This window comes from Pistacia vera, unplaced genomic scaffold (genome assembly GCF_008641045.1).
Source record: "Pistacia vera cultivar Batoury unplaced genomic scaffold, PisVer_v2 Contig77, whole genome shotgun sequence".
NCBI lineage: Eukaryota > Viridiplantae > Streptophyta > Magnoliopsida > Sapindales > Anacardiaceae > Pistacia > Pistacia vera.
Genome location: NW_022196634.1, coordinates 478,433 through 550,521, shown reverse-complemented (window position 1 = coordinate 550,521; position 72,089 = coordinate 478,433). Strand labels below are relative to the sequence as shown.

General features: G+C 36.4%; 1 protein-coding gene across 1 annotated transcript; it reads right to left on the bottom strand.

The window, feature by feature from the left end:
* Positions 1-23,995: 23,995 nt before the first annotated feature.
* Positions 23,996-41,996, bottom strand: LOC116116302 (fanconi-associated nuclease 1 homolog). The gene is made up of 15 exons (XM_031402398.1): positions 41,736-41,996; positions 41,500-41,641; positions 40,274-40,767; positions 40,081-40,185; positions 38,693-38,954; positions 38,540-38,602; positions 37,509-37,583; positions 37,309-37,424; positions 36,392-36,462; positions 36,045-36,132; positions 35,800-35,940; positions 35,488-35,714; positions 25,907-26,180; positions 25,519-25,752; positions 23,996-24,810 (listed from the first exon to the last, which is right to left on the bottom strand). The coding sequence occupies exons 1-15, from the start codon at positions 41,826-41,828 to the stop codon at positions 24,364-24,366; spliced, it is 2,832 nt and encodes a 943-aa protein (XP_031258258.1). The 5' UTR covers positions 41,829-41,996; the 3' UTR covers positions 23,996-24,363.
* Between the last annotated feature and the right edge of the window lie 30,093 nt (positions 41,997-72,089).

The following is a 72,089-nucleotide window of genomic DNA, read 5'->3' as shown; positions in this document are numbered from 1 at the left end:
ACCAATCGGTGTACAAGGCGCTCCAATGATCTCAAGTCTAAGGATCACATGCACCACCATTCGTTAGAGGATTTGTTCCATAGACACTGGGGTTACCATCCATATGGAATCCTCTAGTGGGTTAGTCCAGTGAACTTGCCTATAACAAGCACCCATGTGTTGCACCAGGTTGTCACCAAACAACTTTGACAAGTGAGATCAGTCACTGCGTTTCGACAGGGTCGTTCAACACTATGATAGCCTTACCATATTATCTATGCCCTTACTTCATAATAATACCAGGGCTACGGACGTTTCTAGAATGCCACCTTATGTGTTCATAGGTTTCTCACTATCAAGATTTGAAACACTTGATACCCTCGACACGGTTCTACCATTCTAAGGACATATATCAATACATACAATGATGATTTACGCAATATAGTATAAAACGCCTTTTATTGATCAAATAACATTATTACAAAGAGTCAATTCTACAATAATTGATTGGCTCTAGGGCATTTACTCTAACAATCTCCCACTTGCACTATAGCCAATCATTCATGTATTTAATACCAAATGATCTCAAGTGCCTTTCATGCTTCTGCTGCGACAGAGGCATTGTCAGTGGATCTGCGAGATTGTCGTCAGTATGCACTTTACTGATCTTCACATCTTTCCTCTCAACTATTTCTCTGATGAGATGGAATCGTCTGAGTATGTTTCTAGACTTCTGATGAGACCGTGGTTCCCTGGCTTGAGCAATTGCTCCATTGTTGTCACCATGCCGGTACATGGCTCAACTAAAACCGATTTCCTCAAGCCTAGAGGAATCGGTAGGTCACCTAGGGGTCATGTAATGAATATCTTGAGTCTTCAGGTACGATTCCCTCTTCCTTTGTTCCGCCTCAAGTACATTACAAAAACATCATACTAAATTTACAATAAAATTAATCTTAACCTCGATTTACATTCGAGGGGAATGAGATGAGAAAAGAATGTACATCAAGAAGGGGAAGGAAGGCAGGACATGCAGGCCCTATTTTTAAAACTTACAACCATACATACGCAAAATAATTTAAAACATTCACCATAGGTCAGAGGGCTCATGTACCGGGCACCATGCAATATACAAACAAGTACATAGCATACATTTAAAAAATAATTAATTTTTGAATTGGGTGGGTTTATTAATTAATTACCCTCTTATATGTGCATAATGATTATTGGCTTTATAGGTTATTAAAAACTGCAGTTTGGTCCCTTCGCGAAAAATACAGAATTGGGAAAGCAACTGACTTCGCCGCGGTGAATAATTCCAGTATGTACACTAGGGTTACCATCCATATGGAATCCTCTGGTGGGTCAGTCCAGTGAACTTGCCTACAGCAAGCACCTATGTGTTGCACCAGGTTGTCACCAAACAACCTTGACAAGTGAGATCAGTCATTGCCTTTCGACAGGGTCGTTCAACACTATGATAGCCTTACCGTATTATATGTGCCCTTACTTCAGAATAATATTGGGGCTACAGACTTTTCTAGAATGGCCACCATATGTGCTCATAGGGTTCTCACTATCAAGATTTGAAACACTTGATACCCTCGTCACAATTCAACCATTCTAAGGACATATATCAATACATACAGTGATGATTTACGCGATATAGAATAAAATGTTATTTATTGATCAATGAACATTATTACAAAGAGTCAATTCTACAATAATTGATTGGCTCTAGGGCATCTACTCTAACAAGGACTGCTTCAGCCACTTAGCATTACTTAATGGAAATGGGAAAGTATATCAATGAATTTCATTACAGGCCTTCCAAGAATTCAAAAGGGTTATAATGTGCTATGGGTGAGAGTAGACAGATCAACCAAATCAGCACATTTTCTTCCAGTAAAAGATAGTACCACCTCAGATCAGCTGGCCTAGATCTACGTTAGAGAGATAGTTAGATTTCAGGGGGTGCCCAAGACAATAGTATCAGATAGAGATTTCAGATTTGTTTCAACTTTCTAGACTAGTCTACAGAGAAACTTGGGTACCAGGTTAGCATTTAGTACAGGTTACCACCCACATACAGATGGCCAAACTGAGAGAACCAATTAGGTGCTGGAGGACATGTTGAGAGTGTGTTGTATGGATTATAAAATGACCTGGCATGAGATGCTACCATTCATAGAGTTTGCTTATAATACAATTAAGATGGCTCCTTATGAAGCTTTATATGGTAGACGATGTAGATCCCCACTACACTGGGATGAAGTAGGAGAGAAAGATGCTTTGAATACAGCTCTTGGACTGGAGATAACTCAGAAAATGATGGAAGACATTAAATTGATCAGGAACAGAATGAAGCAAGCTCAAGATAGACAAAAGAGCTATGGGATTTAAAGAGAAATGATGTAGAATTTGAAGTGGGTGATAAAGTGTTTACTAATATTTCCCCCCTACAAGCGGGTAATGCAGTTTGGTGGTAAAGGAAAACTTACCCCTAGATACATTGGCCCCTTTGAAGTATTGCAACGAGTAGGGAAAGTAGCATACCAGTTAGCGCTACCACCATATATGGATAGAGTGCACAATAATTTCCATGTATCAAATGCTTCGAAGGTATGTAAGCAATCCCTCACATATATTGAAAGCAGAAGAAGTGGAATTAGAAGAGAATCTTGTTTATGAGAAGCTCCCAGTTCAGATACTGGACAGAAAAGTTAAAGAGCTCTTAAATAAGAGTATTCCGTTAGTAAAAGTTCTTTGGAGGAATCATATGGTAGAAGAAGCTACATGGGAAGTAGAGCAAGATGTACGTAACCGCTATCCTAAATTGTTCAGTTGAATTTCGCAGATGAAATTCTTTTAAGGGGGGAGAATTGTAACACCCACATCAAGGTACATAATTTTATTTATGCTCTAATACCCTTAGTTGGATTTCTTTGAAGTTACCTTAGACAAATGTGAAGAAAATTCCTTAAAACTTCATTAGGGGTAAAATGGTCTTTTCACTCATAATTAGATGAAAAAGTGGGAAGTGAAAGGAAGCAAAATAATGTGAAGAAGATTATAAAAATAAGGGTATTTTGGTAATTGACTAAAGGATATAGATGGAATTTCATAAAAAGTACAAGGGCAAAATGAGAATACATGGGTATAATATTAGATATAAGGTTTCATTGAAGAAACCCTAGCCATATATGCAGCCCTTGTTCACGTCACCTTCACCCCATTTTCTCTCAATTTTCTTCACTAAATTTCAAAGGGAAATTATAGGATTTGGCTTGGATTTTCATAGATTTTCAATCCTAAAGCATCAAAATGTAAGATTCTAGCACAAGGTGTGTCACAGCCCAATCTAACCGTGGGCACGGCTGGGCTGGACTCGCCCCAAGCCCACTATCGTGAACACTTTACTCAATACTATCCCCCTCCCCCCCCCCCNTACACGGACCATTCAGCACTCAAGCACCTATTGGCAAAGCAAGAAGCGAAACCTAGGCTGATAAGATGGATCTTATTGCGACAAGAGTTTGAGTTGGAGATACGAGATAAGAAGGGGTCAGAAAATGTGGTGGCAGATCATTTATCAAGGATTGAATGACTAATTTAGGGAAATGAAGAGTAAACCCAAATCAGAGAAACTTTCCCATATGAGAAATTGATGAGAGTGGAGGAAGCACCGTGGTATGCAGATTTTACAAACTACTTGTCATCGAGAGTGCTCCCAATTGGCATGACTTTCCAACAAAAGAGGAAGTTTTTCTCATATTTGAAGTATTACTTCTGGGAAAAGCCATTTTTTTATTGACACTGTGCTAATCAGATGATACACGGACCATTCAGCACTCAAGCACCTATTGGCAAAGCAAGAAGCGAAACCTAGGCTGATAAGATGGATCTTATTGCGACAAGAGTTTGAGTTGGAGATACGAGATAAGAAGGGGTCAGAAAATGTGGTGGCAGATCATTTATCAAGGATTGAATGACTAATTTAGGGAAATGAAGAGTAAACCCAAATCAGAGAAACTTTCCCATATGAGAAATTGATGAGAGTGGAGGAAGCACCGTGGTATGCAGATTTTACAAACTACTTGTCATCGAGAGTGCTCCCAATTGGCATGACTTTCCAACAAAAGAGGAAGTTTTTCTCATATTTGAAGTATTACTTCTGGGAAAAGCCATTTTTTTATTGACACTGTGCTAATCAGATGATACACGGACCATTCAGCACTCAAGCACCTATTGGCAAAGCAAGAAGCGAAACCTAGGCTGATAAGATGGATCTTATTGCGACAAGAGTTTGAGTTGGAGATACGAGATAAGAAGGGGTCAGAAAATGTGGTGGCAGATCATTTATCAAGGATTGAATGACTAATTTAGGGAAATGAAGAGTAAACCCAAATCAGAGAAACTTTCCCATATGAGAAATTGATGAGAGTGGAGGAAGCACCGTGGTATGCAGATTTTACAAACTACTTGTCATCGAGAGTGCTCCCAATTGGCATGACTTTCCAACAAAAGAGGAAGTTTTTCTCATATTTGAAGTATTACTTCTGGGAAAAGCCATTTTTTTATTGACACTGTGCTAATCAGATGATACATAGATGTGTCCCGGAAGAGGAAATGGAGAGTATTCTACGGCATTGTCACGAGAGGGAAATGGGTGGCCATTTTGGAGGAGCTAGGATAGTAGCCAAGGTTCTTCAATCTGGGTTTTATTGGCCAACCTTTTTCAAGGATTCTTTTCGGACGGTTCAAGAATGCGACCAATGTCAACGGAGTAGAAATATATCAAAGAGAGATGAGATGCCATTGAACAATATCCTAGTAGTTGAGCTGTTTGATGTGTGGGGAATTGACTTCATGGGTCCTTTCCCAAATTCTTTTGGGAACACTTACATTTTGATAGCAGTGGATTACGTATTGAAATGGGTGGAAGCAGTCGCATTACCGTCCAATGATGCTAGGGTGGTGGTTAATTTTGTGAGAAAGAACATTTTCTCAAGATTCGAAGTACCACGGGCAATCATCAGTGATAGAGGATCTCATTTTTGCAATAGGCAATTAGATGCACTATTGGGAAAATATGGAGTGAAACATAGAGTTGTAACACCATACCATCCACAGACTAGCGAGCAAGTGGAACTGTCGTACAGAGAACTTAAGGGAATTCTAGAGAAGACAGTTAATGCATCTAGGAAGGATTGGTCATGAAAATTAGATGCATCATGGGCCTACCGCACTGCATTTAAGACTCCGATTAGTATGTCTCAATTTAGGATGGTCTGTAGGAAGGCATGTCACTTGTCAGTAGAACTCGAGCATAAGGTGATGAGAATGCAAAATGTCATATTTACCCCCCTTAATGTCTAGTCTTTTATACTTATTTGTTGCCTAAATGTACTCATTATTATTCTATTTTGATTTAGGATGCAAATGGAGGCGTTAAATGCAAAACGGAACTAATTAAGTTAATTAGAACAATTTCAACATTGTTTAGTAATCTAGGCATAACTCTCTCATCCAAGCTCCGATTGAGATGATTCAAAATTCTGTGGAACCCTAAGAAAGAGATCTAAAACTTTCATGTTTTGAGTTGGGAGAGATACTCGTTGCATCAAGGTTGTAATGGGGCTTGAAGTTAGCACACCTGCACTATTGACGTTCTGGAACATTCTACCTTGTCATGCAAGTCCAATAGGCAGTTTATTATTGGATTGAAGACATGTTGCACGCAAGTTACAGCTGGAATCACCACTTTCCTATTTTGTATTAATACTTTATTTTATTTTCAATTACTCATATTAGGATAAAGTTTATTTTGAGATTTTAGAATATTTTTAGGAGATTTAGATTTAGTAGAATAAAAAATTCGAATTGGATATTGAGAGAGGGAGATCAGATTAGAGATTTACACACGCCTCTCTTTCTCTCTTCCAAAAAAATTCATTTTCTTTTGATTTTCATGATGGCCATGAGCGGCCAATTTTCATAACTTGGTCAAAGGAAACGGAGACCTCGGAATCAATAAACTGTGAGATCAATCTGGTTTTTTTTCTTTAAGTGTTCAATTTATGTTTGAGTATTGGATGTTCTTCTATGCATATTGTCATGATTGTTGTGTTTAATTACTAGGAGGCCTACTAGTTTATTAGTTGCTGCAATCTACTGCTAAGTTATATATCAAATCCGTAATTGTTTGATTCCTCTAACTTGTGAAGCAATTAGAGTTAATAATTTGCTGCGTCAGGAATTAGTAATTCTTAAGAAGAACACTCAACTAAATTAAATGCAACCGCTTGAGTTTGTGTTGTTTAGCTTCATCGATTTCTCTAGGTCTTAAGGCTACCACTAGATTAAATCTTTAGCGCNTATTTTCATGATTGTTGCGTTTAATTACTAGGAGGCCTACTAGTTTATTAATTGTTGCAATCTACTGCTAAGTTAGATATCAAATCCGTAATTGTTTGATCCCTCTAACTTGTGAAGTAATTAGGGTTTAAGAATTTGCTGCGTCAGGAATTATTAAGTCTTAAGAAGAACATTTGACTGAATTAAATGCAACCGCTTGAGTTTGTGTTGTTTAGCTTTATCGATCTCTCTAGGTCTTAAAGCTACCACTAGATTAAATCTTTAGCGCTTGTCTAGGGTTGTTTAGTAGTAAGGTTAATTAGATCGCTTGTTTCTTAATTAATTACAACTAAGGAGAGATAGGAAAATTGTTCAACGACAAATATTCAGGGTATGAATTGATTTATTTTTGTATTGATGATTAGTTGTAAGATTCCAATGGTGGATGTTGACTTAGACCAAGTTTCGTTATTTGATTGATTTCGATAGTTTAATTTGAATTGTTTTTCCTGAAATTATTTCTGTTTTACTCAAAAAAACCCCAGCCTTGTTCACGTAACATTAAACTCGGCTAGACACTCTTCGTGGGAACGATCCCTACTCACACTACTACGTGTATTTTTTAGGGTTTTAATTCTGGGTGCCTACGATAGCACACCATAAGGCATAGCAATCAAGCAGCTCAACATGGATTTACGAGCTGTTGGGGAAGAAAGGATGCTGACTTTGAATGAACTCGATGAGTTCCGTCACGAAGCATATGAGAATGCTAGGCTTTACAAAGAAAAGACAAAAAGGTGGCATGACAAGAATATCCGGAAGAAGAACTTTGAAGTGGGTCAGAAAGTGTTGTTGTATAATTCTAGTCTTAGGCTATTTCCTAGAAAACTTAAGTCTAGATGGTCCGGACCCTTCATAGTTACAAGAGTCTACCCATTCGAAGCGGTGGAGTTGTCACATGAAGAAAAGGGCACATTTAAGGTGAATGGACAAAGGTTGAAGCCATACATTGATGGGGTGATGAGTTGCAAGTCAATTCCCATCCAACTTGACATGCCAAAATGAGGACTCGAGAAAGTCGAGCTTCCGACTATAAATGTAATATTCCACTTGAGGTACGTATTTAAGATTTGTTGTATTAGTTAAAAGTTTACTGTTTCAGTTTCAATTGAGTTTGTATGTTGAGTTGGTTGAATGGTTACCTTGAAATTGGTTGAGTTTTGGTGAAGTTTGGAAATCCAATCTTCGCCGGGGCGAAGAAGAATCTTCGCCGCGGCGAGGAGGAGCTGCACCCACAGGTAGGTTCTGCCCTGTTTCGCTGGGGCGACGCAAAGTTCTTCGCCGCGGCGACGAGCCTAAGACAAAGTTTCTTGAGTTTTCTAGAGAATTCTTCTTTTGGCGCACAATGACCATTCTACCCCTAATTAGTAGGAAAAGTGAGGAGTAAAATGTAAGAAAATTTAGTAGAGATTGTGTTTGGATGGGGGTGTATTTGAAAAGAATCAAAGGATATAGATGGAATTCTAAGGAAGGGCAAGGGCAAAATGGGAAAGGATGCTTATAATATGAGCTAAAAAGGGTTAAGTGTAGAGAAACCCTTTAGTTCATCCATCCCACCGCCTCTTCCATTTGCCTACTTTCTCTCAATTTCTCCATCCAATCTTCCAAGATTTCTAAGGGAATTAAGAGGGGTTTTGAGTAGAGATTTCATCTAAAGCATCCTAAGGTAAGGATTCATGCTTTAGATGTGAGTTTTCTTATAGTTATAGTGAAGTCTTATTTGGTTGTTATTGTTCTTGTTGTTGTTTTGAGTTGTAGAGAAGAGACAAGACAACAAAGAAAAGGAAAAGTGCTAAAGAAGTCATCTTTTCACAAGGTAAGTAAAATCCAACCAACTTGAGTTTTGAATAAGCTTTTGAGTAGAGATTGAGTAGAGATGTATGCTTGCATAAGGATGTTATGTTGTTGAGAATTGAGTTGAGATGAGTAGCTATTTTTGTGGTTGTTGGATAGACTCCATGTATGAGAAGTGTTTTTTTGATGTGTGATGAGAAATGGAATTTGAGATGAAGTTTGAGAGATGTTGTGTGACCCTATTTGGAAGTGCTTTTCTTGATAGGGATTATGAGTATTTGAGGGAGTTTTTCCCCATTTTGGATGGCTAGAGAATGAAGTATAGTAGTAATTTTAGTAGAGTGTTTATATGCACATGAGTTGTTTGATGAAATGCCTAAGTGAAATCTGCCCTGTCACTGCCGTAACTTTCTAAGTAATTTTTGGGCATCTTACGGATTGAACTGGGCTGAGACAAAAACATAGAAGTTATAGCCCTGTTTCTAAGCTTTAAAAAGAGACCAAAACCGTAGCAATCCAAGGTGTATAACGAAAGTTATGGCCTTTTTAGTGTGACTTGTGCAGAATGACTGTTTTGAGGAAATCTTGTATTTGGCATTTCATTAGTGCATTAGTGAGCATGAGCTAGTTATACACTTAAAAAGTGGCTTGAGACTTAGTAAAGAATTTGAGTATAAGCTACTTTAAGAGCTAAGAGAGAGAGAATAGAGTAGGTTGTGCGATGGGGAACCCGTGAGTAATGGGTAGAGTATTCCCGCATGTACGCCGCATTGAGAGAGCGGCATGAGTATGAGATAGAGAAGTGGTGTAGCCCGTGAGAGTGCATGCGGATGAGGGCTATACCCGAGTACCCGAGAGAGAGATTATACAATCACGTGGCCAAGGGTTCCGAATCCATGCATAACCGAGTCCGATCGGCTAAAATGAGTAAAGGTCACGTAGAGTGGGAGCGAGTCCCGGCCGTGCCCCCGGTAAGATGGGGCCGTGACTTATGAAAGAGTTATTAGAAAAGAGTTATAAGAAAGAGAGAAAGAGAAAGAGAGAGAAATACCCAAAGAGAAATTGAATGAGGAGTTGTAAGGAAAGGATTAGAGAGAGAGTTTTACGGGGAATGATGAGTAGAGGATTTACTTACTGAGCATTATTTTAGTGCTCACCCAGTTGTTTTCCTATGTTTTGCAGGATCCAGGTGAGGACACAGTCGGATGGACGTCGACACGCGAGAGGAAGCGGTTACACTGTCCACCATGTTTTAGTATCTTTTGTATACATTATAAGTTTGTGTAAAAATGTATATGTTTGTAAAGAATATATATATATATTTAATAAAAAGAAAATTTTGGGCCCAATTTCTTTATATTATTTTATATGTATTTCATTATGAGTGTTTGAGTAGTAGTGGCTATTACAATAAACAAGCGCTTCTTGGGAGGCAACCCAAGTGTTTTCAATTGTTTTTCATTTGTTTGTTGTTTGAATTTGTTTAGTTTTCTTATTATTTAGAATAAATTTGATTTTGTGTGTTTTTGGGTATTTCAGGTGAAATTTCGAACTAAGGCAGAAAAAGGGAATATTTTCGAACTATGACTTTTCTTCACCACGACAAAGCACATTTTGCAAACAACAGAAGTTGAAAAGTCCCAGACTTCGCCGCGGCAAAGTTTGTTCTTTGCCGAGGCAACATGCTCCCTAGAATTTTTCACCCCGGTTAAGAAATTTTCTTCGCCACGGCAGAAAGAGTTTTGCAAAATTTAACTAAAGGAAGTTCGCCGCGGCGTTGTATACACTGGATTTTTTCGCCAAGGCAAAAGATGTTTCTTCGCCACGGCATCGACCTGGGTGAAATTTTAAAGAATTGAAGAACTTCGCTGTGCCGAAAATTGTTCTTCACCGCGGCAAAACCTGCTTTTTATAAATAGAAACCGCGACTCTTCATTTTTCACAAAACACTTCAAACACATCCGAGAGCAAACTTTTTCCATCTTTGATCTAGAGCCTTTCCAGTGATTTCCCAACACATTACCTCACTCCTTGACCTTCCCAAACACCAATACAACTCATTTTAGCAAAGATCTCTGCAAAAAATTGAAGAAAATTGTAGGTTCAAGAATTTGGGGATTTTGCGATCTAGGCTAATTTTGGCTATATTGGTGGTGAATACTTCCTAGTTTTGGTAAGATTTCAAGTTCCCTAAGCTTTTAATTGCACAATTTTGAGTTTAGAGTTGTAGATCTGAAAATTTTGATTGTTGATTGAGTTGTGGATTTTTAGTATTATTGTGCTTTGATTTTTGTTTAAGGAAGTGTAGATTGTGAATTGTGTGGTGTTGAGGAGTTTGGGTTTGAATTTTGGGAGTGTTTTGTGAAGTTTGGAAGAATCGAAGTTTGGGGTGTAGGTGCGATTTTTGGAAGTGTTGTGTTTTTGCAGGATTAATTGTGGTTGATAGTGAGGTGCTTAGCATTGAATTATCGATTTAGATTTGTAGTTTGGGGAAAATGCCGCTCAAAGTACTGTCAAAGGGTAAAGGAAAAGGGAAAAAGGTGGACAACTGATTTGTAAATGATAAGGCCCGACAACGATATGAAGGAGCGATCAAAAGGAAGGATAAAAGGTTTATTGCCGAGCGGGGTTTGACCACTATTTATGCTGAAGAGTGGAGTGAAGGGCAAAAGTGGAATGCATTTATGAATGAACTTGAGCATGCAGATGTAGAGCCGATAGTAAGAGAGTTTTATGCCAACCTCCCTGAGTGTGATCCTGGTCATGTGTTTGTGAGGGGTACTAATGTGCCATTCAATGCAAAGGTCATCAATGATTTTTTTCACTTGCCTTCGATTGACCCTGATGAGTATCTGGAGTTTAAGAAGAAACAATTTTAGGAGGATGAGATACTTAAGGTTATAGCAAAACCAGATACCCCTTGGGAGGTTTCAAAGAAGGGAAAGAAGAGCATCAAGGGAACTAATCTGACTCCGACAGCTAGGTTGTGGTAGTATTTTGTGTGTGCGTGGATGATGCCGAAAACACATTATAGTTTAGTAACTTTTGACAAGGCATTGCTGCTTTACTCCATTGCCACCAGAAAGAAGATGGATGTGGGGAAGATTATCTTGAATAGTATACAGAATGCAGCCCAACCAAGGCGAGGGAGTTTCGCCTTCCCACATCTTATCACCGAGCTGTGCATTAAGGCAGGAGTACATAAGGAGGAGGATGAACCACTTATCCATGCTGCCCCAGTTCTCAACACATCCTACTATCGGAAGCTACTTAGGCATACTCCGAGTGAAGCACCTAGCTCTGGAACAAAAAGACAAAGAACCACAGAAGTTGCCACATCATCCAGTTCCACATCCACATTAAAGGAGATGATGCAGCAGATGTTGGGTCAGATGAAACAGATGGCGAAACATCAGGATTGGCTGGCAGAACAGACCCATATGATGTATGACATGCAGCACAGTTGCTTCACCAAGCTCAACGTTGATATTCAAGCTTCCAATGGGCAGACTGGGATTCAGAAGAATGGATAGGCTCCGACTCAGAAGAGGACGATACTGAGGGAGAGGAGGAGACCGAAGAATGAACCTGAACACCTGTTTTTGTATTTTATTTTCTTTGTTTTAGTTGTTTTTGTATTTCATTTCGAACATTGAACTAAATTGCTTTTTGTTTTGGATGGTTCAAATTTTGTTTTAATTTCCTAGTAGTTGTAAAGGCGAGATTAGGATTGTAATATTTTCATATTAGTTAGTGAACTTTTCTAACACAGTGGACACCACATTATTTCAATTGTTTTTATAGATTATGATGATGAGAAAGCCAAGGACCAGGTGTGCATGTTGTTGAACGAAACTTCAACTTCATGGATTAATCAGGGAACTATCTCGTACCTTTGTAGATTTTGTTTTTCTATTCCTAATTCGTGCATAATGTGACATTGGGGATAATGTCATCTTTAGTTTGGGGGTAGGAGAAATTTGAGAAATTTTTTATTTTTGTTTAGTTAATTTCATGTTTTGGTCTGTTTGCCAATGATGAATTTTATAAGTCTATGATGAGAATAAAATTGTTGGGATTTTATTGTTGAAAAATGTTAGGCATTGCTTCAAGTTTATGTTGGTTGACTGAATTTAGCTTAAGGTTTGCTGAGTGGTTCAGCAACCATTTTCATTATTTTGGCATGCTTAGATTCATTTTATGTGATTAGGTAAAGTCTTGATAATGCTGATGGACTCTAGAACCTAGTTGAGAAATGCTTGAGGCGAAATTTTAGGAATAGGCTTTATTAAGGAAGTGATTTAGGCAGTTTTTCAAAACGTTTGAGCCTTTCCAGCCGACCATAGATTTATCCCGAGTTACCCGTTTGAGCCTTATGAAATCATCATTGTCATTTCTTTCTTGTGCAACCAATAATGCCCAAACCTTTCACCATAAACACATCCGCAACTTTTAAGAGAACTCTAAACCTAATGCAAACACAAAGAGCTTGGAGAGTTGTGAGAATAAACTAAAAGATTAGTTTGGGGTTTGTGAGAAAGGCAAGAAGAATAAGAGGGGTAATTAACCTCAAATTGGTGATTATTGTTATTTAAAAAAAATGGGGGGGGGGAAGAAAAAAAATTTCTTTAGTTCAATTCAAAATAAAAAGTAAGAAATGCATAAGTTTGAAGGTTGTAAAATGGATGACATCTTGAGTGATGGTTGAGAAAGAAAGTGGAAGTTGATTAAGTCTTAGTGTTTGCTTTAAGGAAACCGAGTTCTCTTGTTTGTTTATCCTTTCCTTTCCTTTGAAGCCCACTAATCGAGCCTCACGTTATAAGTCTGTAAAGACCTTTTGATCTTTAGTGATGTCTAATTCTAATTAGTGGAGAGTAGTTCGATACTTAGGCTTATGGAGTCTGCTGCCATTTGATAAACTTTGCATTTCTGCATAAAATAATCTGGAAAGTCGAAATGTGGACTGAAGTGGGGATCACCTACTCGGGGAACCAATAGAGAAAGATAGTCGATGCAACTTATAACTTCTTGGAGTGTTAAACATTTTCTAGTAATAATTTTTCAACAATTATTGAGATTTGTATAAATTCTAGGCAATTATTGTGTTGTGTTTGAGTCAAATTTGTGTCTTATCATTTTCAGTTTTGTTGTTTTGTGTTTTTGGTTGTTTGATTGTTTTTCTTTCTTTGTGTTTTGTACCTGATGCTCGGGGACGAGCATGTCTTTAGTTTGGGGGTATTTGATAATCCGAGAATTATACTATTTTATCTAGGCTTTTTGGCTGGATTTTAGATACTTCTTAGTTCATTTATGCCTGAATTGCTACTTAATTCTATACATTTTGTGTTGCAGGCCAAAATGGACATTTTGAGTAAATAATGAGCGAATTGGAGTTTCTGGACCCAGAAGTAAGCGGATCTCAGAATTTAGGAGAGTTCTGAAACAGAGTGAAGCACTATGAAGCTTGTTGCCATGGGAGAGCATCGAAGATCAAAGATTCAAGCAAAGAAGCAAGCGGAGGGCAATTCTGTAAATTTAGAATTCTTCATGAAGGTTCGCCGCAGCGAAAGAAGTTAAGCACGAGAGTCCATTTTACCTCATCACCGCGGCGAAATTCTTTCTTCGCCGCGGTGAAGTCTGCGAATTTTAGTTTTCTCCAAAACGCACAGTTTTATTTTAGGAAGGTTTTAGGTCTTTTGGGCGAGCTATATAAAAAAAACCTTGCCATTTTGATGAAGGTTCGTCTAGTTTTCGTCTAGTTTTGATTGAGTTTTGAATAGATTTGCATTTTTGTTGAGAAAATGAGAAGATTTGAGATTCAACCTTGTGGATTCTTCAACTATGGGAGATTTCTTTTCTTTTCTCTTTATTTCAATATGTTGAATGCTATGTTTACTGTTTTTTTTGCTGTTTGTGTTGACTTGGTTATGAACTAACCCATTTTGGGTTAGGGTTCTGATGTAACTCGAATTTCTATGGGTTAATCAATTAATTATCGTTATTTTTATATTCTATTGCACAGATTGTGTGGTTATTCTGTTTTTATTGATTTTATTTGATGAATATGATGAGATTGAGAAATGAATCATGTTGAGCTTCTTGGGTAATCACCATTGTAGTATTGAATGCTAGAGATAGATTTAAGAATCAATGAAATCAATCTAGGATTCCATTAGCTTAATGAACTCTATTATTCTTCAAATTGTTGGGTGCGGAAGTTTAATAGGGAAAAGTAGGAATTCATAGCCTGAGAAGGTATGTGTGACAACCTAGAGAATTCAATTTACAATCCGTGCATGTGAGTGTGAAAATAGCATAATCCGTAAAATTCATCCATAGAGTCCGAATGAAGTCAAAACCCTAACCTTTTGTTAAATTGATATTACTCTTGCTTTAAATTCTTGCTCTCATTAATTAGTTTTTAATACTTAGTAAGTTTTGTTATTAGTTATTTTCTAATATCCCATTAATCCAAACAATTTTGGTTTCTTCAACTTGAAAAACACTTAGGAAAATTAGTGCTTAACAATCAATCCTCATGGAAACGATACTCACTCATCACTTTATTACTTTGTGCGACTAGTGCACTTGCTATCATTGCATGTTGTAGTTACAACACATCATGACCCACCGGAGTATTCCATACAATATGGTAATGCCAATGTCTGTGGAATATATCCTCCAACACATGGCAATGCATGTGATCCCTCGACTTGAGATCATTAGAGCGTCATGTATAATTATTGATGTAATTTGACACTAGCTTAAAGAAATCCTATCTAGGGTTATCAGTACGGTAGTTGTTGGTTACATCGAGAAGTACACTATGACTATAGTGGATCAACAAAGGATTCATCACTCTTGGTCATAGGAGAAATTATCTCGCTGAGATATTCAGTTAGAAACCATGACCAAAAAAGCTATGGCAACAATGGAATCGAGTCGGTACTCGAATCCAATTTATATGGTCGTTGATTCGACAACTGAATATAAACATATCAAGGTACATTCATTGAAGTTGACACTACTTCTGTACTTCAAACCTTGATGAGATAAATGATGATAAAATGATTTAAATTGCATGGTAACTATATTGTTGAAATGTAGCTATTTCGTTGAATCTTTATTTGTTGGGTAATCATGATGTCTTGCTAAATGCTAATCTTGATTGGTGTACAAAACACTAATTAGTTGATGCTTAATTATAAATCCGGTCACTGCCAACATAATAAAGAGTCTACATATCACACATTAAAGACAGTTTTATTGAGAATAAAAATGAAGGATAATTTCGTCTTTTAGACAAAAAGGGTATTTTGGTAATTTTTTTGTATGATTAAATTCGATGAAGGTCGTTGCCAACATTCAATATTTATATTGAAGTTAATTTAGCAAAGTTGTAATTATATTAATATTAATATAAAACATTCATATTAATATGAATTAAATATATGGAATAAATATATCTAATATAATTAAATATCCCATTATTAAATATATGAATAAAAAAATATTCATATTTATTTGTTAGGAATATATATTTAATTGGGAAATATCCTATTGCAAAATAAGAAGGTATATTTAACTGAAAAATATCTTATTGCAAAATAGGAAGATATATTTAACTGAGAAATATCCTATCACAAAGTAGGAAGGTATATTTAATTGAAAATATCTCATTTCAAAACAAGGAATAGAAATATTCCTATTCTTAATGGGAAATATTTTATTCCCCACTATGTAAGAAAATGAATGGGAGAATTAAATGATAATAAGTTCATTATTTTCTCCCAAGCAAAAACCCCAGCCGCCTATTAGCTTTTGAGAGAGAATTTCTTTCTCTCAATTGCGTGTTCTCTCTTCTTGCACCCAAGGATTCTAGCAAACTTCCTTGCGTGTGGATTAGCCTCCCTGCCTTAGTGTGGACTTCTCAGGAGTGATTCCATGTTGAACTGACTGGCGAAAAGTAAATCAAATAAACCTGAAAGAGCCTCCAAGCGCAGGTAATAACAACAAACCTTGTATGGGTTGTTTTATTTTATAAACAGATTGCATATATCAATCTTGATCGTGGGATTAATGGGTTAAATTGAATAATTTTTTTGTATTATATTCCGCATATTATTCAACAATAACCCTGACAATTTAACAATTGTTGTTATGTTAAGAACAATATACCGGCAAAAATCAATATAATTTAACCTTAACCTTGAGGTACATGCAAGTCACTTAAGAGTATCCTATACAAAATTGAGGATAACAATGATTTTGCATTCTTCATTGACACACAATTGGAAGAGCCGACGAGATACCTTTCATTGCATGTGTCATTGATTGATGCACCACTATTCTCTGTTTTGGCCAGCAACCACATGAACACTAGGGAATCAAATAAACAACATGATCCAATACTAAATCAAGCAAGGGTTAATCCAAGGAATGATGTGGTTGGGGTTGTAGAGCATGTGGTACCTAGTTATACACAACATCTTCATTCAGAAGTAAACAAGAGTGCATAAAAGTTTGAAAACGTCCCAGAAATGGATGATTTGAATACAAGGATAAAACATATGGAGAATGATCAATGTGTTAGAACGATGAAGTTGATACAAACTATCCCTATCATAGAGGAAGATGATAATCATATTTTACACTATGATTTTGCATTGAATTTTGATAGGATTTAGGATACTTTTCATACAATTTGGGCCATAATTGCTACCTAATTCTATTAATTTGTCTTTGCAGGCCTAAACGATGATTTTTAGCATAAATGACAGTTTTGAACATAAATTGTGTAACTTGAGTTTGGAAACTTGAAATGACCTAAATTTAGAAGCTTTGGAAAGCTAAGAAAAAGAGCTACAAATTTCATGTTTTGGGTTTTTCCTAATTCTGACTGGACAAGGATGAAAACTTGGCTTGAAGTCGTGAAAAGTACGCTGGGAACTGAAGAAAAATGTCTTTGAACGTGCTTCCGTATTTCTGCCATAACTTGAGCTATAGACCTCGGATTGTGCTGATTCTTAAATTACCAAAAAGATAATTTAAAGGGCTATAATTCATATGTTTAATAATTTTCCAGATTCAGACTCTATCATACTCAAATTTGGCCCGAAAGTCCTCGCCACGGCTGCGGTGAAACCTACATCAGCTGTAAAAATAAAACGATGCGTTTTGGCTTGCTAGGGCTTGGTCTTTAAGTGAAAGAGGTATAAATTAGAGTGAAAAGGAAAGAAAAAGGGTCTTGGTTCGTCATTTGGGAGGCAGCTCATGGAAGGAGAAGATTATTGAAGATTTGGGCTTCAAATTAGAGAAGATTTCTCCATCTTTTGCTTGTTTTTCAATGATGAATCTTGATTCAGTTTGTTTTTGTTATTTTATTTTGTTTTTGAGTATGAACTGAGTTGTTTAGCTAGAGTTTGATGTAACCTTGATACAATGATTCAAATTTATATGAATTGATTTACTTTGAGTTTTAATTTCATGATTGAGTGTTTATCTCTTTGCTTAATGACTTTTAGATGCTTGATCACCATTCAAATGTGTGTTGTTCACAATAAGACTGAGAAGTGATTTGTGATTGTGCCTCTTAAGATAAATACCGTAGATTAAGCAAACGCTAGAGATAGGTTTAGCGATCTATGAAATCTAGATAGAATTCCATAAAGCTTAAAAGACTTTGAACTATTAATCTTCAATTTGTTGGGTGCGGAAGCTTAATAGGGATAAGTAGGGAAATGTAGCCTGAGAATGTATGTTTTACAACTTAGGGAATTCGATTTTCAATCAAGGAATTAAAACTTGAGTAATAGATTCTATGATTTGGGTTAGCGTATTAGGTGAAATCAACACCCTAGCATTTTTTAGCATTGTTTAATTAGTTAAGTTGTTGGGTTTTGCTTTAATTTCATTATCATTCATTTATATTTTGTTAATTTGTATTTAATTGTTAATTTTTCATCAATCCAATTTATTGTTACTTTAATTAGGACTTAAACTAGGGAAATTGGTACTTAGTAACACTATCCTCGTGGGAACGATACTCTACTTATCACTTTATTACTTTGTGCGACTAGTATACTTGCTACATTTGCATGTTGTAGGAAACACGCATCAGAAGAGCCAACATATATTCACGTTTTGACTTCCAATCCACCGACACATCGACCATAAAGTATTGACACGAGAGTTAAGACTAGACCTGGGCATTTGGGACCAGTCCCAAAAAACCGGCCTAAAAAACCAGTCCTACGAGGCCTAGTCCCAAATCGGGACCAGTCCCTAAATCGAGCCCTCCTCCAAGGGGTCGGGGCCCAAACCCCTTTGAATTTTTTCAAAAAGTCCTCTAAAAAATATCCAAAAACCTCCTATAATTTTGAACTTGACAAAAATATTGAGTTAAATTGATATTTTACAAAATTGACTAATCTCCGGGGTTAAATAAATTTTCCAAGCCCTAAATATTAGTAAACCCCCCCTACATAATTTTATTTAACCCCTAAATATATATAAAAAAAAAAAAGTTGAGGGGTAGAACCCCCCCTACATAATTTTCCAAGCCCATGGGACTAGTCCTATGGGCCTAGGACCGATCCTAGGGACCGATCCAAGCCGTAAAATTTCTCATGGGCCTAGGACCGACTAGTCCCAAATGGGACCAGTCCCAAACAGGCCTAGACCTAGACCCAGTTGGGACCGGTCCTTGTCCAGGTCTAGTTAAGACCATTCGTCATGGGCCTCTATAATGGTAACATACTAGTGGTGTCTATTTTAGGATCATCTGAAGTTGCTTTAGATGTGTCTAACACTGAAGATTGTGATATTTTGGTAGGGCTTGTTTTCAATATAAAGCCAGAGACAAAAGATAGATTGGGCCGGCTAGGATTATGACAAAACTTTGAGTATCAGGTGTCTCAGTCCACCAAGGACCAATTTGAGGCCATATGAAAGGATGTTGTCAACTGCAAGTGACAAACTCAAGCAATGAGGATGATACCAACTCCATATTTTTAAGTAAAAAATTTGTCTCTATTCATACTTTTGCTAGCGACCAACTACTCCCTAGTAAAAAATTTGTCTCTATTCATACTTTTGCTAGCGACCAACTACTCCCTAACAATAGTAATGCTTCTATTAGAGTTGGAGCACTACATTCACTACGTAAGTTCTAACGGGTTGATCGGAACTCTGGTTCAAGGCCTCTTCAAGATGATGTTTGTGAGGAATTGAAGATAAGTATATCGTATAATAAAGCATAGAGAGCTAAAGAGTATGCCCTCAATCTTTTAGAGGAACAAATGAATTCTCTTTCGCCAAGCTACCATCATATTGTCCCATGCTCGAGTACAATAAACCTACGATGGTAAAAAATGTGGTGGTTGTAAGGTTTTAAATAGATTAAAGTGTGGAATATAACAAAAACAAAAAAAAATTCTAAAACCCAAAAACCTGGATCATAGATTGATGTATACAGTCAATAAACTCAGAGATTAATTTAAAGTTGATTAAACCTATACCTGCTCTTGGAGGCTCCTTCGGATTCGTTTTGAAGACTTTTTGCAATTCAATTCAAGGGAGAATCGCTCCAGTTAAATCCAGAAAAAAGCAAGATTAAAATAATCACAATTAAAAAGTTACTAGACTTGTTTAATTGCAATGGGGATAGAAAAAACTTTGAGAGGAAAAAATTTCTCTCTCAAAAAGCTTATGGGCAGCTAGGGTTTGTATGAGTGAACTAATTTTTAGTTCTAAGCTCTCCTTTATATAGTAAAGGATAATCCTATCCGTAACTTGGAATAGGATTAATATTATTCCTATTTGGAATAACGGATAAATATAATTAATTATATTTATTTCCTTTTCGTATTATATATATTAACATTCTTTATAATTTTGCTAAAACTATTTCAATATAAATATTCAATGTAGGCAACAACCTCAATGAATTTAATCGCATAACAAAATTACCAAAATACCAATTTCATCTAAAAGACAAAATTACTCTTCCTTTATTATTCTCCTTCATCTGCCTTTAATGTGTGTGACCTGTAGGTTCTTTATTATGTTGGTAGTGATCGGAATTGTAACTTAGTATCAACTAATTAGCTCTCCGTACACCAACCAAAATTGGCCTCTAGCAAGGCATCATGGTTACCCAGCAAATAATGATTCTGTGAAATCACTACCTGCCAATAGTTTGATTACTGTGCAATTCAAATCCCTTTATCATCATTTATCTCATCAAGGCTTGAAATGCAGAAGTAGTGTCAACTTCAATCAAATTTCCTTGATACGATTGCATTCGGTTATTGAATCAACGACAAAATAAAATTGGATTTGAGTAACAACGCATTTCCAATGTGGTCACAGATTTGCAATCGTTGCTATTAACCAAATATTTCAATGAGATAATTTATCTTGTACCAAGGAGTGATGAATTTTTTATCGATCCACCATAGCTATAGTGTACTTCTCAATGCAACCACTACCGTACTGATAACCCTAAATATGACTATGTTAGGCTAGTGTCAAATTACACCAATATTTACATACGACGCTTTGGTGATCTCAAGTCTAAGGATGACATGCACCATTATCCGTTAGAGGATATATTTCATAAACACTGGGGTTACCATCAATATAGAATCTTCTAGTGGTTAGTCTAGTGGACTTGTAAACAACAGACACTCATACGTTGCACCAGGTTGTCACCTAACAACCTTAACATGTGAGAACTGTCACTACCTTTCGATAGGGTCGTTTAACGTTATAATAGTCTTACCGTATTATCTATATCCTTGGTTATATTAATATTGAGGCTACAGACATTTCTAGAATAGCCACCATATGTGATCATAGGCTCCTCACAATCAAGATTTGAAATATTTGATTCCCTCATCATGGTTAAGTTATTCTAAGGACATATATCATTGCATAAAAAAAATAACATGGTATATAAATTGATGCCTTTATTGATATTTAATATAATATTACAAGAGTCTACTATTATTAGCTCTAGTGCACTTACCCTAACAATCTCCCATTTGTACTATAGTCAATCATTCATGTATTTAATATCAAATGATGCTAAGTGCTTATCATGTTTTTGTTGTGATAGAGCTTTCGTTAGTAGGTCTACTACATTGTCATTAGTAGGTATTTTGCAAATTTGCACATTACCTCTCTGAATAATTTCTCTGATTAGATGGTATCTTCTGAGTATATGTTTGCATCGTTGGTGAGATCGTGGTTTCTTAGCCTGAGCTATGGCACCATTGTTGTCACAGTAAAGTTCTACTGGATCAACAATGCTTGGAACCCTTCAAGTTTTGAAATGAACTTCTTGATCCAAACCACCTCTTTAGCCGCATCTGATAATGTTATGTACTCAGCTTCTGTTTTAGAATCCGCCACGGTGTTTTAATATCTTATCAAATAATTTNTGAGTGAACTAATTTTTAGTTCTAAGCTCTCCTTTATATAGTAAAGGATAATCCTATCCGTAACTTGGAATAGGATTAATATTATTCCTATTTGGAATAACGGATAAATATAATTAATTATATTTATTTCCTTTTCGTATTATATATATTAACATTCTTTATAATTTTGCTAAAACTATTTCAATATAAATATTCAATGTAGGCAACAACCTCAATGAATTTAATCGCATAACAAAATTACCAAAATACCAATTTCATCTAAAAGACAAAATTACTCTTCCTTTATTATTCTCCTTCATCTGCCTTTAATGTGTGTGACCTGTAGGTTCTTTATTATGTTGGTAGTGATCGGAATTGTAACTTAGTATCAACTAATTAGCTCTCCGTACACCAACCAAAATTGGCCTCTAGCAAGGCATCATGGTTACCCAGCAAATAATGATTCTGTGAAATCACTACCTGCCAATAGTTTGATTACTGTGCAATTCAAATCCCTTTATCATCATTTATCTCATCAAGGCTTGAAATGCAGAAGTAGTGTCAACTTCAATCAAATTTCCTTGATACGATTGCATTCGGTTATTGAATCAACGACAAAATAAAATTGGATTTGAGTAACAACGCATTTCCAATGTGGTCACAGATTTGCAATCGTTGCTATTAACCAAATATTTCAATGAGATAATTTATCTTGTACCAAGGAGTGATGAATTTTTTATCGATCCACCATAGCTATAGTGTACTTCTCAATGCAACCACTACCGTACTGATAACCCTAAATATGACTATGTTAGGCTAGTGTCAAATTACACCAATATTTACATACGACGCTTTGGTGATCTCAAGTCTAAGGATGACATGCACCATTATCCGTTAGAGGATATATTTCATAAACACTGGGGTTACCATCAATATAGAATCTTCTAGTGGTTAGTCTAGTGGACTTGTAAACAACAGACACTCATACGTTGCACCAGGTTGTCACCTAACAACCTTAACATGTGAGAACTGTCACTACCTTTCGATAGGGTCGTTTAACGTTATAATAGTCTTACCGTATTATCTATATCCTTGGTTATATTAATATTGAGGCTACAGACATTTCTAGAATAGCCACCATATGTGATCATAGGCTCCTCACAATCAAGATTTGAAATATTTGATTCCCTCATCATGGTTAAGTTATTCTAAGGACATATATCATTGCATAAAAAAAATAACATGGTATATAAATTGATGCCTTTATTGATATTTAATATAATATTACAAGAGTCTACTATTATTAGCTCTAGTGCACTTACCCTAACAATCTCCCATTTGTACTATAGTCAATCATTCATGTATTTAATATCAAATGATGCTAAGTGCTTATCATGTTTTTGTTGTGATAGAGCTTTCGTTAGTAGGTCTACTACATTGTCATTAGTAGGTATTTTGCAAATTTGCACATTACCTCTCTGAATAATTTCTCTGATTAGATGGTATCTTCTGAGTATATGTTTGCATCGTTGGTGAGATCGTGGTTTCTTAGCCTGAGCTATGGCACCATTGTTGTCACAGTAAAGTTCTACTGGATCAACAATGCTTGGAACCCTTCAAGTTTTGAAATGAACTTCTTGATCCAAACCACCTCTTTAGCCGCATCTGATAATGTTATGTACTCAGCTTCTGTTTTAGAATCCGCCACGGTGTTTTAATATCTTATCAAATAATTTATATGATTCAAAAATAATAATATAATATTAAAATGTTTTAGTTAATATCTTGAATATGTAATTTTATTTGATTAGGTTATTCTTTATTTGATTTTATTATCTAAAATTAGAGACGTTTATATGGAGTAATAACACATTCTTTCTTTTTTTTATAAAAATAATTATTTAAAATTTTAAAACACCCATAAAAAATTTATGGGTTAATGATTAAAGTATTTCTCATTCAAATTTATTATAATTAATAAAATTATATAAACATTTCAAGATAATTACTATTAAATTAAGATACCATTACAAAATAAAATTTTTATTTTAACTTATAATGTAGATATTTAATAATTTAAAAATAAATGTCAAATTATATTTATATTTTTAATTAAATTTTTTGATATAAATGTTCTTATCTAGTCTCATACTTCTCCAAACATAATACAACACTATTATAATCCAATCAAATCCTATCCTAAAAGTCCAATCCAGTCGCATCTTACCTCCCAAAGACCAAAATAAAGAAATGAGACAAAACCTACAGATCATGTAGAAAACAAATACTATCAAGAAAGTTGAACCTTAAATAAGTAAATTATACATTACAGCTCCATTCTGCTACAGATCAAAGCGAATTGTGTTATTACAGATTTACATCTAAATATCAGGAGACAATAAATCCAAATTAGGCTCTCGGCTTGACTATATGACACCATATCTGCTATAAAAGAAATTACTACTTGTCTAATACTAGAAAAAGGTGTAAAAAGTTCTATATTTAAAGTATAGATCTCTGACTCAGGTAATGAATCATAGAGACAGAGCATGACATCTGCCGTAGGATGTAAATTAAGAAAATGAAATGGAAGAAAATTAGCTAGAGATTTCCGACAATCTTCAAATTTCCAGCGACTGGATGTCAAACTTCACACGGACTCAAACAAATGGCAGAACAAACTTCCATCCTTGTAAAACTCAATGTTCTTTAAGTCTCTTCCGAGCAATCACAACAAAGAAACACGACTTCATGTAGATATTGGCGTGGCACTCACTTTACAAACCTCGACATTGAACCCACAATCCATTAACAGAAGTAGCCACGCTCTCTGCTGTTCGGAGAGTCGATCCCTGGGGCCTTTAACTTCAACAAGCTTGGCTTCACCTCTGTATTCCCCATGGAAACGCCATAGCAACAAATCAGGCATTCCACTTGACCAACTCCGGTAATCTTCAGCGAGATGTCGGCACAATGAGGCCAAACAAGAGCCACCAATGCAGGTAACTGCTGCCCGAAGCTCGGAGAGGGAATGTCGGTCCCAGTTAACTCCTCTGCAAGCTGTTCCCACATGTGATTCCCATGATGTGATGAGGATCTCCTCAGCCATACCATCGTGAACTTTTTGTAGCTGAGATTCTATAAGGTTCTTTCTTACCAGATAAAAGCTATCAGTATCCAAATCCAAGGGAGCAGTCTGCAACAATGGAATTTTTCCTTTTCTCAATCTCAATTGGCAGTTATTTGAAAAATGACAAAGGTGTTTAGAATCTGAGAAAACTCAATACTGAAACTGAGAGGAATTTAACCGTAATAACCAATATTCATAAGCAAGTTTGAAATTTGAATCTTCATAAAAAGACATGTAAGGCAGTAAAAACAGCCAGCAGTCTCACGGCAGGTGTTAGTAAGGGAGGCAGCAATGAGTGTGGAGTTGGCAAAAGTGAATGCGATGATTTTAGGGTTTCTTCTATTAGGTAAGAGAGAAGTTTCATGAAGGCAAGCACATGAAACTTCAAATAATCTCCCAATGATGACGCTGACATGCAACTCCCATGTATATAGAACTAATTGGCAGGTCCAGGGTAAGTTTTCTAACTTGTAAAAGGCAAATCATGGGATAAGGATTACAAATCAAACAAATTATCCTTTCCCATGTTTTCTCCCATGCACCAAACACAAAAAAAAGAAAAGTAAAGTTATCTTCCTTGTTCACTTAATCGCTTGATACCTCTTATTAATACATCTTTAATAGTTTCTTACCCAAAAACAGAAAGAATTAAAAACTATGGTAACTTCGCGCTGAAACATCACTGTGTAAGCAAGTAACATAACATGTATCTTTGTTTTTGTGTTTTTATGTCTGTGTGTTGAGATATGAGAACTGAAAAGCTTATGTAGATACCTGAAACTTGGTGCGAAAAACATCAGGTACATCAAAAAACAAAATATCCCACATGAGAAGCCCAAATATAGTCAACCAAATTCCACTCTCTGTATGAACACCCTGCCATCCACCGCCTTCCCCAGCATAATGTTGCAAAGCAAGCTGCTCCACTCCACATTGTTCCCCATCTTCTCCATAAAACCTGCTTTTCGTACCCAATTCACAATTTAGCGGTCTCCCTTGAATATGGACCTAATTAAATTTCCAAAAAAGAAAACAAAATTATAAAACAGTATTAACTCAGCTACAACTTAATTGCAAATTATTTATCAATAACAATATTTTGCATCAAAGTTCAAGAAGCACCTCACTGTCAAAATCTCTAAGAAACATAGTAATCACTTACCTCCGGGATCTTCCTTTCAATGGATTCTGAAAAGCTAGGGGTTTTCCACCGCCTTGGTGGTTTTCCCAAGCGAAGAACCCTCCTTTGTAGGGCCATTCTTGAACCAGCACGGACCCATGGATCCAGTAACCCATCTTCAGCAACTGACAGACTCTCATTGGGACAGCCCAGATGCTCCAAATCAACTGACAACCTCAGTGTCCAATATCCTCTTCTCCCATCACAAGTGAAATGATGAAGCAAACGTTTCAGTAAATTTACAGCATCGTGATACCTGAAACAGAGAAATGGGATACTTTTGGTAGTCACAGATGTCAGCTAATTGTATGAAATACAACAAACAACTTTTCCCTAAGCATTTTTCCAACCAATTGACATAAATTGTCCTCACACATTAATCATGTCAGTGATGACAAAGAGAATAAAGCTTGATGAAAATAAAGCAACCACTGAAGACAAAATAAAGTAATTTTCTGAAAGGTTTGTCAGAAGAGGAGCACAAAAGTTTGCCCATGTTATTATCATAACATACTAAGCATGTGACTTATCCTCCAACAGCTAATTCATGCAAATACAGGGTTCTTTTCTGAGAAGTAGCAGAGGTGTCAAGCGTGTTGAAGAGGACTGTAAAATTTACAAATTGATTGCACGCAATCTAAAGGATCCAACTATCATGAAATTACCACTATGTTCAATTATTTCCATACAAATCAATCAGGTCATTGATGGCAAAGCACATCATCTTTAATAACACCAAAACATTACATAAAAATTATATAAAAATAAATAAAAAAACATAATTGAGGAGAAAAAATAATACAAGGTTTATTCCTGATTAATGTTAGAAAGTACTTTTAGGAAGTTCATGCAAAACCGAAACATCATCAAGTGAAAATGAGAGAGAGAGGAAGAAAATCCTTTCCAACAGGGTGGAAATGAGACGAAACTTGGAAGTAGAATTTGGAGAATGGATGTTTTAACAAGAAAACTTAAAAGAACAGTGATCTATCACAGGAAAGCAAGGCAAAAAGATCTTCTGAATGATCTAAGGGGGATATTCATAGTGTTTAGCTGGTGACATCTCCATCAACAGGAGGCATAAGACAAGCTAACCAATTTGAGAGGAAGTAGTCAATCAAAGGAATCCGTTCCAAGTATGTAGACTTCAGCTATGAATTGAAAAAGGCAATGAAGAACACTGTGCATGGGCACCCTATGACAGCTAGAATTTCCTAAGAATGACCAAGGATTGAGAGTCCAGCTAAGAATGACCAAGGATTGAGAGTCCAGCTCACATACATTAATGATATTCCCAGTTAGAGGCAAATAAACCAAAAACTTTTTCAACTGTCCTAACTACAGTATGAACACAGGTCCCCTACCATGAATCCAGTGACTAAGAACAGAGATTATTATCATCTAAAATACCATCCCATGTGATATCCATTAAGTTTAGCCAACATAAAGAAAAATGATTATACTCATGCAGAATCTATATCTACATTCAGGTGCTAAATATAAAGTAAAGAATATTAGGAAAAATATTCATACTAGTTAATATGAAAGCATAAGCAATTAATCATGATGATCATGAGCCAGCTTCTTGATTAATTAGGCCAAAACCATGTACAAAGTAGACAACCAAAGGAGCATGTAGGAAGTGAGTGATGGAGGACACATAGGAGTAAATGCAATGAATATTTACCCTATATTTTCATATTTTAGGGTAATCATGTCCAAGTTATTTTAGAATTTATTTCCTTATTCTACTAGATTAGCATTATGTTTTCATTATTCTATTAGGATTAGAGTATATTTTGATTAGGATTTGATTTCTTAAGCCTACAAAATAAAGACTTATTTCATTATTGTTGACGTACTTGGTTTATGAATAAAATTGATTATTAGTTCTATCCCTATTGATTATCTCTCTCTCTCAATTCTTCCAGTTTTCTCCCCTTTCTTGTTGTTCTCTGTAATCTGTCCTCTATACTCTCTAATCCCTATTTCTCCTTCTAGTTCTCTATCAGTGAGTTTATCCAAGAGAACAGAAAATGACTTAGAAGAAGTAAACAAACATTACTATATTGTCCTTAACTTTAAAGAGATTCCTATATGTGGGTAACTACATACACCCAATATAAGGAGTGTGCAATTACATAAGTAGTACAAATTAGTCTTTCAATACATAAAAATTGTGTATATGCTGAAATACCAGAGCCAGCATTACTTGAGGACAATAGTTTACTAGGAAAAGATTCATGAAGGCTATGAAGCAGACCAATAAAAATGGGGAAGTACAGCATTGGTGTTTGGCAAATTGACATGACTCACAACCTAACGAAGATATTTATTAAACTAAGGACATAGTTCCTTTAACAATGGTAAAGAAGGATGTCCTAACCGACAATGCGCCTCAAAAGGTTCGAATACTGGAACATGCAATGTTTCTGGGCATCTGTGTGTCAAGGATGTAAAGCCCTCCAGATTCATGTCCTTTACCAATAATCGCCTCGTCGTAAAATCCTAAAACAAGCAATGATCAGGGAAAAATGAGATGTACCATTTAGAGCACAAGTGAGTTTACTCACAGAAATTAACTTAAAAGAGAACTGTGGTAGACTCAATACGAGGATAGAGAAATTAACGGAGTAGGGTTAACAGACCCAGACCCAAGAACGCAAGAAGTTGACCCATCACTAAAGTAACATTAGACGAGGAACTATGTGACTGATATGATGAAAAGAGGTTTAGGGTTTAGGGTTTAGGTTTAGAGTTTACTCACAGAAATTAACTTAAAAAAACTGTGGTAGACTCAATACAGAGGAGAGAGAATTAACGGAGTAGGGTAACAGACCCAGACCCAAGAACGCAAGAAGTTGACCCATCAGCTAAAGTAACATTAGACGAGGAACTATGTGACGTATGATGAAAAGAGACTAGGATTACCTATCATATAATCTGTGGCACAGAATCAATGACCCATTTGGAGGATGAGGAAATAAGCCATGTATTTGGTTTATCTGACCAGCGAGAGCAGTGATGGAAGTAGATGAGGACTTCAATGATTCTTGATACTGAAAAACTTGGCAACTCATCAGCTGAAATCATAACCTTCTTCTCAAAGTATCAGTAGCAACAACATGAGCTGACTGAGGTTTTTGGGCCTTATTTTGCAACTTTCTACACGTGCGCTTTCTATGACCGGGTTCAGACAATAGTAGCACACAATCCCTCCTGACTCCTACTCCGACTCACGATAATTCGAAATCCCTCCTCTATTATTGCTCATGTTATATGAACGTCCGTGTCATGTTCTTACTTACAGAGCACTACTCAATTGACAGATGGAGTGCTTTCTGTATGAAGAACCCTAGTAAATATGCCTTGGAGGAAGGTGATCTCAGAACTAACGAACCTAGATTTAGCAGATTCAACTTAGAAGGGAGTCCAGCTAGGAACTCATAATCGCCATTTTCTCTCATTGGGCTTGTTGAACTTTCACATCAGCACTCATCGGTAGAAGAATGTTAAGTTCTTCATATACCTTTTAAAATCCATAAAATAGGCCGTAGAGACTATCTTGTTTCTCAGCTCGATAAAAAGCTTTGCATACATCAAAATACGAGAAACATTCTCTTTCCCAAATACAAAATCTAGATAGTCCATCAATCCTTCACATATTCACAATGTAACTAAACCAAGTACCTCACTGTTGATGGAGTTCCGTATCTGCAAGAACACAGGCATCCTCTCTCAACCATGTTTGCTTTGAATCGTCTTCAACGAATCTTTGGTGAGATGATCATCTTTACCAATGCTTCGCAGATAAAGACGAATTATCTTACTCCATCAAAATAGTTATCAGACCCATTAAGCTTATGTTCCTAATTTTTGACATTACAGGAACCATATCAATAGACTTACTATCAGTCATGTAAGAAGACGAAATAGCCAACAAAAAACCTTTCAAAGAACGAACTCTATACCAACAAACTGATACCACAGAAAACCAACAAAACTGCTCTGACCTGGCTGAGATACGAGGAACTAATCTGCCGAAAATAACAGACGAAGCTGGAAGGGTGATCGGAGCACTTTCCTCCGTGACACGCGCCGGCGCGTGGATACTGACGCAGATGAAAAAGGTGGCGCATGAGATTCACATGCTACTCGTCCGATGACCAATTCAGGGAATGGCGATCGGCAAAAGAGGCTTCTTCCTAGGCAGGCGGTGAGAAAAAATGGCCACTCTCCAGGGTGACTCACAAATAATGCTCACTTGGGCAGAAAAGAAAAGAAAAAACGAATTGAAAAAAAAACACCTAGAATTGCTCTGATACCATGTTACAAACAGAGAACTGATTGTAATATTTTTCATATTGTATTGACAAATTATACATCAATATATAGGAAAATAAAGAACAATCTAGGAATAATAATCTAATCTAGGAAATAAAAAATCTAACTTCCTATTTTACAGATTGTTCTTAATAGTATGATTACAATCCTAATATCCTATTTAGATTTATAACTTAATCATGCATATCTGTAAGATTTTGCACGATTATCTACACAAACCCACTCCCCCTGAGCAACAAATCCAGGTGGTTGCTCCATATAGACTTCTTCCTGAAGGTCACCATGTAAAAAGGCATTTTTTATGTCCAACTGATGTAATGGCCAAGAATGAGTAGCCGCCATAAAGATAAATAAGTGAAGAGAAGTCAATTTAGTCACAGGGGAAAAAGTGTTAGAATAATCCACTCCATAAGTTTGAGCATAGCCTTTAGCTACAAGACGAGCTTTAAGCCTAGCCACTGACCCATCAGGATTTACTTTAACAGCAAACACCCATTTGCATCCAATAGGCTTCTTTCTAGTAGGTAAGTCAACCAAGTTCCAAGTACCATTAACATCTAAAGCATTCATCTCTTCTATCATAACATCACGCCAACCAAAATGAGATAAGGCTTCATGAACAATTGCAGGAAGGGAGATGGAGTCTAGTGATGCCACAAAAGAACAAGAAAAAGATGATAGGTAAACATAAGAAACAAATGAAGAGATAGGATAAGTACACTGACGTTTACCTTTCCGAAGAGCGATAGGAAGATCAAGATCACTCAAGGTTATATCCAACGACAAAGTCTTGGGTAGAACATGAAGTCTGAGTGTCTTCTTAACGAGGAACACAAGTATCAGGATCACTGGAGATTGAGTCTGACGACAAAAGGACTAGTACAGGAGGTTCCTGTCGACGAGAATAGACAATGCGAATTGGAGGTAGTGGATGGACATGTGGTGGTGCCTCAGTTGTGGGAGGAGGAACAGTAGGAGGGGAAACCTTAGGTGTGGGAATAGCCGATAGGGATGTGGCAGTATAGATTAGTAAGTCATCGTCCTCCCCCTGACGTGTATAGGTAGACGAAGTAGGAAAAAAAAAAAGGTGTTTTCTAAGAAAGTAACATTAGGTGACACCAGATATCTATTAAGACTAGGACAATAACATTGATATCCCTTTTGAAGGCGAGAGTAACCTACATTAGGTGACACCAGATATCTATTAAGACTATGACAATAACATTGATATCCCTTTTGAAGGCGAGAGTAACCTAGAAAAACACATTTAAGAGATTTGGAATCTAACTTGGTTACTTGGGGTCGAACATCACGAACAAAACAAGTACTACCAAATATCTTTGAAGCAATAGGAAACAAAGACTTAGACGGGAAGAGAACACTATAAGGAGTGGAACCATTCAGAATAGAAGAAGGCATGCGGTTAATTAGAAAACAGGCCGTAGAAACTGCATCGGCCCAAAACTGTTTAGGAACTTGCATTTGAAATAATAGGGCTCGAGCGGTTTCAAAAAGATGCCTATTTTTCCTCTCTTCTACTCCATTTTGTGACGGTGTGTCTACACAAGAAGATTGATGAAAAATATCATGCTAGCTCATATAAGACTGAAAAGAACTCGAAAAATATTTTTTGGCATTATCGCTTCTTAATGTCTGGATAGAAGTATTAAATTGAGTTTTAACTTCGGAACAAAAGACACAAAAATGAGAAAACAACTCAAAACGATTTTTCATTAAATAAAGCCAAGTTACATGAGAGTTGTCATCAACAAAGGTAACAAAATATTTAAATCCAGGTTTAGACATAATAGAACACGAACCCCAAACATTTAAATGAACTAATTCAAAAGGGACACTAGCCCGTTTATTGACTCTTGGACTTGAAGAAAGACAGTGGTGTTTGGCAATTGACATGACTCACAACCTAACGAAGATAATTTATTAAACTAAGGACATAGTTCCTTTAACAATGGTAAAGAAGGATTGTCCTAACCGCAATGCGCCTCAAAAGGGGTCGAAATACTGGAACATGCAATGGTTCTGGGCATCTTGTGTGTCAAGATGTAAAGCCCTCCAGATCATGTCCTTTACACTAATCTGCCTCGTCGTAAATCCTAAAACAAGCAATGATCAGGGAAATGGATGTAACATTTAAGAGCACAAGTGAGTTTACTCACAGAAATTAACTTAAAGAGAACTGTGGTAGACTCAATACAGAGGATGAAATTAACAGGAGGTTAACAGACCCAGACCCAAGAACGCAAGAAGTTGACCCATCAGCTAAAGTACATTAGACGAGACTATGTGACTGATATGATGAAAAGAGGTTTAGGGTTTAGGGTTTAGGGTTTAGAGTTTACTCACAGAATTAACTTAAAAAGAACTGTGGTAGACTCAATACGAGGATAGAGAAATTAACGGAGTAGGGTTAACAACCCGACCCAAGAACGCAAGAAGTTGACCCATCAGCTAAAGTAACATTAGACGAGGAACTATGTGACTGATATGATGAAAAGAGACTAGGATTACCTATCATATAATCTGTGGCACCAGAATCAATGACCCTTTGGAGGATGAGGAAATAAGACATGTATGGTTTATCTGACTCAGCGAGAGCAGTGAGTAGTAGATGAGGACTTCAATGATTCTTGATACTGAGAAAACTTGGCAAACTCATCAGCTGAAATCATAACCTTCTTCTCAGAAGTATCAGTAGCAACAACATGAGCTGACTGAGGTTTTTGGGCCTTATTTTGCAACTTTCTACACGTGCGCTTTCTATGACCGGTTCATGACAATAGTAGCACACAATCCCTCCTGACTCCTGACTCCGATTCTCACGATAATTCGATCCCTCCTCTATTATTGCTCATGTTATATGAACGTCCGGTGTCATGTTCTGACTTACAAGAGCACTACTCATTGAACAGATGGAGTGCTTTCTGTATGAAGAACCCTAGTAAATATGCCTTGGAGGAAGGTGATCTCAGAACTACAAGAACCTGAGATTTAGCAATTCAAACTTAGAAGGGAGTCCAGCTAGGAAACTCATAATCGCCATTTTCTCTCATTGGGCTTGTTGACTTCACATCAGCACTCATCGGTAGAAGAATGTTAAGTTCTTCATATATCCTTTTAAAATCCATAAAATAGGCCGTAAGAGACCTATCTTGTTTCCAGCTCGATAAAAAGCTTGCATACATCAAAATAGAGAAACATTCTCTTTCCCAGAATACAAAAATCTAGATAGTCCATCAATTCCTTCACATATTCACATGATTAACTAAACCAAGTACCTCACTGTTGATGGAGTCCGTATCTGCAAGAACAACAGGCATCCTCTCTCAACCATGTTTGCTTTGAATCGTCTTCAACGAATCTTTGGTGAGATGATCATCTTTACAATGCTTCGCAGATAAAGACGAATTACTTCCTCCAATCAAAATATTTATCAGACCCATTAAGCTTATGTTCCGTAATTTTTGACATTACAGGAACCATATCATTATAGACTTATCAGTCATGGTAAGAAACGAAAATAGCCAACAAAACTCTTCAAAGAACGAACTCTATACCAACAAAACTGATACCAACAGAAACCAACAAACGCCGTGCCTGGCTGAGATACTGAGGAACTAATCTGCCGAAAATAACAAGACGAAGCTGGAAGGGTGATCGGAGCACTTTCCTCGTGACACGCGCCGCCGCGTGGATACTGACGCAGATGAAAAGGTGGCGCATGAGATTCACATGCTACTCGTCCGATGACCGAAATTCAGGGAATGGTCGATCGGCAAAAGAGGCTTCTTCCTAGGCAGGCGGTGAGAAAAAATGGCCACTCCCAGGGTGACTCACAAATAATGCTCACTTGGCAGAAAAGAAAAGAAAAAACGAATTGAAAAAAAAAAAACACCTAGAATTGCCTGATACCATGTTACAAACAGAGAACTGATTGTATATTTTTCATATTGTATTGACAAATTATACATCAATATATAGGAAAATAAAGAACTAATCTAGGAAAATAATAATATCTAGGAAATAAAAATCTAACTTCCTATTTTACAGATTTGTTCTTAATATGTTGATTACAATCCTAATATCCTATTATAGATTTATACACTTAATCATGCAATATCTGTAAGATTTTGCACGATTATCTACAACATAAACCAAAAACTTTTTCAACTGTCCTAACTACAATATGACACAGGTCCCCTACCATGAATCCAGTGACTAAGAACAGAGATTATTATCATCTAAAATACCATCTCATGTGATATCCATTAAGTTTACCACATAAAGAAATGATTATACTCATGTAGAATCTATATCTACATTCAGTGCTAAATATAAGTAAAGAATATTAGAAAATATTCATACTAGTTAATATGCAAACCTGAGCAATTAATCATGATGATCATGAGCCAGCTTCTTGATTAATTAGGCCAAAACCATGTACAAAGTAGACAACCAAAGGAGCATGTAGGAAGTGAGTGATGGAGGACACATAGGAGTAAATGCAATGAATATTTACCCTATATTTTCATATTTTAGGGTAATCATGTCCAAGTTATTTTAGAATTTATTTCCTTATTCTACTAGATTAGCATTATGTTTTCATTATTCTATTAGGATTAGAGTATATTTTGATTAGGATTTGATTTCTTAAGCCTACAAAATAAAGACTTATTTCATTATTGTTGACGTACTTGGTTTATGAATAAAATTGATTATTAGTTCTATCCCTATTGATTATCTCTCTCTCTCAATTCTTCCAGTTTTCTCCCCTTTCTTGTTGTTCTCTGTAATCTGTCCTCTATACTCTCTAATCCCTATTTCTCCTTCTAGTTCTCTATCAGTGAGTTTATCCAAGAGAACAGAAAATGACTTAGAAGAAGTAAATAAACATTACTATATTGTCCTTAACTTTAAAGAGATTCCTATATGTGGGTAACTACATACACCCAATATAAGGAGTGTGCAATTACATAAGTAGTACAAATTAGTCTTTCAATACATAAAAATTGTGTATATGCTGAAATACCAGAGCCAGCATTACTTGAGGACAATAGTTTACTAGGAAAAGATTCATGAAGGCTATGAAGCAGACCAATAAAAATGGGGAAGTACAGCAATAAGCAATGATTATGATAAGAGAAGATACAAAGACAAAGGGGTAGATATATGCTATAATCAGTACTTGTAAAGTACCATACCGACGCTCACGTTCAAGAAAGGAAATTCCTAACAAGATCACTTTCGAGTACACCCATGATGCTGAAAAGCAAGAATGAAATGTACTTGCTAATTCAGAAGTTGGAGATTGAATTGCTTCTGAATAAGTGCCAGACATACAGGAGTCAGCTATCATAAGGCATCTTAACACCAATTCAACATTGTTTTTGTCAAGAGATTGATCCATTATTTGCGCTAGTTCAATGGCCTGCAATGCATAATCAATTATCTCGTCAAAAGAAACACAGTGTCAACAATATCTCAATATTTCCCACTTACAAATAAATTATAACCTCTTCATAAGCAAGAAGATCACTTAGACTTGAGAAAATCTGTTCAGAGATTATGCAGTTGTAAGTTGGATATTTGACTATCCCCAAATCAACTAGCAGAAAAGCTGACAGATCCTGCTCTCCATTGAGGAAAAAAAGCCTCTGCACAAGCAACAGAGTTCATGGAGAACATTTAGATGTAAATCATACCAACAAATTTGCATAAATACTCTAGTGTACAGAAAATGTGGAAGCCATAAAAGCACCTCGGCACGCCAGATAAGGGATTCAGCTTTTGAAGATATTCTAATGCAGATGCCTGTTCTATCAAGAATCATGTTTGGTAGGAGTGGGCTGCAATATTAGAAACAAAGGAAAAGATAATTTACAAAATACTCAATCTCTGTATACCTTCATCATCTTTTTTTTTTTTTTTTATTATTATTATTATTTTTTTGAAAGGAAATATAAATTGATGTATTAGATATAAAACGACGTACAAGAGTGGACTAGATGTCCATTATACAGACAGAAGCTCAATGAAAAGGGGACAAAAATCAATAAAAAACCTTACAAAACGACAGATCAATCTGCTATGGTAAATCATTCATACCATAAACCATCTTCATAGGAACGAAGAAGAAATGCAATAAGATCCTGCTTTCTTGAACCACGAATGCAATTCTGAAGCCTCAATACAAGCAAATTGCATAGACTCATCAGCAGACTAATGAAGAAATACAGAACAACACAACTATCATATAGCCATTACACCAAGAAGTTTACTACTAAAAAGTATTTTAGTTATGTTGAGAATCACTCTTGAAACCTATCAAAAAAGGTGATGGAACATTAGGTACATGGGATGCTTTTATTCCTTATCTATTCAACGAGGTGGGAGGTCAGGGAAAAAAAATGGAGGTTGTAAATGACATGTACTAACTCTACCAAAATACTCACTTTGGCAGCACCTGGACTATTGAGGTCTTCAATGGAAATTACCAACTGAAAAACAGAGTTTAAAATTTCATTTGCCTCTTCCCCTCAAGTTGGCATAATAATTGCCGAACGCCTTGGTTCGGAAAAGAAGCAAAAACCTCCAGTATTGTTTCACAACAAAACCTTCCTTGTCAGAGTGGGCAAGAAAACTACCAAACCGATAGAGACTGGTCACTTTATTTTGCTTTTTAATCTAGATGAACTATATGCTTTTTTAGTTATAACTATTCATTAGTTATGGGCTTTAGCTGAAAGACAGGATAGAACCCATGCATGGCAATTCACAGCCTTGATCTACCTCACTACATCCACCCCCTGCATTATTTAAAATATTACATAATATACAAAAACTCAGTTTCTCCCATTGATCATCATAGTTTATCATTATATACATATTTCTACCCTTGATCATTATGTTTTATCATTTCTGTTTTTATCTTCCCTTATGAATACAGATGTGAAGATTACAAAAAGTAAAAGAATTAACATTTCTGGAAATAAAATCACTTACTAATAACAGCAAAACCAAACCTTTTTAAGCACAGACAAAATTTCACGCAGCTCAGAGATAGTGAGCAAATTGCAAATCTCCTTCATGTCATCATGTAGTTCATTTTTGTCTTCAAAGCAGCATATATAGCCATTAGCTGCAATTTGACAACAAATACAAGTTTTCTTTAGAGAACCCATTACCTTTGAATTTGAAAATATAACTAATAGTACTCAATTACCACAGAGCTCCTTAACTGCTTCTTGAGAATCCAACACTTCACGATAAGAAATACTTGCCAATCGGAACCATGGCCCTAAAAGAGAAGTCACCCAAGAAAAGCCTAAGATTACACTCAGCTTATCTTGGCAAATACATATCCGTACACTGTATTACTATAGCATCAGAATGTAAAACAAAACAATAAACTATCCAAGTATCAATGAAATGCCATGTGCACTATCCCAAATTTTAATAAAGTTACCGGTAAGTCCTCAATTTGCAATCTGCAAAGATTATTACAGATCTGAAACGAAAAATATGACAAGTATCACTTTAGCATACATTTGTTTGAAAATCTTAGCAGCAAATTTGCTGTCATCTAAGATGTAAATGACACAAAATAGTATTTGTTAAATAAGCTAATTAGCAAAATTCTAAATGGAAGGTCATGAATAATGGCAGGCTACACTAGGAAGCAATCTTGTGCAATACTTAATTGTATCAAAATATTAACTTTAGTTGTTATGTCAGAAAATATTTTTACTTTTAAGAATTAGGGTATTCATGTCTTATTAAATAATACTTATTTTTCTAACTAGATTTGTGTTATTTTCTTATACGAGTAAGACTAGGGTTAGGACTTGGCCTACACAAAGTGTCTTATTGGTTTCTCCCCCTTTCTCTTTGTTTCTCATGTTCTCCTCTTATTTTCTCATCAACTCTCCTTCCTTTCTTCCTAGCTTTGATTTTGTGTAGAATCAGTCCTACATCAGTACTATGTTTTGCAAAAACCATAGCATAAGTACAAATCAACAGAGTGAACAACGTCCCAAAAACTTTTAATTATTTGGCTGTTGTTACTGGTTTCTGTGACTTAACATAAAACTGAACCAGTCTATGAGCTTAGGCAATTTCTATCTCCAGATTACAGAAATAAATTTAGGCAACACATAAGTTTGTGGAAGAGTAACATAATATATAAGATAAATGAGCAGATGAGTAAAGCTAACACCAAAGTACAGTAAAAACGTAATCTCGTAGTGAAAAGACCTTTCCGTGTATAAAGCCGAATGAAAAGCCTCTGACTATCCACAGACAGTGTGGAGAATGATTCTGACAATAAAAAATGGAGATAAATATCACAATCCAACTGAAAATATATGCCGACAGAAGAAAGAATGAAAGCTAGTGCTGGATCAATACCCATGAAAACTCTCTCATTATCGGTGAAAAGGTGAGAATTACTTCTTAGTACTTCTTGTATTAACAGATTGAAGTTATGCTGATACTTTATTGTACTCGATGGATATTTCTTTGCAGATTCAACCACATGTAGAACCCTTTTCCACAGACATTTGGAAAATTCAATATCATCATCTATTTCACAATCTGATATAATCTTGTGACATGTAATCTTAATTGGAACAACATCAAGAGAATGTTTGGGTGCTGAAGTCACATAACCCTGCAATCATAGTGTATTTCACTGTTAAGTAAAGAATGATAATTTTCCCAGCTCCAATACACAATTCAAACTGCAATTATTTGGCATCAGAATATCCAAAAAACTACAGTCAAAGGATTGAAGCAGATAAAATTGAAAGAAAAATACAGGCACAATCAAACATATAAGGTCAAGAAGGTCGCCTGTAGTTCTCAAATGTAACAGGAGCCAGTTTAACTAACCACTAAAGACATTGATGACAATTTTCCTTAAACAACGAAGTACCTAACTATTTAACACTATTCAATTAACAGTTTTAAAATACCTAATTTTGTTTTACAAGTATTTATTTACACTAGATTAGTGCTGCAAATTAGCTTACATATTTGGTGCAGAATTCGCAGCAAAGTTAGAAAAATATAATAAACTTGCAAAGGAATTTATGTAACTGTCATTTAGAACTAAAATCACATGTGTGATTGCATGCAGACATATTCTGGAAATGATCTACAAAAATGGTAAGCTTAGTCATGTGTCTGTGTACTTAACAGTTAAAACAGTAGTTCATGAAGATCACCAAAACATCCAAATACAAAGTCTATCAGTTCCATCTAAACATTAGGCTTTTATAAGTTTCAAGTATATTCTGGTTATTGCAACTAAGCATTCTTTTGTACAAATAGGTTTAGAACTTGTAGAAAATAAGATAATTGTACAGTAAAATCATGCAACAGTTTATTCGTATGTCATTGAAAATTTTTGCATAGTGCTTATATCTTTTGAAGACTGAGTGCAAATACTAGACTTTTGTCTGATTTGATTTTTTCAGAAGTAATGATTTGAGGAGTATATGTAGGCTCTATTTCTCTTTAATAGTCCTTGAAAACAGGAATAAAAACCCAGCAAGGTTAAACAAGGAATCCTCTTTACTTTTCCACAACATTTCCGCCCAATAGATTAAATCACACTTGGCTAGAATGGAAGTTAACTGCACAAATGACAAAGAAACCTGTCTCTTCTGTTACCGCAGAAATATTTTCCTCATTTTTACAAAAGACATGCTTACATACAAATTAGAATAAACAGAAAAACAAAATTCTTACAAAGTTAGCTAATATGAGTCTTTCCTACTCAGGAGTTGTATCACCTCAAAACTCAGGCAGGACTTCTCAATTAGAGGAGACAAATATTGAGATAACTCTCGAGGAAGATAACCAAGAACTTTACAGCATCCAGAACCTGCAGAAAGAACCTGCCCCGAAAGGAAAAGCAGTACCTTTAGAATGAATATATACATATTTAAGAAACAAATTCATATGCACAGACAAATAAATATGAACCTTGATAGCATAGGGATCCTTAAGATTATGGGGTTCTCTTAAGAGAGAGATGCTATTTCCAAGATTTATACCCTTTTCATCACTAAACCTACGGCCTACAATAAAAGTTTGGAGAGTAGCCCCAGATATGTCATCAATAGTCAAGTCTATGTGATGTTTGAGAGCTTCAGTATCTGGTGAAGGCATCTTATCCTGGCAGTCGATTTCGTTAATTTGGTTATCACTAGAACCAGCCTTGCAAGTAAGCTCCAAACATTCAAATCTTAGTGGAGATCCTGCATGGATATTATCATCTTCTTCAACCGCAACAGTGTTGGACAATCCGCAAATGGCATTCTGTACAAGAATCTTTGCAGGATCTTCGGAAACCACATTAATAATTTGATGTTCTGTTTCATTGGAATGGATTTGACCTTTTGGTTGCGCACAGAAGTTCAACTGAAGAAGGGTGCGTTGGGTCAATTTTCGTTTGGTTCCTCTAGATAGACAGGCATCTGAAAGTCATTTATTCTAAACTATAAGCATAAAACAAGATAATCAATAACTCCACTCAGCAAAAACATCGGATGGTGAAATTAGTAATCTTCAACAGCCTCTAATGACAATGCAAATTAGTTATCTTCAATGACCAATAACCAAATTGAGGTGTATTTATTTATTTATTTTATTTTTCTGGCTTCTTTTCCCTACCACGTGTACCCAAAAAATAAAAAATCCACATATTTAACTGTTCATGGGAACATATTGTTATAATTGCATGCACTTAATAATTCATACTTAAAGATGTTCTTGTCCCATTAAATCCTAATATTTCCAAATGCTTTTGCTGAATCTTGTTTCATATACTGTCAAATTATTTACATAATTCAAACTAAGATAACAAATCTACTTTAACGAAGTCTAATACTTTAGGAAGAATAAATTTATATAAGAGTTAAAGACATAGACCCCCCTGAAGTTTGATATAATAACAAAAATCCCCCAGCTGTTAATGAACCATTAAAATTTACAGTTATGAGTTAGTAAATGTTAACAGAAGGGGTATTCCTGTTATTTCCGAAACCTCAGGGGACTTTTGTTATTTTATCATACTTCAGGGGTATTAACATCATTAATTCTTAATGTAATTTCAGGCCCTAGAAAGAACCCTAATTTTCAAAGTCACATAATAAACCTCCTCATTTTGACATCAATAAAGAAGTTGAATTGAAAAGAATTACGCATACCTAGATGAGTGTTGATTATATTATCATCAGTCGAGACATTTTTACCACAAACGGGGCACTTTACAACATCGGAAGCTTCGGAATCGTCAGTTTTAGCCGAAAAGATTTTACCATTTTTATCAGTGCAGAGATTCAAAGAGCTCTAAAAATACCAAAAAAAATGTAAAATTAAAAAATCATAAGCATTTCAATTTGATTTTTGAAAATACAAACATAAATGAAGATTGAAAAAGTACCTGGATTGGAGAAGAGAGAAGAGATTGACAATTTGGAAGAAATCGCCTACGCCTGCCGATTAATCGGACCAAGCTCTCTCTTCCTTTAAGCATTATTTGAATTTATTTATTTATTTATTTTTTTTTTTTTTTAACTTTGATAAATAATTAAAATGTCAATCATCTTCTATCAGCTGCCCTTTATATTGTAAGTAGAGAAATGCCGAGCTCTCGTCCCGCCAATTAGGCAACTATTCGGTGTGGAGCAAACTATGGTGCAATGGCTACTTATGCATATCAACCGTTGATCTACATAGGTTTTCAATGTCATAAGACTCATAACAGATTATACATTTTTTTACGAATGGCATTCATCGGCTTTGTTCGAAAAATATTAAATAGGGCTTTTTTGTAAGTGTTTATTTGAAATTATTAAACAATTTTTGATATTTTATAAGATTGCTATGTAAGATTTACCAAAATACCCTTTCATCAACAAATGACAAAAATGCCTCACATATTATCTTCTTTAGATTGCCTTTTATGTGTATGACCCGAAGTCTCTTTATCATGTCGGCAATGTGTAATACTACAATCGACACACAATCAATCATCTTATTACACACAGACCAAGATTGGCCCCTAGTAAGACATCATGGCCACTGATACATTGAAATTACAACTTGCAATGTGTAGCAAGTGCACTAGTCGCAAAAAGTAATAAAGTGATAAGCAAAATATCGTTCCCACGAGGATTGTTTGTTAAGCACTGATTTTCCTAGTTGTTTATCAAGTTGGAGAAACCGAAAGATGTTTTGATTTGTGGGAGAAATTTAAGCTAAAGTGAAAACAAAATTTACTACTTACTTAAAAACTAATTAAAAGACAGCAAGGTTATTTCAAGAGAAATATTAATTAAAACAAACGATTAGGGTTTTGACTTCACTAGGATTTTATGAATTAATCTACGAATTATGCTACTTCTACACTCACATGCACGAATTATAAATCAGATTCCCTAATGTGTAAAACATACATTCTTAGGCTATATTTTTCTACTTTTCCTTGTTAAGCTTCCGCACCCAACAAATTGAAGGTTAATAGCTCCAAATTCGTTAAGCTAAAAGGAATCCTAAATTGATTTCATTGATTCTCAAACCTAGATCTTGTGTTCAATACAACAATGGCAATTAACTTAAGAAACTAATATCTCAGTCTCATCATGTTCAACGAATAATTTCAACAAAAACAAGAATAATCACACAATCCATGCAAATGGAATGTAAAAGCAACATTAATTTATTGATTAAACATAAAAATCCCAATTACATCAAAACCCTAACCCAAAATGAGTTAGTTCATACTAAAATTAACACAAATAGAAATAAAAACAGTAAACAATACATTCAACATGTTGGAATTAAGAAAAGAGAACAAAATCTTCCCTATTTGATGAATCCAAAAAAGTTCAATCTTCAATCTTCTCTTCTTTCTCCCCAAAAATGTCAAACTCCCTAATAAAAAGACTAAGTTTTCTTTATATAGTCGGTCCAAAACAAACCTAAAACTTTCGTCTAAATTAAAACGCACAGTTTTGAAAAACTAAATCTTGCAGACTTCGCCACGGCGAAGAGTATTCTTCGTCGTAGCAACGAGTTGGTTTAAAATTGTTAATCTGTCCCAAGAGTTTATCGCTGTGGCGAAGTCTTCTGAACAATTCTGAAATTACCGAAGTGCCCTCCGCTTGTTTCCTTGCTTGAATCTTCAATCTTTGGTGCTCTCCAATAGGAATAAGCTTTATAGTGCTTCAAATCCGCTTCAGAACTTCCCCGAATCCTGAGATTCACTTGCTTCTAGGTCTAGAAACTCAATTCCGCTCATTATTTGCTCTAACTGCACGTTTGGGCCTGAAACATAAAATATATGCAATTAAGTTGGAATTCAGGCACAAATGAAATAAGAAGTATCCAAAATCCGGCCAAAAAGCCTAGATAAATCACTATAATCCTAGGATTGTCAGCCACCCAACAAATTTGGATTCAGCGTATTTACTACTTATCAACAGTATGGTTACCGTGCAATCAAATCATTTCATCATCTATTATCCCATCAAGTTTTGAAGCATAGAAGTAATGTCGTCGACTTCAAATATAAACCACCTTGACATATTCAGATTCGGTTATCGGATCAATCGAGCTTTAACTTGATTCCACTATGGCCATAGATTCCAAGGTCGTTGTCCTTTATTGGAATCTCACTGAGATAATATCTCCTGTACACAGAAGTGATGAATCATTTGTCGATCCACCATAGTCGTGATGTACTTCTCGATGTAGCCAATCACTCACATACTGATAACCCTCTCAGGATTACATTTGGTAAGTGTCAAACTACACCAATAGGTACACAAGGCGCTCTGGTGATCTCAAGTCTAAGGACCACAGGCATCATCATCTGTTAGAGGATGTATTCCATGGACATTAGTAGTACCATCTATATGGAATCCTCTGATAGGTCAATCTGCTGAACTCATGAATAACAAGCACTTATGCGTCGCACTACGTTGTCACCAAACAACCTTGACATGTGAGATCAATCACTACCTTCTGGCAGGATCGTTCAATGCTATGATAATCTTACCATATTATTTGTGCCCTAGTTCAGGATAATACTCTGGCTATGGACGTTTATAGAATGGCTACCATAAATGATCATAGGGATCTCACATTCAAGACTTATCACTGCTTGATTCCCTCATCACGGTTCAACCACTCTAAAGGAATATATTAATACATACATATGAAATATGCTTTACATAATATAATCAATGGCTTTCAAATATTGAATATTCATGATCCATAGAGTCAACATACAACAATATGATTGGCTCAGGGGCACCTACACTAATAGATACTACATATCATCCCGTGCATTGGTAAAATTGCACTTCTCTATGTGTGCCTCTAGTATGTTTTTAACCTTCGTTGATCGAAAAGCCAAAACTACTAGTTAAGTCTAACCTGACATCATTAAGGAAAAACTCCAATGCAACTTGGCTTTCATTGATAGACGCATACCCTTCGTTGATCGAAAAGGTTATGACGATCTATGGTTTGACTAAGCCCATGATGTTGGAAGGCATTAATCATAGACTTAATATCCTTTATGAGGGTTTTTTGCTCTTTTGGTCTCAAAATTTTATTATCTTTATTAACATGGTATATCCATAACATTCAACCTTTGCATGCCAACTAAAGCAATAAAGATAAACATGTTGGTGCATTGCCTTAACTAAACCAAATTCCCCAAGCCTTGGAGAATTTGTATGTCAACCTAGGTGATTAAATAACAAGAGAACTTTCAATTTAAAAACTCGCCTTCTTCAATCCAATGCTTCTTCTCCTCATTACATTAAATTAAAAAATAAATTCTAATTTAACTTTACATCAATAAAGAGAAACCTCGATTTATATTCAAGGGGAGTAAGATGACAGAGAGAAATACAAGAGATTAAAAGAAAGGCAAGGCATGCAGACTTTATTTAAATTGAAATTACAATCCTCAAATTTAACTAGGTCTAAAGGAAAATGCAACCAACACCATGCAATTTCATCTCAAGAATATGCATATAAAAATCAATCAAAAACAACAATTTTTACTCACTTGGTAAATTACAATTACTCATTGATCTTATACATTGTTGTGTCCAACAAGTTGTAAACCTTTCAGTTTAGTCCCTTGTTGTTGGGCCTCCCCAAATTGGGCCTCCAAAATGATTATAATATGCAACAACAATTATAGTAAATTATGGACCAACATCTATGCGCAAAAACGCCCAAAACAGCCTAAACTGAAGCCCATCTACACCAATGTGTAAGTTGCCCAAAACAGCAGTTTTATGTGCATCGACACGTATGGGCAATAGCGTTAAAGACTTGTTAAACATGCATCAATATGTTAACAATCTACTGGTGCAAACCGTGAGTCAATTGACTCACTATTGAATATGTTATGACCTATTTATGAACCTGCAGCAAATTAATGTGCACCAACGTTGACTGACTATAAATAGACTGAAACCCCTTGCTATAGTAGTCTGAAAATTAATGTAAGCCTATTGAAATGATCATCACACATGTAGGAACATGTGAGACTTTGAATCGCTCAAAAATAAGCACCATGGTGTAAATGAGAGCGATTTCCCCAGAGGAAAATCACAGGCTACCTAAAACATGACAGTTGAGCGTAAAAACACGCAACGTGTCAAACACTTGAGTGAAAACACAAAGTGAAGAACAAGGCTACATGGGTAAACACATAGCCAACATGGTTGTGCTATTTACAACAACGATCGGCCCAAGGTAGCTCTCGTATACAGCAGTGTTATAGTGATTGTGATGACAGTCCCAAGTTTTTCAACAGGGGTTGTTGGGGATAGTGGTTGTGTGCCTCGGTACACAACCTCTAAACACCATGAAGGGTATTGGCCAAGGCTACATCTTGAAACACGTGGCCATCCCTTCCTCCACACATGGTAGCGGGTGGCTGTCGTGTGCAATACACAAAGCAACCACGTATTGGTGCGCGTGCAGTTGGCTACAACAGCATGCAGTGTTTTGCGCCAAGGACAGTAGCAACTACACACTGTTGCTGCTTTGGGTCAGAGCGTTTCTGTGCACCACCAATCATGGCAGCCAGCACCACCACACACGATGGTACTTAGGGTTTCACAAAAACATCTTGATTTCAACAAAAATCAGTCCAATCACAATAGATTTCAACAAATCCCCAAACACAACAATCCTTGTTTTAATCCAATTAATCTAAATCCAAATCAATCAAATTAAAGCCCAAAACATGCAATCATCAAATTACATATTTCCGGCAAAGATTAAACATCGTAATTTCATATAAAAGGCTCTGATACCACTGTTAGGATTTAATCAAAGAAATAGGGAGCGGAAAACAAAAAATTACCGATTAAAACCCTAGAAGCCCCAAAATCCATATATGAGAGTTACTATATTTACATGTTATAGATTATCAAAAACCCATACAAGGTTTAGATTCTTATCCACATTTGAAGGCTCCACCGCTTTTTCAACCGATGAAAACGCTCACACTCCAAGGATAGGAGTGAACCAATGATATCCACACAAAGGTAAAAATCAACACATAATCACTATACTAATTTGATTTGTGAAGTTTAAATAAGATGATGTGAGTGAGAAAATTTGAGAGAAAACTCTCTCAAGGAATTTCTCTTGGGCAGCCAAATTAAGCTCTTAGGGAAATTTAGGGAAAAGGGCCTTTTTGTAGACACACCCTAATTTTCCTTGATTAGTATAACAAATATACCCTTCTACTAATTATTTAATTAGTATCCATGATTTTCGAACAAAATCATAATCCGAGTATTAGGCCATTATTATTTTATTCATCAAATAATGATTTTTCAATATTTAAAACATATATACACCAATATATATTTAAATAATGACGGTTTATTTATTTATTTATAATATATATACGACAATATACATATTTAAATAAATAATCAATCTTACATATTAAATCCAATACGAGATTGGATCCAGGCAACAACCTTTCAAGCAAATTTAATTGCTCCGTAAGATTTACCAAAATACCCCTTTTATCAATAAATGACGAAAATGCCCCTCAATCGTAATCTTCCTTAAATTTCCTTTTATGTGCGTAACCCGTAGGTGCCTCATCATGTCGGTAGTGAGTAATACTGCAATCAACACCCTATTAATCGTCTCATTGTACACAAATCAAGATTGACCTCTAGTAAGACATCATGGCCACCTAACAGATTCAGATTCAATGTATTCGCTACCTGTCAATAGTATGGTTATCGTGCAATCAAATCCTTTCATCATCTATTAGATAATTAAGGTTTAAAGCATAGAAATAATGTCAGCCTCAAGTATAAACCACCTTGACATTTTCAAATTGGTTATCAGACTAATCGACCAACCAAGTATCAACTCGATTCCACCGTAGCCAAAAAATCAAGGTCGTTGTCCTTTACCGAAAATCTCATCGAGATAATTTCTCATGTACCCAGGAGTGATGAATCCTTTGTCGATCCACCATAGTCATAATGTACTTCTCAATGTAGTCAATCACTACCATATTGATAACCCTATCAGGATTACGTTTGGTTAAACTACACCAATAGGTACACATGGCACTTCGATGATCTCAAGCTAAAGACCACGTGCACCATCATCTGTTAGAGGATGTATTCCATGGACATTGGTGGTACCATCTATATAGAATCATTTGATGGGTCAGTTTGGTGAACTCGTGAATAACAAGCAACCATGCATCACACTAAGTTGTCACCAAACAACCTTGACATGTGAGATCAATCACTACTTTCCAATAGGGTCATTGAACGCTATGATAATCTTACCATATTATCTGTGCCCTGGGTCAGGATAATACTCCAGCTACAAACGTTTCTAGAATCGCTACCATAAGTTGTCATAGAGATCTCACATTCAAGACTTATCACTGTTTGATTCCCTCATCACGGTTCAACCACTCTAAGGGAATATATTAATACATATGAAATATACTTTACATAATATAATTAATGGCTTTCAAATATTGAATATTCATGATCCATAGAGTCAACATACAACAGTATAATTTTTCTCTACAACTTTTAGCCTGGGAGGCAAGAATGAGCTAATTAGGAAATAAGGGTTAAAGTCCCTTTTTATAGGCAAACCCTGACCCTAATATTCCCTTGGCATATTCCAAGGAATATTCCTACTAATATCCATTATTTATAAATAAATAATTAGGCTTTAGTTAGTACCCAAGAAAAGGTCGTTTTGGTATTTTATTATTATTGCCTTAATCATACAATAAAAATTCACTATTTAAAATGCACATACACCAATATATTAATTTAAATAATTATTATTTATTCTTTTCATATATATATGAATAAATATGTAATCTTATAAATTAAAATCCAATATTAAAATCAAACATAGGAAACAACCTTCCAAGCGACAACCTTCAGCAAATTTAATTGCATTGTAAGAATTACCAAACTAACCTTTCACTCTTTTAAGTGTGTGACCTGTAGGCTCCTTATCATATCAGCAGTGGGTAATATCACAATTGACACTCAATCAATTGTCTCATTATACACCGACCCAGATTAACCTCTAGCCAGGCATCAAGGCCACCCGATAGATTCGGATTCAGCGTATCAGCTACCTGTTAACGGTATGGTTATTGTGTAATCAAATCCTTTCATCATCCATTATCTCATCAAGGTTTGAAGTACAGAAATAATGTCAACTTCAAATATGCTACCTTGATATGTTTGTATTCGGTAATTCAAACTAAAGGCATAATCGAACTTGAGCACCAACCCAATTCCACTATGGCCACAATTTTACAGTAGTTGTCATTTACTGAATTATTCAGTGAGATAATTCTCCCGTAATGAAAGTGATGAATCATGTGTTGATCCACCATAGCCATAGTGTACTTCTCAATGCATCCGATCACTTTCGTACTTATAACCCTAAATAAGACTTTGTTAGGCCAATGTCAAACGACACCGATATTTACACACGACGCTCTGGTGATCTCAAGTCTAAGGATCACATACACCACCATTTGTTAGAGGATGTATTCCATAGACATTAGGGTTACCATCTGTTAGGAAACGACCCGGTTGCGCAGCGGAAAAACAAAAATTACAACCATGGATCGTTCCTTAGAACCCAAAATCAGGGCATAGAAAATTACAGTTTATATTTTATAAGAATCTGCAGAAAAATAAATCCAAAGGTTTAGATTCATACCCACGTTTGGAGGCTCCACCAATATTGTCTCTGAACGTGTTTGCTACCGATCCAAGTGTAGGATCGAACCGTAGAGGTCCACACGAAGACAATCAACAAGAACCAAGGAGGGATTTGCTAGATCCTCCTTGGCCTTAAGAAATCAAGAAGAANAGGTCACGTAGAGTGGGAGTGAGTCCCGGCCGTGCCCCCGGTAAGATGGGGCCGTGACTTATTAGAGAGAGAGTTACTAGAAAGGAGTTCTAAGAGAAAGAGAAAGAGAAGTACCAAAGAGAAATGGTATGAGAAGTTGTAAGGAAAGAATTAGAGAGAGAGTTACGGGGATAGATGAGTAGAAGATTTACTTACTGAGCATTGTTTTAGTGCTCACCCCGTTGTTTTCCTATGTTTTGCAAGATCCAGGTGAGGACGCAGTCGGATGGACGTCGACACGCGAGGGGAAGCGGTTACACTGTCCACCATGTTTTAATAGTTTTGTACACTTTACAAGTTTGTGTAACAATGTATATGTTTGTAAAGAATATATGTACATATTTAATAAAAAGAAAAATTTTGGGCCCAATTTCTTTATATTATTTTATATGTAATTCATTATGAATATTTGAGTAGTAGTGGCTATTACAACACCACCATCCGTTAGAGGATGTATTCCATAGACATTAGGGTTACCATCTATATGGAATCCTCTAGTTGGTCATATCCAGTGAACTTGCCAACTGTAAGCACCTATGCGTTGTACCAAATTGTCACCAAACAACTTTACTATGCAAGATCTGTTACTATCTTTTGATAGGGTCATTCAATGCTATGATAACCTTACCATATGATCTATGCCCTTACTTCAAGATAATATTGGGGCTACGAACGATTTCTAGAATGGCCATCTAATGTGATCATAGGGTTCTTATAATTAAGATTTGAAGCACTTGATACCCTCGTCATGATTCTACCATTCTAAGGACATATATTATAACATATCCGAAATACGATTTACATAATATAGTTAGACATAATATAGTCAAATTGCTTTTTATTAATATTAACATGTTTTTACAAGTAGTCAAATACTACAATTTGATTGGCTCTAGGGCATTTACCCTAGCAATTCTTTCTCCAAGAATACCCCAATTCGAGCTAAAAAAACTTTTCACTCTTTTGGATGATAGAAATAGTATTGCATGGTTTCCCTAGGTTTTGGATGAAGAGCTAGGTGCTCTAAATATGCTTTTGCTTTATTTTGTATGGAGAAATCTATACATATATACGTCCTCGAAGGGGCCCGACATGGGACATTAGAGTAGGGACTTAAAAATCAACAAGTGGCAAGTCTTCTCACAAAGATGGAGAACTCATTGAGTTCATATGTAAGGTTTTTGCAACTTAGTTTGTAAAAAGACTGAACTTGTACTGGTGATGCATGGTTGTGTGATGAAATTGTTGTGTTTTAATTGAAGCAAATCAAGTTGATGCAATCTTGTGGTTATTATTCATTTTGATACATTTTTACACATGAAAATTCCTCTAAGTGATTGAAATGTCTAGGATACTCTTATCTGATGATATTTTAGTCAATGTGCAAAAAGGTCAAAAATGCATAAAATTTTTCTTATCTTTGTGCTCAAGTGTTAAAGTTGGAACAGCAATTCCCCCTGATCGTTCTAGTTTGAACAGTCGTTCAACTCTTTGAACCCGTTCATGTTGTCCGCCAAAACCCTAGGTTTAAAAACCTAGGAACGCCTGTCCTCGCATCATGAACACCCCCTTCCTATTACTGCCATAATTTTTAGGGTTGGAACACCCTAGGAAACCATCCTCTACTGTGAACGGACGTTCCACACAAATATATTAATTATTCTATTCCATTTTTGCGAAAACAGTAGCCATCTCCAATATTTTCTCTCAAATCTTCACCAAATCACTCCAAACTTGTCCCAAACACTTTCAAATAAAAAACCAAGGATGCTTAGAGTCAAAGAGTTGCAATGGAGCCACCCTACCTCATTCGGAACTCTTACTAGGCCAATGGAGTTGTGTTTAGGAACCCATGCAAAAGAAAGAGTTCAAGAAAATGGACAAGAGAGGTATTATCTCGACGTACTTTGATTAGGTATTTCATGTCAATTAGGATTGCATGCCGGATAGTTGGGTGGATAATGGTTTAAATTGGAGAAATTTAGTGAACTTGCGGTTAGATGGATATGAGCATTTAGTTTATGATGTTCTACAATAGCTTAGAAGTCATTGAGATTGGTATAGAGGTATCCTCCATATACAATGCAATTTAGATTGAAAAACATGGAGCTTGCAGTGACTCTTAGGGAATTGAGTTAGTGGTTGGGGTAACTGTGATGGTTGCTTAACCTACCTAGAGGATGAGTTCCTGTACTACATGGCACAATGTAGGGTAGAGAGGCTTATGATCCCCACGTCAAATCAACCTAGCTAAAGGACCTTGCATTGAGGATATTCCATAGATTATCACGTTTTCTTTCAATGCTAGAAAGAAAACGAATGGGCAGATTCTACCAAGGATCTGTTTGTATGAGTCCGTTTTGGAAGGAAAGAGGTAAATACGACTACCCTTATGATAAGAAAAATGAAGAGATCCAAAAGATAAGGGTGAGAGACCAATAGGCTTATTGATCACATTTTTCTGCAACAAATTTAACTTGGAGATCACTGAGGTCGATACACCAACGAGAGTTAGGTTTGATAAGTCATTCTCTCAATGGATATGTTTTACAAAAGATAAGGATGATCAGATTGAGAAGAAACAGAGAATGGGAGATGGTTCCTCCTAAAGGAGAAATGAGACAAGAAAAAGGAAAGATGCAACTGAATCTTCTAGTGAGATAACTCTGCTTATTAGAAAAGACAAAAGGGAGGTCAGATTGAGTTCAATGCCTCCAAATCAGCAGATAAGTCTTCGAGAGAGTCTAATCACTTTCGATGCAGATTCGAGTCACCTAGATGAAGTGAATGACAATTTCTTATCTTGAGTAACTAGATGTTTGAGGTGACTAACGAGCTTTGCAACCTCAAAGCCTTCATGCCAAATCAGCCTTCACACCTTCTCGAACCTAGAGCATTAGATATATTTCATTGTTTATCTTTTACTCTTTTTTTTTTGTTTGCACATAGAAACATTTTTTTGGTTACTACTTACTTGTATTTTATTACGTTTCCCATGTTTTGAACTCTTATTAATATCTTCTCTATATGCATTGTTAGTAAATGACCCATTTATGCAGCGGAAAACAAAAAACTAAACAACATGGATCGTTCCTTAGACCAAGATCTGAGTACAAATTTACATTTTATACACAATATTAAATCTGCAGAAAATCAGTTCAAGGTTTAAGAAATCAACGCACATTTGGAGGCTCCTCCAAGTTGTCTCTGAACGTATTTTTGCTACTGACCCAAGTGTAGGATCGAACCGACATAGTCCACCGAATATATTGCAAGGAACTAGAGGGATTTGCTAGATCCTCTTTAGTCTTAAGAAACAAGAAGAATAGAGAATATTTGTTTTTCAATCAAACCCAAACTGGTGTGCGAGAGTGAAAAAGGGCTGTGTGTTTTTCTTTCTTTCAATGAATGAATGAATGAATTCTTAACTGTTTCTCAATTAAACTTTTGTTTAAATGTCAAGTTTAATTGCCCTATTCCCATATGGAATAGCTTGGGCTCCAACCCAAACACCCCTTGTTTCCAAAAACCTCAATTAGATATTTATTTTAATTCATCATTATCTCAATTAAAATCAATTAATATATTTAATAATAATTAACATTTACAATAATGATAATTTATTTAAATATATGCGAACACATATTTAAACGTAATTTCACCTATTTAATTTTTTAACAAATTAAAAAAGCTACGACCTCAGCAAATTTAATTGCACTGTGAAATTACCAAAACACATTTTCGCTCAAAAAGACGAAAATGCCTTCTAACGGCTCTTAAATTATCTTCTATGTGTGTGACCCATAGCTCCTCATCATACCGGCAGTGTATAGTACCGCGATTACACCAATTAATCATCTCACTATACATGACCAAGATTAGCCCCTAGCAAGGCATCATGGCCACCTGATAGATTCAGATTCAGCAAAGTAGCTACCTGTCAACGATATGGTTACCGTACAATTCGATCCTTTCATCATACTTTATCTCGACGAGACGAAGGCATAGAAATAGTGTCAACCTCCGATTATTCTCGATATTATGTATTCATTACTAACCAATGACCTGTATTATAACTAGATGAGCAACAACTCAATCTCACTGTGGCCATAGTTTTAGTGTCATTGCCATTTACTGAATTGCGCCGTGAGACAAATTCTCCCGTACCCGAGAGTATGAATCCTCTGTCATCATCCACCATAGTCTTGATACACTCATTGATGCAGCCAATCACTACCATATTAACAACTCTGAAAAGAACTGCGTTGGCTAGTGTCAAACTGCACCAATCGGTGCACAAGGCGCTCCGGTGATCTGAAGTCTAAGGATCACATGCACCACCATTTGTTAGAGGATTTGTTCCATACACACTAGAGTTACCATCCTATGGAATCCTTGGTGGGTCGTCCTGACCTTGCTGCGGTGTATTCCCTACAGCAAGCACCCATGTGTTGCACCGCGTGTCAACAAACAACCTTGACAAGTGAGATAGTCACTGCCTTTCGACAGGGTTGTTCAACACTATGATTCCTTACCGTATTATCTGTGCCCTTACTTTAGAATAATACTAGCTACAGACATTTCTAATGGCCACCATATGTGCTCATAGGGTTCTCACTATCAAGATTTAAACACTTGATACCCTCATCACGGTTCTACTATTCTAAGGACATATATCAATACTATTGCAATAATATGATTTACGCGATATAGAATAAATGCCTTTTATTGATAATGAACATTATTACAAGAGTCATTCTAAAAAATTGTTGGCTCTAGGGAATCTACTCTACACAATCTCCCACTTGCACTATAGCCAATCATTCATGTATTTAATACCAAATGATCTCAAGTGCCTTTCATGCTTCTTTGCGACAGAGGCTTTGTCAGTGGATCTGCGAGATTGTCGTCAGTATGCACTTTACTAATCTACACGTCTTTCTTCTCAACTATCTCTCGATGAGATGGATCATCGGAGTATCTGTCTGACTTCTGGTGAACCTGGTTCCCGGCTTGAGCAATTGCTCCATTGTTGTCACAATTGATGTCTATAGGATCAACAATCGTGCGAACCACACCAGTTCAGTAATGAACTTCTTAATCCAGACTGCCTCCTTGGCCGCATCTGATAATGTAATATACTCAACCTCCATTGTAAAGTCCGCTACAGTGCTTTGCTTGGAGCTCTTCCGCTCATTGCACCGCCATTGAGACAATACAAACCCTGATTGTGATCGATAATCATCTTTGTCTGTTTGGAAACTATCATCACTGTATCCTCTTATAGTAAGCTCATATTCCCCTCCATAAACCAAAACATATCCTTAGTCCTCTCAGGTACTTAAGAATATTCTTGACAGCCATCTAGTGACGCTCACCTAGATCCAATTGATTCTACTATAAGTGCTCAAAGCACACGAGACATCAATCCGATTACATAACATAGACATGATGGATCCAATGTGCTAATGCTATGGGATCCTTTTCATCATATCTCTCCCATCTTGTGTTCTAGGACACAATTCCTTAAGAGTAATAACACTATGTGACATTGGAAGAAATCCCTTCTTGGATTCTTCCATACTGAATCTTTTCAGTACCTTGTCAATATAGCATTCTGACTTAGGCCAAGCAACCTACACGATCTATCACGATAGATCTTTATACCAAGGATGTAGCTGCTTACCCTAAGTTCTTCAGGAAAAGCACTTGGATAACCAGTCTTTACCGACTGCAAGTTCGTATATCATTCTCGATCAGAAGTATGTCATCGACATACAAACACTATGAATACTATTGCGCTCCCACTCACTTCCTTGTAAACTAGGGCTCATCTTTATTCTTGATAAAATCAAATTCTTTACGGCTTCATCAAAACGATTGTTCCAGCTCCTTGAAGCTTGCTTGAGTCCATAAATGGATCTCTGCACTTGCATACCCTATTAGCTTGTCCACAAGAATGAAACCATCAGGTTTTGTCATATACACAACCCTTCACAGGTTTCCGTTCAGAAAGCTGTTGTGACATCCATTTGCCAAATCTCATGTCATGATATGCAGTATCGTAAGCATAATCCGATGATTTAATCATGGCAACTGGCGAAAAGGTTTCTTCATACAATGCCATGAATTTGTTTGAACCTTTGCAACCAATCGTGCTTTATAATTATGCACGTTACCATCCATGTCATTTTTCTTCTTGAAGACCCATTTACACCCTATGGGTTTTACCCCTTCATAGTAGTTCCACCAAGACCACCTTGGTCTCGGTACATAGAGTCTTCTTAGATTTCATGGCTTCAAGCCATTTAACAGAATCTGGATCCGATATAGCGTCTTCGTAGGTTCTGGGTTCATTGTCTTGGTAGACTAGTACATCACCATGTTGCTTACGAGATAACCGTATCTCTCAAGCCATAGCGTACTCTCCCAGATCTATGTACTTCTGTGCTACCTGAGTGGTTCATTTTGATCCATAAGTTGTGGAGTAACCTCCTCATGATGCTCAACCACTTCCTGTGGCACATCATCCATTATTCATCTAGTATATCTTTGGTGTTCTAGAACTTCATCGAGTTCTACTTTCCTCCCACTAGTACTTCTAGAAATATTCCTTTTCTAGGAAGACACCGATCGAGCCAACAAAATTTTGCGCTCTTCTGGGTGGTAGAAGTAGTATCCTTTGGTCTTCTTTGGATACCCCACAAATAACATTTACAGGATTTTGGGCTAGCTTGTTTGAAGTTATTTTCTTAACATAAGCTTCGCAACCCCAAATCCTTAGATAGACAAGTTGGGCTTTCACCTATTCCATACGTATATGGAGTCTTATCTACAGACTTTGACGGCACATGGTTCAAACAGTGAGTCGTAGTCTCTAGGGCATAACCCCAGAACGATGCAGGTAAATCACTAAAACTCATCATGGACCTCACCATGTCAAGTAAGGTCATGTTCCCCTTTCTAACACTCCATTGTGTTGGGGTCTATAAGGAGGATGAGTTGTGATACTACCCCACATTCCTTCAGGTATTCTGAAAACCCTAAGCTTAAGTATCACCTGCTCGATCCAACCGAAGAGCTTTAAACTTTGCCCAACATATTCTATACTTCATTCCTAAATCTTTGAATTTATCAAAGGCTCAGATTTATGTCTCATAAGGTAGACATAACCATATCTACTAAATCATCAGTAAATGTGATGAAGTATGAATATCCACCTCTGGCCCAACTGTTAGTGGACCACATACATCACTATGGATGATGCCTAACAGCTTAGTAGCCCTTTCACCTTGTCCGTTGAAAGGAGACTTGGCCATCTTGCCTAAAAGGCATGACTTGCATACCTCAAATGACTAAAAGTCAAAGGGTCTAAAACTCCATCCCTTTGAAGTTTTATAATGCGAGTCTTATTAACATGACACAATCTATAGCCAGAGATAGTCTAGTTTTGATCGCTATGTTTAGCTTTCTTGGTTTCAATATTGAGAATATCCTTATTGTTTAAATCAAGAACATATCATCATTATATAACCTTGCAATTCCAAATAGAATACCATTCAAACTAAAGGACATCAATCCATTAGATATCTCAAAATGATACCCCATATTATCCAAAACGATACTGAAATAATATTTCTAGAAATAGAAGGTACGTGATAACAGTATGATTCCAACAACAAGCCCATAGGCAAAGATAAACAGAAGTCCTTACAGCCATATAGCCACTGTGCTCCATTTCTAACTCGTAGGTCCACCTCTCCCTTGGCGAGCATCTACTCTGCCTTAGTCCCTGCACATCAGTACAAATTTAAGTACCACATCCTGTGTCAATGACCCAGATGTTAGGGAGAGAAATAATCTCAATCATAAAATACTTGAAGTCGTAGCATTTGACTTCTTCTTGCTTGCGAGGAAAACCTTACAGTGTTTCCTTTAGTGGCAAGGCTTGCCATAAAGAAGCAGACACCTTGCCCTTCCCTATGTCACTCTCAGGACCAAGAGCAACCTATCCTTTGGGCTTGGGCTTGGGCTTGGGTTTGGCCTTGGCCTTACCCTTGCCGTTACCCTTTGCTTTACTGGCACGCACTAGTAAAATAGGCTTAGACTTTTTCAAGTTCTGCTCTACAGTCCTCACATGTTCAAAAGTTCTGACAGGGTTTTCCTCCATCGTGTTCATATTGAAATTCATTATGAACGGAGCATAAGTCAGGCAAGGATTGCAGAATTAAATCCATTTGTAATTCTACATCCAAGCCACATCCCAAAGTCTCAAGCCTCTCTATGTGCTCGATCATCTTGAGCACATGAGACCAACTTGGGCTCCCTCAGCCAGACGACTCCCAAACAGTGCTTTCGACACCTTCCACCTCTCATGTCGAGCATTTGTTTCGTAACGCTCCTTGAGATGTAAATAATGGAAGAAGCATCCATATTCTCATGGCTTTTGCAGCATGGTGTCATCGATGCTAACATCAAGCATTGAACGCTATCAGCACTCAAGGAATTTTGATAAGTATCCTTAACTTCCTGAGTGGCATCCGGATCAGGCTCAGCCATGTATGCTTTTCAAGGATATCATTTCTTCTGACTTGAGTATAATTCGAAGATTACGATACCTTATGAGAAATTGGATCATCCAACCTGTTTCTTTCTCGATTATCGGTCCCAGGTTCATAATGCTCATTTTGGTGAATCTACAATTGCAGAAAATAAAGTCATTATAAAGTTCATTATTATTTAATATGGTCTTTTATTAATGATGCTACTACTATTTTACTCAAGTCAATAGCCTCACTATTAACTCGGGAAAGCCCGTTGACTTTCCTAGTGGACTGAGATCCCATCCTTCGCTTTGGCGAACAAGCCAAAATGAGTTGATTAGGTAGGCCAACAAACTTAATCCACAGCAGTTGATAGCTCCTACATCAACCTATGTGAAAAGCCAACAGCCCACACACAACCAATGGCTTCAACCATTGTCCTCAAGTGTGATTCTCAGTATTAGTAAGTGGACACTACATGTCACCACGTAACACCAAGTGTACTGCTCTACTATCCTATGACGTGTTTATCAACCTTCGCTTTGGCGAACAAACAAAACCATCATTTTAAGTCGACCTATCACCATTAAGGAAACTCCAATGCTTTTAACCTCCCATGAAGAAGTGTACCCTTCGCTTTGGCAACAAGGTTTCGACGAACATGGTTTGATTAAAACCACGGTGATGGAAGGCTCATGTGACTTAATATCCTTTAATTGAGGGTTTGTTATTTAATGTCTCACCAGATTATTATCTTTGTTAGAATGACATTGTTTGGCATGTTATTCAACATTCAACCTTAGCATGCATTCTAAACACAATATTAAAATGTGCCGGTACATGGCCCACCTAAAACCAATTTCCTTGAGCCTAGAGGAATCGGTGGGTCACCTAGGGGTCCTGTAATAAATATCTTGAGTCTTCAAGTATGGTTGCCTCGTCCTTTGCTTCGTCTTTAAGTACATTACAAATACATCATTCTAAATTTACAATAAGAATAATTATACAAAATTCTTTACATCAATAAATTTAGAAACCTCGATTTACATTCGAAGGGAATAAGATGAAAAGAGAATGTACATTGAGAAGAGGAGAAAGGCAGGACATGCAGGCCCTATTTAATAAATTATACAACCATACATACCCAAAAATATTTTAAAACGTTCACCATATGTCTAAGGCTCATGTACACCATGCAATATACAAACAAGTACATATCATACATTTCAAAAACAATCAATTTTTGAATTGGGTGGGTTATTTATTAATTACCCTCTTAAATGTGCAGAATGATCATTGGCTTTATAGGTTATTAAAATTGCAGTTTAGTCCCTTCGCAAAAAACACAAAATTATGCGTTCGATTTGATTTGGATTTGTGTAATAACACGAATCCAAATCAAATCGAACGCACACACGTTCAACCAGGACATCAACCAACCAATATAACATCCATCAACACATTATTAAACCAATTTATCATTTGAATCATTCATCCATAAGTAGATTCTACAGATTTTGGAGCTTTTTCAAAACTAACATGTTATCAACCAAATACATGTTATAGTTCGTACAATAAACTGTAAAAATTTAATACCTGAGGCTCTGATACCACTGTTAGTAAACAACCCATTTACGCAGCGGAAAACAAAAACATAAACAACATGGATCGTTCCTTAGAACCAAGATCCAGGTACAAATTTACAGTTTATACAATATATATTAAATCTGTAGAAAAATCAGTTCAAGGTTTAAGAAATCATATGCACATTTGGAAGCTCCTCCAAGTTATCTTTGCATGTATTTTTGCTACCGACCCAAGTGTAGGATCGAACCGATGTAGTCTACACGAAGTTAATCGCAAGGAACTAAAGAGGGATTTGCTAGATCCTCTTTAGTCTTAAGAAACAAAAAAGAAGAATGAAGAATATTTTGGTTTTCAATCAAAACCCAAAACTGGCATGTGAGAGTGAAAAAGGGCTATGTGTTTTCTTTCTTTCAATGAATGAATGAATGAAATGAATTTCTTAACATGTTCCTCAATTAAACTTTTGTTTAAATAGTCAAGTTTAATTGCCCTATTCTCATATAGAATAGGCTTGGGCTCCAACCCAAACACCCATTGTTTCCAAAAACTCCCAATTAGATATTTATTTTAATTCATCATTATCTCAATTAAAAATCAATTAATATATATTTAATATATATATATATATATTAACATTGAACAATAACGATAATTTATTTAAATATATGCGAACACATATTTAAACGTAATTTCACTTATTTAATTTTTCAAACAAATTAAATAAAGGCTAGGACCTCAGCAAATTTAATTGTACTGTGAAATTACCAAAATACCCTTTCGTTCAAAAAGACGAAAACGCCCTTCTAACTTCCTGGCTCTTAAATTATCTTCTATGTGTGTGACCAATAGGCTCCTCATCATACCGTAGTGTCTAGTATCGCGATTAACACCAATTAATCGTCTCACTATACACAGACCAAGATTGGCCCCTAGCAAGGCATCATGGCCACTCGATAGATTCAGATTCAGCAAAGTAGCTACCTGTCAACAATATAGTTACCATACAATTCGATCATTTCATCATACGTTATCTCGACGAAACGAAGGCATAGAAATAGTGTCAACCTCCGGTTACTCTCGATATTATGTATTCAGTTACTGGACCAATGACCTGTATTATAAACTGGATAGAACAATAACTCAATCCCTTTGTGGCCACAATTTTAGCGTCATTGCCATTTACTGAATTGCACCATGAGATAACTTCTCCCGTACCCGGGAGTGATGAATCCTCTGTCTATCCACCATAGTCTTGATACACTCCTTGATGCAGCCAATCACCACCGTATTGACAGCTCTGAAAAGAACTGCGTTAGGCTAGTGTCAAACTGCACCAATCGGTGCACAAGGCGCTCTGGTGATCTGAAGTCTAAGGATCACATGCACCACCATTCGTTAGAGGATTTGTTCCATAGACACTAGAGTTACCATCCATATGGAATCCTTTGGTGGGTCAGTCCAGTGAACTTGCTGCGGTGTATTCGCCTACAGCAAGCACCCATATGTTGTACCACGCTGTCACCAAACAACCTTGACAAGTGAGATCAGTCACTGCCTTTCGACAGGGTCGATCAACACTGTGATAGCCTTACCGTATTATCTGTGCCCTTATTTTAGAATAATACTGGGGCTACAAACATTTCTAGAATGGCCACCATATGTGCTCATAGGGTTCTCACTATCAAGATTTGGGCTTATTGATCACATTTTTCTGCAACAAATTTAACTTGGAGATCACTGAGGTCGATACACCAACGAGAGTTAGGTTTGATAAGTCATATCTTCTCAATGGATATGTTTTACAAAAGATAAGGATGATCAGATTGAGAAGAAACAGAGAATGGGAGATGGTTCCTCCTAAAGGAGAAAGGAGACAAGCAAGGGAAGAAGATGCAACTGAATCTTCTAGTGAGATAACTCCGCTTATCAGAAAAAGGACAAGAATGGAGGTTAGATCGAGTTCAATGCCTCCAAATCAAACAGATGAAGTCTTCGAGAGAGTGTAATCACATTTCGATGCGAGATTCGAGTGACTTAGAAATGAAGTGAATGACAAATTTCTTATCTTGAGTAACTAGATGTTTGAGGTGACTAACGAGCTTTGCAACCTCAAAGCCTTCATGCCAAATCAGCCTTCACACCTTCTCGAACCTTAGAGCCATTAGGATATATTTCATTGTTTATCTTTTACTCTTTTTTTTTTGTTTGCACATAAGGAAACATTTTATGTTGGTTACTTACTTTGTTTATTTTATTACGTTTCCCATGTTTTTGAACTCTTATAAATATCTTCTCTATATGCATTGTTAGTAAATGACCCATTTATGCAGCGGAAAACAAAAAACATAAACAACATGGATCGTTCCTTAGAACCAAGATCTGAGTACAAATTTACAGTTTATACAACATATATTAAATCTGCAGAAAAATCAGTTCAAGGTTTAAGAAATCATACGCACATTTGGAGGCTCCTCCAAGTTGTCTCTGAACGTATTTTTGCTACTGACCCAAGTGTAGGATCGAACCGACATAGTCCACACGAATATAATTGCAAGGAACTAAAGAGGGATTTGCTAGATCCTCTTTAGTCTTAAGAAACAAAGAAGAAGAATGAAGAATATTTTGGTTTTCAATCAAAACCCAAAACTGGTGTGCGAGAGTGAAAAAGGGCTGTGTGTTTTCTTTCTTTCAATGAATGAATGAAATGAATTTCTTAACTTGTTTCTCAATTAAACTTTTGTTTAAATAGTCAAGTTTAATTGCCCTATTCCCATATGGAATAGGCTTGGGCTCCAACCCAAACACCCCTTGTTTCCAAAAACTCTCAATTAGATATTTATTTTAATTCATCTATCTCAATTAAAAATCAATTATATATTTTAATATATATATAACATTTACAATAATGATAATTTATTTAAATATATCGAACACATATTTAAAAACGTAATTTCACCTATTTAATTTTTCTAACAAATTAAAAAAGGCTACGACCCTCAGCAATTTTAATTGCACTTGTGAAATTACAACACACATTTTCGCTCAAAAAGACGAAAATGCCTTCTAACTTCCTGGCTCTTAAATTATCTTCTATGTGTTGGACCCATAGGCTCCTCATCATACCGGCAGTGTAGTTAGCGCATTACACCAATTAATCATCTCACTATACATGACCAAATTAGCCCAGCAAGGCATCATGGCCACCTGATATATTCAGATTCATCCAAATAGCTACCTGTCAACATATGTTACCGTACATTCGATCCTTTCATCATACGTTATCTCGACGAGACAAGGCTAGAAATAGCGTCACCTCCGATTATTCTCGATATATGTATTCATTTACTAGACCAATGACCTGTATTATACACTAGATAGAGCAACAACTCAATCTCCACTGATGGCCATAGTTTATGTTTCGTCTTCATTTTGCCATCTGAACTTGGCGCGTGAGCAATTCTCAGCGCCTACCCGAGAGTGATGTATATCCACCAAGTCTTGATACACTCATTGTGCACTGCCAAGCCCACACTACCATATTTAACAACTCGAAAGAACTGGCGTTGGCTGTTGTCAACTGCACCAATCGTGCACAAGGCGCTCCGGTGATCTGAAGGTCTAAGGATACACATGCACCACCATTTGTTAGAGGAGTTTTTCCATAACACTAGAGTTACCATCCATATGGCAATCCTTGTTGTGGTTCAGTCCAGTACACTTGCTGCGGTGTTTATCGCCTACACAAGCACCCATTTGTTGCACCAGCTGTCAACAAACACCTTGACAAGTGAGATAAGTCACTGCCTTTCGCAGGTGTGTTCACCACTATGAATCCTAACCGTATATCTGTGCCCTGACTTTAGAATAATACTAGGGCTACAGACATTTCTAGATGGCCACCATAGTGATGTCTCATAGGGTTCTCACTATCAAGATTTAAACACTTTGATACCCTCATCACGGTTTCTACTTTCTCAAGGACATATATCAATACATATTGCCATAATAATGATTTACGCGATATAGAACTAAAATGCCTTTTTATTGATTAATGAACATTATTACAATAGAGTCATTCTACAAGATTGATAGGGTCTAGGGGATCTACTCTAACAATCTCCCACTTTGCACTATAGCCAATCATCTCATGTATTTATCCCAAATGTCTCAAGTGCCTTCATGCTCTGTTGCGACAGAGTTGCTTTGTCGTGGTGGAACGTGTCGGGATTGTCGTCAGTATGCACTTACTACTCTACCCTGTCTTTCCTCTCAACTATCCTCCGATGAGATGAATCTCATCTGGTATCTGTCTGGACCTTCTCTCGTGAGACCGTGGTTCCCTGGCTTGAGCAATTGCTCCATTGTTGTCACAATTGATGTCTATAGATCACACATCGTGCGCCACCACACCAAGTCAGTCAAGAAACTTCTTAATCCAGACTGCCTTCCTTGGCCGCATCTGATATGTAATTATACTCACCTCCATGTAAAGTCCGCTACAGTGCCTTTGCTTGGAGCTCTTCCAGCTCATTGCACCCGCCTTGAAGACAAAATACAAACCCTGATTGTGATCGATAATCATCTTTGTCTGTTTGGAAACTATCATCACTGTATCCCTCTTTATAGTAAGTCCATATTCCCCTCCATAACCAAAAACATATCCTTAGTCCTCTCAGTACTTAAGAATATTCTTGACAGCCATCTAGTGACGCCTCACACTAGATCCAATTGGATATCTACTATAAGTGCTCAAAGCACACGAGACATCAATCCGAGTACATAACATAGCATACAGTGATGGATCCAATTGCTAATGCATATGGGATCCTTTCACATATCTCTCCCATCTTGTGTTTCTAGACACAATTCCTTAGAGAATAAACCTATTTGACATTGGAAGAAATCCTTCTTGGATTCTTCCATACTGAATCTTTTCAGTACCTTGTCAATATAGCATTTCTGACTTAGGCCAAGCAACCTACACGATCTATCACATGATCTTTATACCAAGGATGTAGCTGCTTACCCTAATTCTTCATGGAAAAGCACTTGGATAACCAAGTCCTTTCCGACTCAAGCTTCGTATAATCATTCTCGATCAGAAGTATGTCATCGACATACAACACTATAATACTATTGCGCCTCCCCCCACCACTTTCTTGTAACACAGTAGGCTCATCTTTATCTTGATAAAATCAAATTTCTTTTACGGCTTCATCAAAACGAATTGTTCCAGCTCCTTGAAGCTTGCTGGAGTCCATAAATGGTCTCTGCAACTTGCATACCCTATTAGCTTGTCCATCAAGAATGAAACCATCAGTTTTTGTCTATACACACCCTTCACAAGGTTTCCGTCAGAAAGCTGTTTTGACATCCATTTGCCAAATCTCATATTCCATGATAGCATAATGTAAGCATAATCCGGATGGATTTAAATCATGGCAAACATGGCCGAAAAGGTTTCTTATAGTCAATGCCATGAATTTTGTTTGAAACCTTTTGGCAACCAATCGTGCTTTATAGGATGCACATTACCATCCTGTCATTTTTCTTCTTGAAGACCCATTTACACCCTATGGTTTTACCCCTTACGTAGTTCCACCAAAGACCACACTTGGTTCTGGTACATAGAGTCTATCTTAGATTTTCATGCTTCAAGCATTAACAGAATCTGGATCCGATATAGCGTCTTCGTAGTTCTGGGTTCATTGTCTTGTAGACTATACTCACCATTTGCGTCACGAGATAACCGTATCTCTCAAGCTCCAGCGTACTCTCCCAGATATATGTAGCTTCTGTGCTACCTGAGGTGGTTCATTTTTGATCCATAAGTTTGTGGATAACCTCCTCATGATGCCAACCACTTCCTGTGGCACATCTCCCATTTTTCATCTAGTATATCTTTGGTCTAGAACTTCACGGTTCGATTACTCTTTCTCCCACTAGTACTTCTTAAAATTTTCCTTTTCTAGGAAGACACCAGATCGAGCCAACAAAAATTTTGCGCTCTTCTGGGTGGTAGAAGTAGTATCCTTTGGTCTTCTTTGATACCCCACAAATATACATTTACAGGATTTTGGGGCTCAGCTTGTTTGAAGTTAATTCTTAACATAAGCTTCGCAACCCCACATCCTTAGATAAGACAAGTTGGGCTTTCACCTATTCCATAGCTTATATGGGTTCTTATCTACACTTTGACCACATGGTTCAAAACGTGAGTCGTAGTTCTAGGGCATAACCCCAGAACGATGCAGGTAAACCTAAAAACTCATGACCTAACCATGTCAAGTAAGGTCATGTTCTCCTTTCTAACCTCCATTGTGTTGGGGTCTATAAGGAGGATGAGTTGTGATACTACCCCACATTCCTTCAGGTATTCTAAAACCCTAAGCTTAAGTATTCACCTGCTCGATCCAACCGAAGAGCTTTAATACTTTTGCCAACAATTCTATACTTCTTCCTAAATTCTTTGAATTTATCAAAGGCTTCAGATTTATGTCTCATAAGGTAGCCTACCCATATCTACATAAAATCATCAGTAAATGTGATGAAGTATGAATATCCACCTCTGCCCTCAACTGTTATGTGACCACATACATCCACTATGGATGATGCCTAACAGCTTAGTAGCCCTTTCACCTTGTCCTGTAAGGAGACTTGGTCATCTTGCCTAAAAGGCATGACTTGCATACCTCAAATGACTAAAAGTCAAAAGGGTCTAAAACTCCATCCCTTTGAGTTTATATGCAGAGTCTTATTAACATGACACAATCTTAGTGCCAGAGATATTCTAGTTTTGATCGCTATGTTTAGCTTTCTTGGTTTCAATATTGGAAATACCTTATTGTTTAAATCAAGAACATAAATCCATTATATATACCTGCATTCCAAATAGAATACCATTCAACTAAAGACATCAATCCTTTAGATATCTCACAAATGATACCCCATATTACCAAAAACGGATACTGAAATAATATTTTCTAGAAATAGAAGTACGTGATAACAGTTATGTATTCCAACAAGCCCATAGGCAAAGATAAACCGTAAGTCCTTACAGCCAATATACCACATGTGCTCCATTCTAACTCGTAGTCCACCTCTCCCTTGGCGAGCACTCTACTCTCCTAGTCCCTGCACATCAGTACAAAGAAGTACCAACATCCTGTGTCAATGACCCAAGATGTTGAGGAGAGAAATTAATCTCAATCATAAAAATACTTGAGTCGTAGCATTTGACTCTTCTTGCTTGCGAGGAAAACCTTACAGGTGTTTCCTTTAGTGGCAAGGCTTGCCATAAGAAGCAGACTACCTTGCCCTTCCCTATGTCCTCTCAGGACCAGAGCAACCTATCCTTTGGGCTTGGGCTTGGGCTTGGGTTTGGCCTTGGCCTTACCCTTGCCTTTAACCCTTTGCTTACTGGCAGCAACTAGTAAAATAGGCTGATACTTTTTCAAGTTTTGCTCTACAGTCCCAACATGTTCAAAGTTCTGACAGGGTTTTCTCCATCGTGTTCATATTGAAATTCATTATGACAGGAGCATAAATCAGGCAAGGATTGCAGAATTAAATCCATTTGTAATTCTACATCCAAGCCACATCCCAAAGTCTCAAAGCCTCTCTATGTGCTCGATCATCTTGATCACATGAGGACCAACTTGGGCTCCCTCAGCCGACGACTCCCAAACAGTGCTTTCGACACCTTGCACCTCTCATGTCGAGCATTTGTTTCGTAACGCTCCTTGAGATGTAGAATAATGGAAGAAAGCTCCATATTCTCATGCTGCTTTTGCAGCATAGGTGTCATCGATGCTAACATCAAGCATTGAACGCTATCAGCTCATCAGGAATTTTGATAAGTATCCTTAACTTCCTGAGTGGCATCCGGATCAGGCTCAGCCATGTATGGCTTTTCAAGGATAACAATTTCTTTCTGACTTGAGTATAATTCGAAGATTACGATACCATTATGAGAAATTGGATCCATCCAACCTGTTTTCTTTCTCGATATCGGTCACAGGTTCATAATGCTCATTTTGGTGAATCTACAATTGCAGAAAATAAAGTCTTATAAAGTTCATTATTATTTAATATGTTCTTTTATTAATGATGCTACTACTTTTTACTCAAGTCAATAGCCTTCACTATTACTCGGGAAAGCCCGTTGACTTTCCTAGTGGACTGAGATCCCATCCTTCGCTTTGGCGAACAAGCCAAAATGGTTTTAGATGTAGCCAACAAACTTAATCCACAGCAGTGTATCTCCTACTATCAACCCTAAATGTGAAAAGCCAACAGCCAATCACACAATCCAATGGCTTCAAACCATTGTCCTCAATTGTGATTCTCAGTATTATAGATTGGACACTACATGTCACCACGTAACACACAAGTGTACTGCTCTACTATGCCTATGACGTGTTTATCAACCTTCGCTTTGGCGAACAAACAAAACCATCATTTTAAGTCGACCTATCACCATTAAGGAAACTCCAATGCATTTTACCCTCCCACTGGAAGAAGTGTACCCTTCGCTTTGGCAAACAAGGTTTCGACGAACATGGTTTGATTAAAACCACGTGATGGAAGGCTCATGTACTTAATACCTTTAATTGAGGGTTTGTTTATTTAATGTCCCACCAGATTATTATCTTTGTTAGAATGACATTGTTTGGCATGTTTCAACATTCAACCTAGCATGCATTCTAACCACAATATTAAATGTGCCGTTACATGGCCCACCTAAAACCAATTTCCTTGAGCCTAGAGGAACGTGGGTCACCTAGGGTCCTGTAATAAATATCTTGGTCTTCAAGTATGGTTCCTCTCCTTTGGCTTCGTCTTTAAGTACATTACAAATACATCATTCTAAATTTACAATAAGAATAATTATACAAAATTCTTTACATCAATAAATTTAGAAACCTCGATTTACATTCGAAGGGAATAAGAATTGAAAAGAGAATATGTACATTGAGAAGAAGAGAAAAGGCGAGGACATGCAGGCCCTATTTAATAAATTATACAACCATACATACCCAAAAATATTTTAAAACGTTCACCATATGTCTAGAGGCTCATGTACACCATGCAATATCACAACAAGTACATATCATACATTTCAAAACATCAATTTTTGAATTGGGGTGGTTTTATTTATTAATTACCCTCTTAATGTGCAGAATGACATGGCTTTATAGGTTATTAAAATTGCAGTTTAGTCCCTTCGCAAAAAACACAAAATTATATGCGTTCATTTTATTTGGATTGTGTGTAATAAACACGAATCCAAATCAATCGAACGCACAAGAACCACAGTTCCACCAGACATCAACCAATATAACATCCATCAACACATTATTAAACCAATTTATCATTTGAATCATTCATCCAAAGTAGATTCTACAGATTTGTGAGCTTTTTTCAAAACTAACATGTTATCACCAAATACTTTATGTTAGTACAATAAAACTTAAAATTTAATACCTGAGGCTCTGATACCACTGTTAGTAAAACCCATTTACGCAGCGGAAAACAAAAACATAAACAACATGGATCGTTCCTTAGAACCAAGATCCAGGACAATATTTACAGTTTATACAATATATATTAAATCTGTAGAAAAATCAGTTCAAGGTTTTAAGAAATCAATATGCACATTTGGAAGCTCCTCCAAGTTATCTTTGCATGTATTTTTGCTACCGACCCAAGTGTAGGATCACCGATGTAGTCTACACGAGTTAATCGCAAGGAACTAAAGAGGGATTTGCTAATCCTCTTTAGTCTTAGAACAAAAAAGAAATGAAGAATATTTTTGGTTTTCAATCAAAACCCAAACTGGCATGTAGATGAAAAAGGGCTATGGTGTTTTCTTCTTCAATGAATGAATGAATGAAATGAATTTCTTAACATGTTCCTCAATTAAACTTTTGTTTAATAGTCAAGTTTAATTGCCCTATCTCATATGAATAGGCTTGGGCTCCAACCCAAACACCCATTGTTTCCAAAAACTCCCAATTAGATATTTATTTTTAATTCATCATTATCTCAATTAAAAATCTGAATATAATTTAATATATATATAATATATTATTAACATTGAACAATAACGAATAATTTTATAATATATGCGAACACAATTTAACACGTAATTTCACTTATTTAATTTTTCAAACAAATTAATAAAGGCTAGGACCTCACCAAATTTAATTGTACTGTGAATTACCAAATACCCTTTCGTTTCAAAAAGACGAAAACGCCCTTCTAACTCCTGGCCTTCAATTATCTTCTATGTGTGTGACCAATAGCCTCCTCATCATACCGTAGTGTCTAGTATCGCGTTAACACCAATTAATCGTCTCCTATACACAGACCAAGATTGGCCCCTACAAGGCATCAGGGCACTCGATAGATTCAGATTCAGCAAGTAGCTACTGTCAACAATATAGTTACCATACAATTCGATCATTTCATCATACGTTATCTCGACGAAACGAAGGCATAGAAATAGTGTCAACCTCCGTTACTCTCGATATTATGTATTCAGTTACTGGACCAATGACCTGTATTATAAACTGGATAGAACAATAACTCAATCCCTTTGTGGCCCACATTTTAGCGTCATTGCCATTTACTTTGCCCATGAGATAACTTCTCCCGTACCCGGGATGAGTAATCCTCTGTCTACCCCATAGTCTTGATACACTCATTGATGCCCAATCACTACCGTATTGACAACTCTGAAAAGAACTGTGTTAGGCTAGTGTCAAACTGCACCATCGGTGCACAAGGCGCTCTGGTGATCTGAAGTCTAAGGATCACATGCACCCCTTCGTTAGAGATTTGTTCCATAGACACTAGAGTTACCATCCTATGGAATCCTTTGGTGGGTCAGTCCAGTGAACTTGCTCGGTGTATTCGCCTACAGCAAGCACCCATATGTTTACCACGCTGTCACCAAACACCTTGACAAGTAGATCAGTCACTGCCTTTCGACAGGGTCGATCAACCCTGTGATAGCCTTACCGTATTATCTGTGCCCTTATTTAGAATAATACTGGGGCTACAAACATTTCTAAATGGCCACCATATGTGCTCATAGGTTTCTCACTATCAAGATTTGAAACACTTGATACTCTCTTTGTAACGCCCCATTTAATGTATTAGTTAAATTATTGTTGCATTGCTTGATGTTTTTATTGATTTGTTCTCATTTGACTTGCATGTTGTTATTTTTGGTTGGTGGCCCTTAGTTGAATTTTGTTAAAGTTATTTTAGAAAATGGTGAAGAAAATCCCTTACACTTTCATTAGGGGTAAATGGTCTTTTCACTCAAAAATTAGTTGAAAAATGGGGAAGTGAAAAGAGATAGAATTTCATGGAGAATGTAATAAAAATGAAGGGCATTATTGTAATGATTAGGGACATAATGGAATTTTCAAGAAAGAAACAAGGGCAAAATGGAACTATATATTATATATATATATATATATATATATATTTTATGTAATAAGAGTTCAAGAGTAAACCCTAGCCATTCTATCCCTCCATTCATGCCCATTCTCTACTCAAATTCTCTCAAATTTCTTCACTAGATTTCCAAGGAAATTCATAGATTTTGGGTATTTTTGAGTGGATTTTCAATCCTAGGCATCCAAAGGGTTTAAGAGAAAGGGAATTCTATTCAAAAGAGATTATATGTGTTGAGTTGCTCAAATTCAAGTAAGTAAATCCAACCCAAGTTATGATTTGAAAATCAAGGTGTAGATATTTTTACATTGTGTATATGTTATGATTTTGAGAATTTTGATGAATTGAATGAATTATGAGGAGTTTTGATGATTTTAATGAGTAAAATTTAGCCATGAGAAGTGGTTTTGGTTGTATGATGATTCATTGAAGTTTGGTTAAGTTAGAAAGATTTGAGTATAATTTTTGGGAGTGTATTGTTTTTGGCAGGTTTAGTAGTTGTTTGCTGGAGTTTTACTCCAAATATTGGTGACTTGAGAAAGAGATAGAATGGTAGCCAAATTCGAATTGAGTATGCATGCAATATGTTTGATGAAATGCCAAAGTGAAAAGCCAAAGTGAAAACTGCCCTGTCACGTCTGTACCCTTCTGAGTAATTTTTGGGTATCTTAGAGATTTAACTGGGTTGAGACCAAAACATAAACGTTATAGCCCTATCTCTAATC

Coding starts and splice junctions, on each gene's coding strand:
- LOC116116302 (XM_031402398.1), bottom strand. CDS start 41,828: ATGCTTAAAGGAAGAGAGAGCTTGGTCCGATTAATCGGCAGGCGTAGG. Junction 38,603..38,692: donor TAATGAGAGAGTTTTCATGG/GTATTGATCCAG, acceptor TTTTATTGTCAG/AATCATTCTCCACACTGTCT. Junction 36,463..37,308: donor TTTTGTCTGTGCTTAAAAAG/GTTTGGTTTTGC, acceptor TTGAGGCTTCAG/AATTGCATTCGTGGTTCAAG.